The 65,621-nt window shown below is 41.4% G+C and overlaps 1 protein-coding gene across 1 annotated transcript; it reads right to left on the bottom strand.

Moving 5' to 3' along the window:
- Positions 1-18,104: 18,104 nt before the first annotated feature.
- On the bottom strand, positions 18,105-53,587 carry MRPS9 (mitochondrial ribosomal protein S9). Its single transcript, XM_084270456.1, has 11 exons — positions 53,460-53,587; positions 44,747-44,926; positions 36,185-36,247; positions 36,065-36,095; positions 33,754-33,833; positions 27,391-27,473; positions 24,763-24,838; positions 22,011-22,179; positions 20,522-20,630; positions 19,499-19,668; positions 18,105-18,298 (listed from the first exon to the last, which is right to left on the bottom strand). Exons 1-11 carry the CDS (start codon positions 53,538-53,540, stop codon positions 18,207-18,209), a joined length of 1,134 nt encoding a protein of 377 aa, XP_084126582.1. The 5' UTR covers positions 53,541-53,587; the 3' UTR covers positions 18,105-18,206.
- Positions 53,588-65,621: the final 12,034 nt, after the last annotated feature.

The following is a 65,621-nucleotide window of genomic DNA, read 5'->3' as shown; positions in this document are numbered from 1 at the left end:
AGGCGGGTGCATTAGGAAGGTGACTTATTGACAACTTCAAATACATGTGAAAAGGACAATGACGAGCCTACTTAATGATCGCGAAACAGACTTAATGCCATTTAATTACTGCACCTGTACCAAAAGGCAGAAGGAAAAATATAATTAAACCCCAGAATTGGAAAGGGGAGGGGGAGGTGGAACAGCCTAATAATAGCTACTTCACCAATAAACATAAAGGTTATAAGTGGAATCCCCAGAATTTCAAAGTCAAAATAAATTTGTAGAAGTGAAAAGGTTAGAGACAGAAAAAAAAAAATTAATAATAATCAGGCAGCAAAAGGTAAATAATCCATTAATCATGCACATCTGCTGAGGTGACTGAGCGAACGGGTTGCTCGCCTGGCAGCAGAGCAGCGATACCCGGCGGCAGCCAGTCCCACCAGCTCTGCCTGCAGGGAGCACCTTTGCCTGCAGCAGCCTGGCCCATCACCCGTGACCAGGACAGAGCACCGAAAGGAAGCAATTAGCAAAAGGCACCAGACATGGGTCCTGCAGGAAATGCTCTGCTACAAAGGGAGAAGCGTATGGTAAGAGACAAAACTCAGCGGGTTACGGCTAGACATAACGCCTGTGGACAAACAAGCACAAGTGCAATGGTGACAACTGTGGGCAAAGGCACATTAGCCAGCCCTGTAAGCACTGGCACGGCGGCTGCACTTCGTCACCTGGAGCTGGGCTCCAGTGTCAATCAGAAGCAAGAAAGATTTTGAACAGGAGATTCAGAATAAAAAGCAGCCAAATCTGTTCCAAAGACAACCGGAGCGCACAGACCTGAGAAAGAGCTGTGCTAAAAATGCCCATGCTGCAAAGCCCCAGGTGAATATTTAGTGTCAGGCCCTACCACAGGGTGACAAAGCCACAGCTGTGACTATGGAGATAAAACACAAAAGGAAAAGGCTGAGGAATCACAACAGCTGGGTTTTCCCCTCAAGGTTCGGAAGCTGACTTCCCAAAGTGTTCCCGTGCAGGCAGCAGCAAAACAGGACAGTCTGGGTTTGACATGTCTTCCCCTTCCTTCTCAGCAAACTAATCGGAAAAAGATGTGGTGAGCTGGTTTACTAAAAATCTGCTTTTCACTGAAAAAACTCGTTGAAAGGATGGAGAGTCTGCGAAGATGATTAAGGGCCTGGAGCATCTCCCCTGTGAGGAAAGGCTGAAAGAACTGGGGCTGTTCAGCCTTGAGAAAAGAAGACTGAGAGGGGATCTTATTAATGTTTATAAATATCTGAAGTGTGGGACACAGGGGGAATCAGCCAGCCCCTTTTCAGTGGTCTGTGGGGACAGGACAAGGGGCAATGGCCTCAAGTTGGAGCACAGGAAGTTCTGCACCAACATGCGGAAGAACTTTTTCACAATGAGGGTGACAGAGCCCTGGGACAGGCTGCCCAGGGGGGTGTGGAGTCTCCTTCACTGGAGATATTCAAGACCTGTCTGGACACCTATCTGTGCAATATGAGCTAGGGAGCTGCTTTGTCAGGGGGGTTGGACCTGATGATCTCTTGAGGTCCCTTCCAACCCCTACAGTTCTGTTATTCTGTGATTCTGCAACTGAAGTAACATGAAGGCTTTTTTCTTCGATTATTTTTCTTCATTTTTACCACCAGCTTATCTCATTAATGTCACAGCAGCAGCAGAAACTTGTTCCCATTGTGCTTTACACTAGTGCTCAGCCTCTGTATTTTTCATATTTTACACCACCTCCTGAGCCTAATCCTCTACCTGTGTGAACGCATCACACGTCTCTTCTGGCAGCTCTGGTAACCTCTTCTAGCTCCATTAACTTTGCCCGCTTTCTCTGTCACTTCCCCTCAAGTCCTTCACCACTGATGCAAATAACTCCCAGCAGAAGATGGCCTGTGCTCAAAAACTGGCTTTCCATCCCTCAGTAAGGGTCGGTGCAAATTAGCTGCTCAGCTGACTAAAATCCAACTTGCCAAATACCGGTAAAATTATGTCATGGAAACAGACCCCCATAACCCGCCTCTGCTTTTACCCACCACTTGTCAGACACGATCACAACAGCAGCAAATTGACTTTAGAGAAAGGTAAAAAAAACCCCCACCCAAGCCAACCAACCTGACAGGGCAAAGATACTCGGGCAATATTCAAATGAAGCACTTAACCTTTTGGTACTAAAAGCTTCCTGCGATAATGAAACATTAGTCATTAATTCGATGTGCTTTGTTAAATACTAGACAAGAGGGCACATTCAATTTAGCACTCAGGAATACTTAGTGACAAAGAGCCATCTGTGTTGACTACAGTCTCCAGGGCGAGGAGTGTGCTGTGAATGGCACTCCAGCCTCGTAAGGCTCTGGTGTAGCGGGGGGGAAACACGCAACAGCCAGTACATCACAGGAAAAGGGGATCCGGAAAGGAGAATCACAGAATCATTGGGGCTGGAAGGGACCTCTGGAGATCATCTAGTCCAACCCCACTGCCAAGCAGGATCACCTAAGGTATGTCATACAGGACAGCATCCAGACGGGTTTTGAAAGTCTCCAGGGAAGGAGACTCAACAAATCTCTCTGGGCAGCCTGTCCCAGGGCTCTGCCACCCTCACGGTTAAGAAGTTTTTCCAAGTTTTTCCTCATGTTGAGGTGGAACTTCCTGCATTCTGGTTTATGTATGTCCATTGCCCCTTGTTCTATCACTCAGCACCAGTGAAGAGATTGGCCCCATCTTCTTGACACCTACCCTTTGGGTATTTGTACACATTAATCAAACCTCCTCGCAGCCTTCTCTTCTCCAGGCTGAACAGACACAGCCCACAGCCTTTCCTTGTAAGAGAGATGCTACACCCCCTTAATCATGCTCATAGCCCTTTGTTGGACTCTCTCCAGAATAATCCTATTTAGGAGGTTATTCACCCACCTCAGTGCTGTCCAAGCACAGAGGAGAACCAAAGTAGATGAGCTCCACCTTGCTACCAGGTGGGCAAGGAAAATTCTGCCCAAAGTAGCATCTCACCCATGCTGTCTTCATGGCTCCATGAATGGGTGTCAGCATCCAGCTCCTTAAACCAGCAGCAACAATGCCCTGGCCAGCTCCAGGCCAGCCACCTAGGTCACTGCATGGCACAAGACCCCTAGGAGAAGCAGTGCTGGTGTAAGACCCTGAAGCATCAGCTCAGGTGTGCTGGGGAGAAGGAGGTGAAGAGAACGATGACCTTAAAATGTCTGCCCAGTCGAGCGTGTGGACAGCCAGGCTGCATGAATGGGACCTGTAGGTAAAGGGTGCTGAGTCCCTCCCCAAGTAAAGCTAAAATAGGTACACTATTAAGAAAATGCCTCCTTCCCCACTGGGCTGTGGCAACCCTCCCTGGCTCCCCATTCACCTTGACCAAAGCACAGTCAGAGATAACTAATGTCTTACCTAATGTCTGTTCTCCAGCCTTTGATATGAGGGTTAAAACATCCCGACAGGCCTCCACTGGCCACCTGTCACAGGTGTCAGCCCACAGCACCTCAAAACAAAGGTTCTTCAAAAGATCGAAGTCTGAATTTCATTTTTCTGCATGACACACGTTTCAGGATGAGCTGCTGAGCTGTAAAGTGCTCTGCATTGTAAACATACATGTTAACACATCCATAAACTCCTGTTAAAACAGCAAACATTATTTGGTTAGCATCACAGGTCTTTCAGCTGCCTGAAATTTTTCTTCTTCTTGTTCCACAAGACTTCAGAAAACGGTTTGGACAGCTCCAGACCAAGACACAGTACAAGTGTCATCTTGTTTAGCTTTAACGACATTGCTCTGGGCAAGGTCAGCTGTTTCATATTGTCCTGTCAAGAAAAGAGAACATACAAGCAATATGATCTGAAAGGTTTTGGGCCTCCTGGGAATCCTCCTGGTAAGGATCACAACAGCAGAAAGTCTCAACAGGAACAGCAATGAAAACATGTGGTGAGAGGAACAAGCTTCTCCGGTGTAAATTTTTCTTTTCAGCTTTTTTCAAGCCCTTCAGACTCTGAGAATTGCATTTACAGCTTCTGCTGAGCCCTGTAAGAGGGCATCTCCTCAGCACATGAAAATTCAGGGTGTTCTTGAGCTTTCCAAGTTACTTATTTGTGACATTTAATCCAAGCCTGTAACAAAGTAGGTCACAATCAGACAACACCACAATTAAATTTCTGGAAGCAAACTAGGTTTCACCAACAAAACCCTTCTACTGAAAGCCATGAAGTCTGCATATTTTGGTTTTCTACGTGAGCTAGTTGCCCGCTTCTCTCCAGGTACCTGGAGGGTCTCTACTAAATCTTGGAAAGTCAGCGGACACTTTGCAGAGGTGAATCATAGGAGCCTTCAGCTGGTGCCTTCTGCTGGAAGATATTAGACAGCAACACAAGTGCATTAAAAACAACTGGAAAACACCAAGAGGCGATTTGCTGCAATTTGTCCCGAATCTCTTACTACAAGAAATATTTTCAACTACTTCTCTGCAATCCTGGGCTGCTTAAAGTCACCCTTGCCAGCCACAGACAAGAGCTGAGAATACATTAGATGCCGAAACGTAAAGCTGAACAGTCCTTGTCACAGTACATTATGATAGGATGATAGTGCTGCTTCTGAATTTTTCCATTAAAAAAGCTATTCTTAGGGGAAAAAAAAAAACCTGGTGAGCAGTCAAAATATTAGGAAGAGTTCTTAGTAAATCCCACCTTTAAAAGTCTGCTAGGATAACTACAGAGATTGCACGTGTATGGAATGAAAAAACCCAAGCAGCTTTATTCTAACATCAATCTTTAGCTGGGTTAAACTGAAAAATTTGACCCACCTCAATAGTTTAAAGGCCAACAGAGCAAAGGAGAAAAAAGACACATTTTTTTTAGAAGTATTCGTGGGTTTGGCCAAAAATAAATTGTTATATTAATAGTAACTGATAAAATTAATCAGTAATTGAGGATACATCCTTATCCTGAGAAATATGAACAGGCACCAGCCTGAAGAGTGAGAAGCTGTGGAAACATCAATCCCACTTCAGCTGTAGCAGTACGGTTACACGGTGTGGAGACAGGACTTCTGACCTCAAACAGATTTTCACCCTAAGGGTTGCACCCCAGGTGAGGAATAAGGCTTTAAGAACTCACACCACCTTGTACCCTTAAGATTTTGGGGTCACAGATGCCTGACTCTCCATACTTTATGACAAACACAGCATCAAGCCCAGAAACCCAGGAACTGAAGTACAGTAGCAAAGACATCTCAGACCCCAGAAGGTTTGTCTGCTACCTACAGCTATCCTTTCCCTTTGGCACAAAAAGAAAAGCAAAGCCCAGCTGTATGTAATGGTTCTTGCATGAACCATTCTTGCATGAACCATCTATGATGCAGAGACCGATGCCAGGCAGCTTACAGACAGCATTCTTCTTCATCCTTAACAACGATTCAATCCCCTGGAGAGGGGGCACCACCAGGCTGAAGGTGAAGGTCCGGTCAGGGAACTTGAGGAGTGTAAAATACTGCAGCCTGGAGACTAAAGGCAGCACTGCCATGGCAGAGCGCTGTTTGCAACGCAGCTGTGGGGCATGGTTGGTTAGTAAATGCAGCTGGTGTCCTACCATCAACCCTCCTCCGATCCCTGTCATCTCAAGCAAGGGGAGTTCACTGGGATTCTGGTTCATTCCTTAGGTTCTGGGTAGTCTCCCCACTTAACAAAGAAACACCTTCCCCACCCCTCAAATCTGCCAGTTTAACACAAGAGCAAGCAGCAGACTGTAACTCTGGGGAGCTGCCCTTCACACTGCCTTACCCCACAGCACCATCCAGCTGGGTCTCCTTTACAGGCTCCAAAATCAAGTTTCTAAGGCCCACTGGCCACTGCATGGCCAGTTGCTTCTCTCACCGACTTGTTAGACCATGATTTCTGTTATTGTGTCATACTCGTGTGTAACACTAGCAGAAGGACCCTCCCTTTATCTGATCTTACTGAACTGGCAGGTCAGTGCTGTTTTCCCGTCCTGCGGTACCTGTCAGGCAGACAGGGGTACTTACTGTTCCTGACAACCAGTTTGGCAACTGAGCTGAATTTCCGTAGGGACCGTCTGTCCAGCACTTCCTGGCTCCTGTCTGAAATTCCCATTAAAAACCCCAGGCTGGCAGGTGACAGGAGACAGGACAAGGGGAAATGGCACAAAGCTGTCAGATTAGATGTTAGGAAAAAAAATTTCACTGAAAGAGTTGTCAGGGCCTGGAACAGGCTGCCCAGGGAGGGGGTTGAGTCACCATCCCTGGATGTGTTTAAAAGACAGGTAGATGAGGTTACTTAGGGATATGGTTTAGCATAGGACAGGAATGGTTGGACTTGGTGATCTTAAAGGTCTTTTCCAGCCTTGTGATTCTGTGATTCTTTGATTAGACTATGGCAATTATTACCAACAGGCACTTTAAATGTTTGTTGATGCTGTAATAGCATCCGTACTGCAGCGGGGGAACGGCACACCTCAAGGAAACTGGGAGAGCTGGTCAAGGCCAACCTTTCGCTTCAGGAGTGAAGAGCAACACAAGCTGTGTCGTCATCATCAGCGAACCTGAGCAGGGGGTGAGAGGCAGCTCCCAGGGCTCTTCTTTCTTCAGCATGGTCTCAGTCAGGGACTGGTGGGACTGCTGATGGAGTCGAGCTCTGCTCTGACAGAGCATGAGTGGGAGACCGGTCCTAAGCAAGGACAAGTTGTATCCCAAACAGGGATCATGCTTGAGTACCTGAATTCATTAAACAGCAAATAACTCAAAAACCTGGTCCAGGGTAGTGGATTAGAGGTGTTTTTCAAGAGGTTGTAGAAGCCTTGTTGGGAGCCTCAGCAGCTTTAGAAATTGGGAATAGTGTTGCCAACTGCCTTTAGGGCTATAGGTAGCAGCATAGTAGAAGTGCAGTATCCAAAATTCCCTGCAGAAAATTCAAACAGGCCCAGAGAAGGGTTCTGAACAAGGTTTTGCACAGCTTTGGTATGAGTTTATTGCTCATTTCTGAGCTGCTGAGGACCTGACCTCCTCCCTGCATCAGTATCTCTGGGAGACCCAGCCAGGGGAAGCACTGGTGGCCTACTCCATGGCAGTGGGGTTTGGTGGGCAATTTCTACAACAGCCTGCCAGAGGAAACCAAGCTTCTCCATGTACGTATGTAACAAAAGCTCAATAAAGCTAAAGGAGGATTTTAACTAAAGCTAAAGGAGGGAAGGTTTAGATTAGATATTAGGGGGAAATTCTTTACAGAGAAAGTGGTAAGGTGCTGGAACAGGCTGCCCAGAGAGGTGGTGGATGCCCCATCCCTGGAGGTGTTCAAGGCCAGGCTGGATGGGGCCCTGGGCAGCCTTGTATAGATCCAGGCCTGGAGGCTGGTGGCCCTGCCTGTGGCAGGGAGGTTGGAACTCTAAGGTCCTTGGACTGTCTTCAACCCAGACCATTCTGTGATTCTATGATATGCCCACGTGGGATGTTTGGAAAGGTTTTTGTACCTAACTTGGGACATTTCTGCCAGTTTCAAAATCAAAGTTGTTATTTGAGTCTTTAAGAAGTGTGCTTCAAGTTTGTGTACAACGTGCCCTGTGTATTTTATCCATGCATGTCCAACACACACTTATTATTTTGTACTCGTATTACATATATAGACATACATATATGCACCTATATATAACCACCTAATTGTTGTTCTTCATGACTGATTTCTATAGAGCGGCAAAATAGGCACCAAGTCTCACACTATTATAACAAAGTTCTTCCAGATTTTGAGGGTGAAAAGGGGAAGAGGAGGGGGAAGGAAGAGAGAAACTGCATGTGAACATTTTTGTTTGGGGGGATTGAAGGCATTTAAGGGACCTTTACAAAAACCACATTTAAGAGACCTCTCGTTCATCTTGCGAATAGTACAACAACAGCTTGCAGGAAATGGTAATTATCTCCTACTACCACTTGCTGGTACCCTATAAAATATTCTTTTAAAATATCTAATGCGTTGAGGTGTGTCAAGTAGCTTTTTCACCACATGATGTGTGATAAACAGGATATCTCTTGTAATCAGAACTCTAAAGCACACGGAATGTAAAGATTAAAAGAGCAGTGTTTTTCTTTAAATGAATGTAATCAATGCGCTTATTAGTTTGCAGCAGCAGAAGGAGGGAGTGGGTGGGTGTTTCAGAGTTGGCACATGTCTATTTGGCAACACTGAATAGCCTGAGTGTTTAGAGAGAGAGCTCTGTGGAATCCCTAGATTCTGCAGATTTCCTTACCAATTTTGTCGCAGATAATTAAGGATTTTAAATAATAAAAGGAAAAAGTTAAAGAGGAAGTACAAGCTCCAGCTGGATCAAATAAAAAAAAAATTAAAAAAAAAAGAAGGGTTTTTAAATTCTCAATATTGCCTTAAAACTAAAAAATCAGCACTAAAGCACAATTTGGCTCTTAAAAGTAACTATGGAAAACTGGCACCTGCTTCCTCAACAGATCTACTCCCTGGCTGTATCCAGAGATATATCTTCTTAAGCTAGCGGGTAAAAAAAGTTTCTACAGCTGCTGGACCTGGAAGATACAACCCATAAATGGGACAGGATTGAGCTGGAGACTCTCTGGTCCATACCTAGCTGGATGGCATCACTGCAGCGACCCAAGTCCCCGGCCACAGGTTTGGATAATGCTCTTGTCAGCCACGGTCTGCAAATCCCCCTCTCCAAGTACAGCTGAAACATTACAGCTGCCCTCCCTGGCTGCAAGGAGAAACGCACGTAGGTCTGCACAAATACAGCCTGGTCGCTCTTTGGTCGTGCCTGGGTGTGACCCTGGCAGATGTTCCGCTCGGATGAAGCCTCCCCCTCCTGCCTGGTGAGCAGGACAGCCTCGGCTGAGGCACAGCAAGCATGTGGCCTCGGAGCAAACTTCTGGGTGTGACAACCTGGCCACAGTGCGACTGCCTGACCTGCTGTCCTGTCCCATGTTTTCTCCTTCCCATGGTCCAGCTCAACGTCTCATCCCAAAAACATAATTCTGTTTCGTCTGTAATTCCAAAAAGCCACAGCCCAGCTTTGGCCACCAGCTAAAATTCCTGTAGCCATATTAAGCTCCAAAAGCCTGTTGAACCGAGCCCTCAGAAGGCCAGTGACCAGCTCAGAGCAGATAAAGAGGCAGCGCCATTCTCTGAGAGCATCATCTCTGGTGCTGCCAGACACGAGGACGTGGCTCAGGACATGGTGCCAGGGCAGCAGCACGAGCCACAGGCTGCCTGTAAGCAGCCACAAAGATGGACAGGCGAGCTCAGGCTGCCATGCACTTGCACTCTTTTACTTGGATCCTCTGCTGAAGGGCTGGATGCTGTCAGAGAGACCAAGAGCTAAACAGATACCCAGTGCCTTCCCCACTGATGGAGCAGTACCAAAGTCCTCCAGCTTGTGGTCAGGCGTTAAGCAATTCCTCTGCCATCACACATGTGCTCTGGAAAGGAGCAGAAGCTGAACTATTTCCCATGTCCTAGCCCAGCACCGTAGGAACTTCTCAATTCCAGTATTACTGTTGCAGCCTTTATAGCTATATGTGTTATGTATATGTGTATATAGTTATGTGTCATAACTAGAACATAGTTATCAAATTAACACAATAAACTTTATTTTTTAATCAGAAAGAATAAACCATCTTCCCTAATATATATAACAGTCTTCTAATTCATATACTGTATGTGTGTAATACCTCGATGCATAGGGGTGTGTGTGTATATACAGATATGTGCCTACAATACACTGATCAAATGCTACTTTAAGTGCTAATATCTGTTTGACCAGAATCTGCTTCCTACTTTCACCATGACTAAAAGAGAACACTGCTCTTGGACAGTGTATTATTTTGCCAGTTGTATGAAGTTAAAAGTGAAGTTAAACTGGCAGCAATTCAGGATGGGGAAAAGAAATCTGTGTATTGTAGAGATGTCATGGTTGGTTTGTCCAGTCAGTGGCTAAAGGAATTAGATAAAAATAGTATCCAGGGAAAAAATGGTGGTGGTTTGGGTTTTTTTAGATGTGTACCTACCAGGTGCACTTTGCCTTTTTTTGCTTTTTAAAAATCAGTATTTATGAAGTTACAGTGAGCCACTAAACCAGAGACCACCACCACATGCGATGCGCAATCGTAATTCCCGTATCACAGCTCTGCCAGACACCCATTAAGGAGGCTCCTTCTCTCCTGTGAAGCCAGATGACTCCTCAGAGCCTGGCACCCTCCTCATACCCCCTCCAGAAATAAAGATGATGTGCTTTTATACTCTCTGCAAGATCCACTTCAGCACATTTCTATCAGGCCCAGCATCCAACGCCAGTTTAAAATTTGCTTTAAGGTCACTGCACTGAGATGTCTCCCTGCTTAGAGCCATCCTGTCACCTGGGCAAACAGCAGTAGGGATCCAACAAAGGACCCCCAAAAGGCACGGCGAAGCTTGCAGCTCTCTCAAGGTGCTCAGCATTTAACACTAGGCTGAAAGGGGTAGTCATAGCTCCAGGGGCTTTGCCAGCTTTTGGAGCACCACCAACCTTTCCAGCCACAAACCTCTGAGATTGGAAGAGCTTCTTGACTCAGGACATTTCTATCTGGTAGGATGGAGAAGGGACAAAACCTCCACCCCATTTACTCCCCATTAGACTGGCAAATCTGAAGAAGCCATGGCAGGCGTGTAACCCATGAAAGGCACTGTGCCAGATGCACTGGTGGGATTTAGAATCACAGAATGTGTAAGGTTGGAAGGGACCTGTAGAGGTCATCTAGTCCAGCCCCCTGCAGTAAGCAGGGACAGCTTCACTAGATAGGCTGCTCAGAGCCCCATCAAGACTGACCTTGAATGTCTCCAGGGATGGGGCTTCCACCACCTTTCTGGGCAACCTCTTACTACTAGTGTCTCACCACCCTCATAGTGAAGAACTTTCAGAGAGGATAAAGGTCAGATCTTAAATCCTTAAAAACATAATGGCCTGGTGTAAAGGTCCACGAAGATGGTAAGAGTTCTACTGACTTCAGATCAGTTCCAAGACAAGAGCAGATGTAAGCTGGGAGAATCAGGCTGAGGAAAGAGGCATTCGCTCATTCTGAGCTGCGAGGCAGAGCTGACACTCCACCCTGCATCCTTTCTCTGGACGCACAGTATTCAGATGACACATTTGAAATCGTACCCTTCGAAGCACTTTCCCAACTATCCTGCTTTGGCAGTGACCATTTTCTCTCACCCCTACCCTTTTGTGACCAGCTATTATAACCAACAGCCATGTACAGAGCAGCGTAGGTGAAGCCCATTAATGCTGATATGTCTGCTCAACGGGACCATGCTAAACTGCTTCCAGGGGAAGGTCCCTCCCCGCTCCTATTTTGATGTTGCTGCTGCTGTACTTGATGACTAGCAATAAAAAATGGGTAAACAGAGATCCAAGGGGAATGGAACTACATCTGCGGAATATTCAGAGCCAAAATACACAAGGTGGATAATTTGCATGCTGCATGTAAGGAGTAGCTATGCAGCTTTCTTCCTACTCTTTACATCTCCATAAAACATAATAATGGATTTCTAATTATACACCCAAATAATAGGCAAGCTGCAAGATGCTGGGAGAAAATTGGAAAAGGGGGAAAGAAACTAACCAAAGGTACAGATGTAACCAGGGTAGTGAAATCTCTCTAACGATGCTGTAATGGCTGTGGAGCAGTCATTTTGAAACAGAAATTTTTTAAGTGTCCTAATAGGGGTTTTCATTCTCAGACAATTTGCTACTCTGCTCGGTGATGTCAGACTACAAGCTGTAATCTACTACAATGACCAAAGAGAAGCTGCTTTCATGCCCATTAAAATACATAATTGATTCCTAAACTGGCTTCCTACAAAAGAAACCAATCAGATTTATGCCAAACCCAGGCAGTGGATGAAGTCTTGACTTTTGGTGATGAAAGCTTGATAAACTTTATGCTAAAGTAAAGCATTATATTTGCAAATTACAGACTCCTTAAGGTAAAAGCAAATTCACAACGGATTGTGAAACACAGCCAGTGTCCCCTTTTGGTGGGTAAATGACAGAATTTGAACGGGCGGCATTTCTGTAAGGAAGAGGCACATCCTCTGCCCCTGCAAACCCTGAATGCTCCAGCTCTCAGAGTTCCTCCTTCCCTGACTGAAGGTTCCCCCCTCTGTCCTTCCTGCCTACCTGAGGCAGCCCAGGTGCCTGTCTCCTACTCACCTGCTGGCAGGGGTGTGGGTAGGGGTGATCAGGGACCCCAGCCCTCATGAATGAAGGATGACATCCCAAATGGTCAAGCATGAAACACCATCACAGCATCAGTCAGTGCCACAGCTTCCATGCTAAGCATGGGTGACCTGCCTGAGATGGCTTTCCTCCCAGGACCTCCCCAGCCTTCAGCAGCCAGCAGTGTTGTCTTGGTGCTCTAGAAAGGTCTGTTGCCCTTGATTCTGTGCCACTGCTTGGAGCTGTTCTACCTCCTGCCCAGTCTGTGATCTGTACCTCGGGATGTCCTTATGGGGCAGCTCTTTTGCATGTTCCTAGTCTGAGGCATCTTACAAGTCTTCCCAAGGGTCATGCATACGCTTTGCACACTCAGCCCATCAATATCTGCTCCATCAGCGTGTCTGATGCCTTCAGCTATCCCCAGTGAGTTGAAGTGGAGATTACCCAGTAATCTCAGTTATAGAAACAAGGCAGCAAATGTTTTTCTAATTTATTTTTCTAAATATCGTTTTCCTTTCTCCTTTTGCCTTAGTCAAATAAAATCATTAAGTGTTCTTCACAACTCGAGTACAAATGAGTCCTTCAGCCTTGGAAACGTGCACTTAGGGCAGGAAATAAACTGCCTGCTTGCTTAACCTTTGAAATGAAACAAGAGTTCAGAGGTAATGTTGGGGGGGGATTTAGAATAGGTCTCAAAGTGGCTTTCTCATGGGGAAAGAAACTCTGTGAGGGAAGCTGACCGTTAAAGCCCATAGGTCTCCATCAGGTCTCCGAGCAGAAGCTATGGCCACCAGAGAGCTGCCTCAGGTGAACAATCACCATGGCTTTTGCTCATGCACATCCAAAAGATGCCAGCACTGATGTCAAAGTCTTGCTTAAGAACAAGCTCTTGATTCTTAGGAATTTAACTGCAGCTGAGTGAGGAGAAAACCGAATTCCCCTCTACCTTGCAGGTGATATAATCCCCGAGTGGACTTGTCCCAAGTAACAGGGGCAAATAACAAATGGCAGCCCCAGCTCTAGCATTGCCAGGGTTCATCCTCACAGGAACTCCACAGCCTCCTTTCCAAGTCTTGCTTCCCTCTTTCAGTAAACACAGACAGCCCGATGTCAGCACCAAACCTGACACTGCACCACACCATTTCCCCAGCAATCCCCAAGGGTACTTACTGAGATGGAGATGTCCAACTCAGGGTGAGCAAGGTGGCAGACAGCAGAAAGATCCTGGAAACCCTCTGGGTTTGCATGTGAGCTGAACAGGGGGGACATCATGCAAATGCACACCTGCCTTCTCCTTTTTGCAATGGAGTTGAATGAAGCACGTCTTGTCTCACATCACGAGTTCGGTGTGCACGTCACAGCCACCTTGGCCACCAGTGCTCCTGGGTAAGAGCCCTCAGTGGGGATGCTGCTGGCTAACCCCTTGCTTGCAGGGATGGGTATGGGAAGGTCCTTTATGAAGAAATAACCTCTTCTTAGGCCCCGGGGAACCTTGTGTAGATCCAGGCCTGGAGGTTGGTGGCCCTGCCTGTGACAGGGGGGGGTCGGAACTGTATGATTCTTGGGGTCCCTTCCAGACCATTCTATGATTCTATGATTCTTCCTCTGTTATGCAGTGTCTAACAACATTCTTATTGTTTTATTGTTGATGATGAATAATCTAGAATGCTTTTGCTTTGCACAGTATCCTCCTCTAAAACCTCTGTGACATTATACAAACACAAGTTTAACCAGACAATGAAATCTGGTTGATACATCTGCCAGCTCCAAAGCACTGCAGCTGCTGCTGCCAAGACACAACCCAGCACTCAGGGACTAAGGTACCTAAGGTCAAAGTCATAGAGGCACCACCAACCCAAACCCTGCTCTGGGATAAAATAAGGGCTGTACCAAGAGACACAGGAGTTTTTGACTGGTGCATCTTCACCTTGGCATCGTCAAGTCTTATGAGAAAGAGCAGTTACCAAAGGAAGTGTAATCAGGCAAGCAGGAAGGCACTGGGGACTGGTCCTGAACAATTTGCTTTCGTTGATCTCAGAAGAAAGTGTTGGTGTATCATCTTGTACCTACTGCTAATCATCTTTTAGTCTGAAATTGCCCCTGTGATGTCCTAGTCTGCTCAGGACCTGTGGCAAGCACACGCCACTCTGCTTATGCCATTTACCATGTGAGTTTTGTCAGCATCTGAATATGACACTTACAGAAATGATGAAGAAATAAAGACAAAGTTTTAGTGTGTCAAAACACCAGCCTCCTCTGTGGAGTGCCCAAGGCTTTCTTCTTGTTTTTTGCTGGTGGTGGCTTGTTCCCCTCCCTTTAAACTCATTTAGCAGTGGGACTTGATGAACTTAAAGGTCTTTTCTAACCAAAACGATTCTGTGGTCCCAGGAAAATGAGTAAGTTCTGAGCAGAAGAGCACTGCTACCTAGGAGAGAAATGCCAGGTAGGATGGGAACTGCCCACTAGAAAGATGTCAGGTTTTGCTTTTTTAACACTGAAAACTAGCCATGAAGGTGATTGCTGACATCACAGCTGAGGGTGAATGCTAAGCAACACGAGGTCTAAACCCATTATTGCTCATTCGCTTGTGTGTTTGGTTCTTTCCCCACACTGCTTGTTTTACATGGGCAGTGATTTGTGGTCATGTGTGGTGCAGGACATTTAGTAAACTACTGCACCTAACACCCTCTGGGTGCTAGCAGAGCATAAAAAATTCATTTGGTCCCAACATCAGCCCATGAACATAGAAAATATCACCCCATATAAAATATCACTGGGCTCTGAGCAAGCTGATCTGGTTGAAGATGTCCTTGCTCATTGCAAGGGGTTGGACTAGATGAGCTTTAAAGGTCCCTCACAACCCAAACTGTACTGTGGAGCTGTGATTTTAACTTTGTGATGACTGGCACAGAGTTACTGTACCATTCCCAAGCTTCACACATCAGCTGGCATTTCCTAGCACAACACCACAGTATTAATTTGAGGGCTCTGAAATTAGATTGCTGAAAACTAGCATTAGCTGCTGTTCATTATTTCTCCTAAGAATTTATCTTGTCAGGAGAAAAAGAGACAATCTGAATCTACCCTTTTGAAATCAAATACATTTACTGTCTGCTGTAATAAAAATCAGTGTTTATAAGGAAGATTCATCACCATTTATTTCTCTGGATCTACGCACCACTGAGAATAGCTCATCTCATTAGATTGCAAACTGCTCCATCTTGTGGTGACATCGCAATAATACAAAAAAGAAACATCCTTGCTGCGTTTCCTTCTTGCTGAAGAAACCAAACAGGCACCAGAAATCACTGGCATGGGAGATGCTGCTGTTTTGATGCATTTTTAAGGAGGAGGAGGAGGAAAGGAGGTAGTCTCACCTTTTGATTGCCTCTAACACGACAGAAATAGTCCTTCCTAACAGAATCTCCTAACTCCTAAACGTTGATGTGTATGGCAGATGATAGGGAGGATCTTTATACAAGTGAAAAATGGAAAGAAGTATGTAGAATTTGGCCTTTTTTTTCTTTTCAAAAAATCACAGAATCACAGAATTGTAGGGGTCGGACGGGACCTTGAGAGATCATTGGGTCCAACTCCCAAAATACTTCTCTCTTTGGCTTCAGTTTCAGAATAAGCTTCAAGCCTGAGCAAGCAACAGCAAAGCAAGTGGCCTGGTTGCACAGCATTCCCTGGCATTTCTAGGGAAAAACCAGGACACTGCCCCAAAGCAGCAGGATGAATTCTAAAGCTTTACCTCACCAAAAACGTTAGCTGGCTCTAACCCCCAAAGGCCAGGCCCATCCTCCTTTGGAGGCTCCGTGTGTTCTAAGTGCTCATACGCTGTTGCACTCAGTGAGGTAGGAAAACCAATACAGTCAAACCGATTTTCATTTGTCTTAAGATAAAAATACTACTATTTAATCTCCCCCTGTACCCTCTTCAGCTAGCACCTGCATTTGAGTCCACCCCTTATGTGTTACATAAGCACACTAGAAGAATCCTTAGGTACCTGTCCCAGCATGGACTCTGAATGCTTTCACAGCTTTCACTGAAACAACATAGAGAGTTATTTTTCTACACACAAACAATTCAATAGATAATTAGCAGAAATTCAAATTAAGCCATTTTGTACTTGCCTTAGCATGTCCCATTTGTTTTCCAAAGAATTGCCTCAGCTGTTGAATTCAACTAAAGTCATAGAATCGTTTAGGTTTAGAGAGACCTTTAAGATCCCAGAGGCCAACCATTAACCTAACACTGCCAAGTCCACCACTAAGCCATGTCCCTAAGCACCAGGTCTTTTAAATACCTCCAGGGACAGGGTCTCCATCGCTTCCCTAGGCAGCTTGGTCCAGTGCTTGACAACCCTTAAGGTGAAAACTTCTTTCCAAATATCCAATCTAAACCGCCCCTGGTGCAACCTGAGGCCATTTCCCCTTGTCCTTCGCTTGTTACCTGGGAGAAGGGACTGACCCCACCTCAATACAGCCTCCTTTCAGGTAGCTGTAGAGTCACCTATCTGGATTGAGACAAACTACCTTAGCAATGAGAAAACTTGCTTGAGTTTACCAAGCATTCCCATGAAACAAGCTAAGCTGCAGCACCAGCTGGTTTTGTGGAGGAAGGAATCCGGAACACGCAAGTCAAGGACACACAGCCAGATTCTGACCTTCGGTTTACTCAGTTCAAGACGTCTATTTACTTGCTGTTCCCTCTCAAATGCTGCTCAGGAAAATACTGACCCATACAGGTCACTTAGTAGTTTATCACCTGCAGTGACCTGCTAGCACCTTTCAGTACTTCTGAGATATAATATTTTTGGTATAATCTACAGCAAATAAGCAGGAGGGAAGGTATTCTAAAGGAAATCTGGCTGGGGAGGAAGAATTCCAGGTACTGAAGTCTTCTCACTTGAAAGGAAGTTGGAAGGTGCCCTGTTGTTAAAACTACCAAGTTGAAACTTTTTTCTGGTCTTTTTTTGTTGTAACCCAGTTCCTACAGGAAAGACAAAAGATATGCTCTTCCTTGGAAGCTTTGTATCTGACCTGTCCCAGGGAGGAAGTTGGCAATAAGCCAAACCCTTGTGCTTTTGGGTGAGTGCTGCAACCAACTAATCTATTCCAGAAGGCTACAATTATAGACAGGAGGTGGGCAGCACTGTCATCACCTCCCGCTTCTGATTTTAAAAAAGAAGTTATGACTGTATTTGGCAGAGTCCAGTGCTATCACTGAGCATCAGCCATATTCCGAGCACGCCTCCTTGATGGGGCCCCTTGAGATTTACAGAGTATTCCGAAAGATTAACTTCAGCCTAATCCCTCCTGCTCCTTCTGCATTTCAGGGGAGAAGAGAAAAGCTGACTCCTCCAGTAGGTCATTCAGAACAAGTACCTAAATTTAGGTGCTCTGAATCACTCCCTACTTCACCTAGGGAAGATCCCTGGAGACAACAGTTTCCATAGGCAAAGGTTGCGCTCTGTGAGTGTTCCCCTCTCAACATCCCCTCGACTGTCAGTACCATTCTCACTGGATTCTCACCTCCACCGTAGCTCGGGCAGGAAGTTGTCACTTATCCTCCGATACCTGGGAGGCAGAAAGGGAGGCAGCGTCAAAGTCATCCGGGTACCTGGTGAGGAGCTGCCTAACTCCAGAATTTAGGCAGTTAACTCACTGAACACATGGACTGAGTTTTAGAAGTTATAATCCAACAACAGTTTCATAAATCATTACTGACTTCAGCAGAGCTAAACTGCAAAGCTGGCACTCAAACTACTACTTTAGATTCAGCATTTTTGAGAAATCACACCGCAATTTTAAAGTTTAAGGAAGTTGTTTGTTGCCTTTGAAACAGAGAAAACATCATAGTTATAGTGAAAAGTCTTTATTACTAGATATATTTATACAACAGCTTTTAAATGATAAATTTTTTTGAAGTTCTGGTACATTCTATTCTTTGAACACTCAGACTTATCGCTTTTTCCAGGTGAATTTCCTTCTGGCTCCCTCTTGGCCAGGCTTCTTCCGCTCCTTCACACGTGGGTCAAGTGTTAGCAGTCCAGCTACAAGAGACAGATAAGCACCCATTTGTTTACTTATATTAGTTAGTATTTCAGATATAGTATAGGTGGGGGATATTCAAGTCACCCAATAGCCTTGAATATGAACTGTAGCATCTAGAAGGATAATCATTCTATATAAAACACACCGAAAGGAACTTCTTAGGATTCTCTTAACATTTAAGCTTTTCTTTAGAAACTGCACTTTCTTCACATTTTACTTCAGAAAACACTAAAAAAAAATCCCACATAGATATAAACCTACATCACATTAGCCTTTAAAGCAGTGGTCCCCAAATCCTTTTTGATCCCCTCCTATAATACACGTGTATTTATTAATTTATAAGTTATAGACACTGCTGAAATTCTTGTATTTTCTTTCTCCACCCCAATGGAGCACCTTGTGCAACACAGGAATGCACACACCCCACTGTGGAGACCACAGCTTTGAAGTACACTTAGTGTTTCCAAGCTGTATTTGTCTATGTCCAAAACACGCTTGGAATAGTGCTGATCTCATCAGATACCCAAATCATTATAATGTCAGCTCACAGGGGTACCCCCAGCAAGTCACACTTGTCAGTACCAAAAAGCTACAATCAAAGAAACTTGTTGCAAAAATACTGGCATGAATACAGCTTTACTTCTGTGGATGGGGGATAGAATGAAAAAGATGTAGTAGCTGCTGTGCCAGTAACACACACAGGTATTGTCCAGAAAGAGTGCAGATAAAGCTTTAACTTAAATAAGATGCTTATGCTCACTACAACCACCACAAAGCCAACCATCTAGTGTCTGTTTACATTTGAGAATAAAACTTTTTAAACACGAACAAGATGCAGCTAACCAAACAAGGCAAAATTCAGTCTTAGCACCTTAGGGCTCACTAGTGCCGGATGCAGGTTTATTTGTTAGTGAACACCCATTCATCTTGTGTGATTCTACACTGAGGCAACATAATCTGGTTAACAGACCTAAGAGAGGTCATGAGCAGATGGCAAAATGCTCAGGTCATCCAAAAGGATGCTAGGAAACAAGTGGAAACAATTTATAAATAAGCGCAGATCCCTTTCACACAGCAGCCAAGGTTTCACTGGGATTATTTACTCAAATTTACACTACCTGATCCTTAATGATCCTTGGATTAATTCCGTTAACTACCAGAAGAGCATTAAGAAACACTGAAATCATTCCAATTCCCACCTTGCCTCATGAATTCCACCTCTCTCTCTGTCACGAAACTCCGTAAGGCTTTCGCAGAGGCTAAGCGTATCGCCCCCGCCTGCGCCGATCTTCCCCCGCCAGAGACCGTGCAAACCATGTCATGTCTGCCTAGTCTGTCAAGAAACTGGAAAGGGAACAACAGCTGCTCTCTAAAAGTAAAAGAAAAAACAGTCAGCATAAACATTAAATACATACATAAAGATTCATGCTATGTACATTTCTTATCATAGTGTATACAAAAACATAGTTAACTTTCAGGCAGGGATCCAGAAAGATATTCATATCTCTAATTTCCTAGGATATCAACTAAATCAATGGGAAACGAGCAGCCAGGAGCATATTGAAACTGCTAATGGAAGTATTTTAAGTTCAGTTTTACTATTACTTTTGTTTTACTAATTACCTTTAGATGCAAAGATATGCTGGCTCTGAATGCTCAAACTGCACAATCTCTCAGTCCATTCTCAAACTCAGAAACCACAATATGAAATAAAAATCATGTAAGGGATAGAAACCTTGTCAGCCTTATGAGAAGTCTTCCCTCTGTCAGACTGTGCACGTCCTCCAAAAATCAGAAGCTTTACATGAGGTATCTCACCTTGTTTGCTTCCCTCACTTAGTGTATGCCAGAGTAACTACACCTGCATACAATCTGCTAATCTGTCAGGAAACACTGAAAGGCACTGTTTATTATTTGCTTTTAGAATAAACTGCAAGCCCGTTTTCAAAATTTCAAGTGTTCAAATAGTCTGTGATTGTGGTTTTCACATCCCTCCAGAAAAGGAGGGTCAGGAAACACAGGGAGCAAGGCCTACCTATCAGCTCTTACAGTGCTAACACCAAAAAACTAGTAAGAAAAGGGAGACCAATTTTCATAAAAAGGGTAAGTTACACAGAAGCAAGAACATGGGATCAGCTCTGTGGAACACAGCACCAAAAGATAATTGCAGGGAACAACTTTTGCTGGAGTAATTTAAGTACAGGATTTTATAGTGCTCTCACCTGTCCTGCAGCACTGGGAAGTAATGCAAAATGTCTATTCCATTCACAGTAATTTTTCCAGTCCCATTGTCATACACTACTGCAGTAGCCTTTGCCGTTTTTCTTGCACCTTAAAGGAATTAAAACCAATCTGTTATGAGACTTCAATATTCTACAACTTCCAGTGCCCAAGTAGTTAAGCAAATCTCAACACTTTCATAAGGACCACCTGTTTCTTTTTGGAGGCTGAGGTTACAAAAAAAAAAAAAAGCCCACCTTAAGAGAAGGAAATAAATACAAACAAAGAACTTCCTATAAATCTGAATCTATGCCTGTTTGAGGGGGAAAGTGTGTGTTTGGAGGAGGTAGTAGAGGTAACACTCTATTTTCCATAATTTCAGTAGATCAGGACACTTTCTTGACCTGGTGATGTCACAGTATATGAAAATAAACAGTCTGTGGAAGACCTACACTTACCATTAAGTACAAATTCTAGTAATATTAAAATACTTTATAAAATTACACACAGGCACAGAAGTTTACGAAAATTCACATGGAAAAGGTTAGCATTTTAATTGCACTGGTTGAAGCAATGCCTTTGCATCATTTAACAGTTTCCTCAGAAATGACTACAGTTAGTTCTCTCTAACTGCATTTTCTTAAAGTTTGACAAACTCTCTGACCTAAAACCAAAGAACGATCTTCTGTAGCACAAAGGAAACAATCATTCTGATAAAGGCATTATGAATTAAGTTAGACATTTTTCTTAATTTGGGGGGAGGGGGGCACAGGGACACACACAATGGGACAAAACCAAGGTTATTCTTGAACTTATAGAAAAGTGATGGCTTTTCTCAAATGACATGGATTACATTTTATCAATCTTCAGTAACTACTGTCAAAGACACTATTGCAAACAAGTGTGGATTAAAATCCCAGCCTGGCACCCTCGCATCTCCTTGTTGTCATGTCATCCTGAAGCCAACCCAGCTAGAACAGAGTGCTCTAGCCTTTTTTCCTCTCTAATTCTGAGTGACTGTTGTTCCTATTATCACCCGCTGCTTAAGAACACACATCATCTCCAAGCTTCCCTTTAGATGTACAGCGTGAAGTGTGTGCATGTGCACATGCTTTGTCCAGAATCAGAACTTCCCTATCCATGTTGTTGCTACATTATTTTTCCTAAGCAATCACTCATTTCACATCATTCACCCTTTGGTGATCCTACAACACCTGACACAACATGGTCCTCTCTGCAAAAGTGCTACTGCATGGAAACCCAGATAAAACCCCTAGTAGACAGGCTCTGGGACAAATAATTCCACTTTGTTACCAGGCCACGTCATGTCTTAAGTGTGTGAAAACATAATTAACAGTTATACACACACAACATAGACAATAGCTCATGAAATGAAGTAGTGACACATTCAGTGTTGTACATACAGTAAAGAAAAGTCATGTGAAGAAGAAAAAAGTTCTGCATGATTACCAACCAGCTGGAAGCCCCTACCTTCCCCAGTGCTGAAGGCCACTCCTCGCTCATCATACTTCAAGGGCTCAATAACTACTTTTTGTAGCTGCACAGGAACTTCTCTGGTAAACTTCTGCACATACTTCTCCTCAATGTCACCACATGGCAACGCCATCAATTTTTGTAAGAGCAGAAAAAATCTTGAATACTGTAGACAACAAGACTTCATTAAAGGATGCAAGTGTAATTGCATTTGCTAAAACTTTCTATTTTTATATAATTGATCTTTCCTACTTCACTTTTATTGATGATTTCTGACAAGATGACACTTTTGCACCTACATGCTGATTTAAGAACAGCATGCAGATGCATCATCTTCTGTGTGACTAAAGATACTTAATTCTTTCTTCAGGCAACAATGGAACTTTAATTCAAAGCATAACCAACCCTTTTGTAATACAGGATTATTGTATTAGAATGAAGTTCATCTCACACTTAAAATGAAAACATTGAGGGGGGTCTTCATTCTTTTATTGTTGTTTTATTAAAATGGCAAAAGGAAAAGATTTCCACCTCGGTTCTGGTAAGTCAGCATGTTCACTGACTTGGAAATAATTTTATTTCACTAAACTGAACCTCTTCAATGATTATATTTTATAATATATACAGGAAATACCTACCTATCTATCCGCGGCTGTTCAAGCTGAGTTACTTTAATGTTTATGATTTCCTTTAAAACCGAACAATCAAGCTATTTAAAAATTCAAGAGACCCTTGACTTAAAGGGCAACCTCTTGAAATAAATTATCTTTTGCTACTGTGTGGTTCTCCTTCCCCCCTTACGCACACCCCCCTTCCCAAAGTTCTTCAACATGTGATTAAAGAGTAAACAGCACCAGGTTAACCCGTTTGTGCTACAAGCTGGGATGTCCTGTTATGAAGCGTTCCTGGCAGGAGCACTGCACTGCCAGTCACTGGGTATAAAAAGGCAGGCTATCACCTAAAATGGCTTTTTCATATAGGTTTCATAACCTTGGTTTATGAAGTATTCTTTACTTAAAAACTCTTCTTAAATGTATGTTTTCTTCTCCCTGCTGCCAGGGCCTTCTGCACAAAATTAATACTTTACTTGTATCCTAGAGATTGCCCCTGGAATTCTGACATCACTCAGAAAGCTACTTCTGCCTAACGATATGACACAGATGCATGGTAAAGCCTCTGAAGAGCAGAAATATAAACACACAAAAAGTTTTAAAATTACAGAGGTACAGATGAAGAAAGCATCCAACAGTTCTCACTTGCAGAATGCAAAAGAACAGCTGACTTTGTTTAATAACACAAACACCACAGAAAATGTTGTTGCAATGGCAAGGAACATGCAAGAATCAGAGCAGGTAAGATGCCTGGCTCACACAGAGACATTTCAAATACATTTGAATAGTGTTTGTTCCTACAGGATGGGGCTCTCTGGGTTTTTTTTTTTACATATGAGAGGCCAGTATGTAAAAGGTTTTGATTGTGGGGTACCTGCAGGTACAAAAAGCACACAGCGAAGAACACCAAGCTCTTTGGTTGTACAACTAGACAAGTTCCTGGCACTCAGGGGGAAAAATAGGCACGCCGGATGCAGGAGCTGCTGAAAACACTGAAGTGCTTCTACTGCAAGCAAAACACAGGGAGTCTCCTGGGGATATATCAGGATGGAGAATTTACAACAGCAACTTCTAACTTATGCTTACAGCTCACAATCTATTTGGGACCTTTTCACATCACCCACAGACAAAGAAGCCATCACACATTGCTGTGCTGGAAGAGGAGTGAGGAGAGGATCATTTTTGCTGCTGCTATGCTATTTTTGTGATGATGCTGTCCACAGGACAGAAGTGATTGAAGAATACTGTTCCCAGGTGAGAAAATACTTGGGATGCTCAGACAAATAGCAATACATTCTCTGGTACTATCATATTCAATTTAGGGGACTGTAGAAAAAAGCTCTGAGTGAGAAAAAAGCGCACAACCATCAGGATGAATACTCTCATTCCCAGAGATACATGTAAAGAGGGACTCCAAATCTTGACAGTGATACAGTTTGCAGATACTGAGGAAACTTCAAAACCTTCCTCTCCCCCACCTTACTCGTATCAAGGCAAAAAGGACAAGATACATCTGTATCAGACCACAGTATCCTGTTTCGGATACTATATTCTGTAGCCAGTCCCTAAGAAAAAGGACTCTATTTCTGATCAGCCTTCTCTGTAATGTTTAAGCTTAAGGAGAACATGATAATGATAGAAATAATTGGAAACACTGTGCAGGTTTACCATTACACAAATCCATTGTGCTTCCCTACTTCAATATTTGCCTCTGCCCTACGATAAGCAACAGAGGTTCCAGCCCTGCCTGGTTTCCATCACATAAATCACTATTTATTTCCATTATAAAGTGTTCCTATAGTCCATCCCCGGCTACATAATTAAGATGACAAGGAAGAAGTGCTCTAGGCCTTGCAAGGTTACCAGGAGAAAAAATAAACACTTAGCAACACTGGAAAGCCCTTAATAGTTCTGTACTATGCTAGATGAAAGGAAGCAACACAGAGCACTTTTCAAGACCACATGAACACGACAGCGCTGCGAACACACGCAGACTTTATGAGCAGGAAGAAGATTCATCTTGAAAAGCACCTAAGCACCTGCTCCTATGTAGTACCTTTTCAGTATCCAAAACCGCACCCCGAGCCTGTATTTTTAAGACATAAGCCTCCTTAAGACTAGAAAGATTAATTACTTACATCATCATCTGACAGCTTTTCTAACAACATTTCTTCCAATTCAATCTTAGTCAGCCATCTGCTGCCAACCAGGTTCCTGTTTAAAATATCACATATATTCTCCCTTTAATTAACCATGCAATTAGAGTTACATCACAAAGGACCACACGTACAGTCAGTCTTCCTTCAGAAATACATTTCCCATTATAAATTAATACAGATCACATTCCTATGGTAAACATGAGAAGACCTGTGTTGATTTTAAAAGATCTTTTCAAAGGGGTGGTAACTTCACATATTGAATTAACCACATGAAAATGATGAGCATCAGTTATGCATTATTCATATAAGTGAAGCCTGAGATTGAGCTAGAGTAATACTGTAATAGTAAGTGATCTTCCCCACAATTCCGGTCTCAGCTCAAATAGCCTGCTGCCAGAAAGTTTGGTTTAAGAGAACAGCAAAGAACAGAATCAGAAGGCACAGAATTAAAATCAAATTCTAAAGTAACAGGATTTTGCCTCTGGTCTTTACTTTTCTAATCAACACAAAAAAAGCTCCACTAGCAGTGAGCATGGTCAGAGTACTCACACTGCAGTGACACGCTGTGTTTTATCCACTGCGTAATCTCGACCTGCTCAGCACAGAAACTGCACTGATGATGGCAAAAGCAAAACTTCCTATGAAAACAGCCTCATGCAGAGACATTAACACAAAGAAAAAACAATGCTTGAAATAAATCTTTGGGAAATAGATACGATACGAAGTGACCAACAAAACAGAATGCCACCATAAATACACATGACAACATTATCAGGTAAATTTAAGGCAAAGCTGTAACTACTTTCTTACCTCTTCAGGTTTTTTTTAGAAACAATCTTAATGAATGTTTTCAGCAGCATTAAGGAAGCTGTGATTCAGAAAAGCACTCCTGAAAGTGATTTTAAGTAGTACTTCTTCTTAAGTATGTATTTAAATGCTTTTCTGAGTCAGGGCACGAGAGACATTTATTTAGAAACAATGCTGGTTTTGACAGTAATTCTTAAAAGTTGCCAATCCTGACAGACTCAAGTATATACTTACATTTACATATTGCTACTTCCAGGGAAGTCTATGAAATTTTTAACATGTGAAAAGCTATAAACTTAAAAAGTAATTAGAGATCAGATCCTACAATTATTATTACAGAATGCATCTACAATAGATTGGGGGGGAGGGGGGAGAGGGAATGAACTACAAATTCCTCTTCTACATGCTCTTCAGAGATAAATTATCCAGGCTAATCTCAGAGGAAGTACTATATTCAGTGTGGAAAATAAGTGTCAAAAAATCCTTTAAATTCTCTGAGCTTTTACAAACCTAACAGGGAAAAAACCTTTCAACTCTGACTAGCTTCAGGTCATTTTTCACATGAGTAAATCCACTGACTGAGCTCTGTAAGGAGTCAAGTTATTTTTCAACAGAATACACCAAGAAACTAAATTCATTTGTTCTCTTGTCTGCTCAGAAGCTAATATGATAAAACATTCTGTGGGTCACAGGACACTATTATATCATGAAGAAACATGAACTTGGGTTATTTAAGAAATTGAAATAATCTCAGCAAATTAATCCTTTCTCTTTCTAACATACATAACAAATGGATGTAATTAAGAAATGACAAACCAACATGATGTGCAACTGGAACAGCATATAAATCTGGCTAGAAAATACACTGAAAGAACAAAGATAAAAACAACTTGGACAGTGAAAAAGTAACTATAGGGGGAAAAAAAAGAAGTAAATGCCAAAACCAAAAACTTTCTAGCTGTATCCATTTCTTTTAAAGGCTTGCTTCATTTCATATTCTAATATAGCATAAAATCCCTGCAAAAAAATCTCAAACCAGAAAAATCAGGAATAATACACCACAAGAGAAGCAAACTTCTTAGAGCATATACCCATTTCTAAGACAATCTTGACTGTGTATGCATTAATACAGGAACAACTGCAGCATCTCCCACTTCTTCTGGTTGACATGTCTTTTCTGCCCAGTGGCTAACGAAGCTGGAGAGCTTTTGGTGCATAACAGAAAAGTGGAAGAGGAAAAGCAAGAGAAACTAAGTTCTATTACTAATAACGGTGATATTTAAACAAATTCAGCCAAATAAACGTTTCTGAAATTACTATAGTCCTTTATGATTTAGCTGTTCAAAGCCACCACAAAAACAGTGTTTTGATATTCAAGTTAAATGTTGTTGGACCATAAAAATATCCAAGAACTGTAATTAATGAAAGACTATTGGAGAGCTCAGCTTTAGGATTTTTCCAACAGACAAGCAACTTATTTATTATTTTTAAAAGCCTTGCTTTCTTACAAAGAGTTTACCTCCTTTTTCAAAGCCTTTAAAAAAGAAACAATTAGAAAACTTCATATACAGCAATACTGAATATTCCCAACTCATTTTCAAATCACACTTCAGAATTTTTTATGCAGGAGAGAATATTGAAAAGAGCAGGGAGAGATTAAACAAGGAATAGGGAAAAGTCTGAAAATGCATTTGTGGAATAAAAGGCACATAGGGTGCAGAAATACAAGAAGTGCTAAAAAACCACTCTGAAGCATTTTAAGAAAACTAGTATCAATATTCATTCTAACTGGAAGCTTACTTTTTTTCCTTTTGATGAGGAAGGCCTTGAGCTATCAGTTGGTCTTGGTATTTCTGAACATTTAGAAGTTTTTCATACGTTTCCTGAAACATAGATGGAAGTAGTATTTAAATGCATTTTCCCACTCAAGATTTAAATTTTGTTATTTAAAAACACACGTTTATGTGGTGTTACTCTCCAAACATTTGAAATGCAGAGGTCAGACAAGCCAATTAAAAAAAAAAATATAGCAAGTTAAATCTAAACCAACAAACATTTAGATAGTACATATAACATTTTCACATTCAAAGTAAATAATTTTGAATTCTGCTATTTTCTCAACAGTGTTCGTTACCTTCCTACACGTGTATGTAAAAAACCTTCTCAAATGTATACAGAAAGGCAACTACATTTGTATAATGCCTGTAACTAAAACATAAGGCACAATAATTTCATCATGGATCCACATTTCAACCTGACTTCCTCAAAATACTTACAAGGCTTAAGATTGCAAATAATTCCCTTTAGTTAGATATTTTTTATTTTTTTTTTTACATCTAGAGTGTTACCTTTACTGGTGGTCTGTATCAGTCAACTCCCTCTTACCCAGGCACGTCTACAGGGACAATGTTGTACGGTTACCGTAATCAGAACTTCCCTTCCTTCAAATGTTACAAACATATTTAGACTGAGGTTTTAGTGGTTTTTTAAACTGTTTTCTCAAAATTCTCATCTATGCTATTATATTCAACCCATGCTGTGACAGTGATTTACATCTTCAGAAAAACAAAAGGAAAAATATTCCAATAAGTCACATTGAAAATATTACAGAAGCAGCATGATTTTAATAAAGCATCGACAGGATTTTTTTCAGTTCAGAAACTTTCAGAAATGATTTGGTTCTAAAATAGAACATCTAGTACACTGAATTATAACAGTGATTCAAATCACAAGTTAAATAGGAATATTCGGAGAAATTATTAGAAATTATATTGAAACAAAACAGGATTGTTGTGCTGCAACAAAGTACTTATGTGCCAAATAATTTACTTCCATTAACAACCAAAAAGAAAGCTTACAATCACTTTCACACACTTTATTAATATAAAAAGTCTGGGCAAATACTAGAGACAACCTCCAGTTTAAGAATTCACAGGGCCAAGGAACAATGGTGGCTTGGTTTTTTTTCCTTTCTATTACTTTACAAGAAACAGTAAAAGAAGAAATGTGAGACCTCACTATCATCAGTTATAAAGAAACTAGTTCTTAACACAAAAATACTAGGATTTGCAACAGGATGCCATGAAATTCCTGCAACAGTTTACATTAAAACAAAAAAAACCCCACACACCTACTGTTCACTAATACAAAAATGCACCCTCATATATACTAAAAATATTTATACTTAAAGTGTACGAACTAAGAACAGATTGCAATCCGAGCTGCATTCAAAGCATTTAAATAGGGACTCTTTACTCAAGTCTTTGATGCAGGTCACCGGTGACATTTTTAACAGCCCAGTGGAACAGAAGTACTTTTGGAGTAATTCTACAGCATAAAATCCTGAAGTACAAAATCATCCACTTTTCTTAAGAGACAGCACAAGAACTCATATACTCTAGCAGTTTGCCTTTCAGAAAGCCTTTCTTTTTCATAGAGATAACTGTAGCTGGTGAGAGCTAGGGAAATTTTTCAACTTAAAGCCTCTTTGTCTTCCAACACAAGAAACATCATATAAAATATCACAACAAATCACATTTTCAAATATTTCCAAACTTCACAAATATACCCATAGATCTCCAAGACAAGGAGATAGGGTAGCATTACGTTGGGCAAGATTCCCATCATGTCACTAATAATCTTACTGGCTCCTTTCAGAGGAGAAATTATTGACCACACAGGAAAAGTGCAGACAAGGTTTGGGTGAGGGGGCAACGAGTCATGCCTGACACCAAGCAGTTTTTACGCATCTACAGTCAGGCATGAAGAAGAATCAGTATGGAAGCTTCTGCTCTGGACTGGCAAGGGAAGGAAGAGAAGGGGAATGGAGGGCTGTGGCTGCCCCTCAGCTCTCCAGACAGAGCTCAGCTGGAACAGGCTTAAAGGCTCCTGTGAGTTTCTGCACTTGGAGGAAGTCAAACCAGACACGGAGAAGATACTTTAGTTGGATGATCAGAAGTACTGGATTACTCTGTGTCATAAATGCACAAGGAGGGGGTTTTTTATCACTTTACTACTAGCCTCTCAGCTGATCTTCTGCCTTTGTAAAGCACCGAGCGTCACCTTCCTACCCAGCAAAAGTAGTCGCTGGCATCATCTCCACTACACTCTGGGACACGCATTTCTCTGCTGGAATGGGCAGCAAAAAACACAGGAACCAGGAGCCCAACAGAAACACAACTGTATCACAGCTCTTTAAAACTAAAAAAGGGGAAGCGGGGGTGGGGGGAACCACAGCTGTGACCTTAGGGCAGACTGACTACAGTCAGAATTGCTTCTGATCAGCAACTGATGTATTTTCAGGTAATATGACACAAGTTAAAGGATTGTGCCATCATATTCAGAAACCACTGAGGTACACAAGCACATAAAGTGAAAGAGTGGATTACCACCCGCCAGAATTTTAGCCTCAGAAATTCATTATAACAGCTGCAGAGAAAGCTTTACAACAGCTGGGACAGTAAGGTTTTCCTCAAGACCCTCCCTAGGCACTCCCAAAGTATACCAACACTCCACAGGCTAAGTTCCAAGAATGTGCTCTTCTCAGAATTAAAATGAACTCTTTAAATTGTTCTGGTGAAATTACAGTAATCATGTCCATTCACATGAAGAACCCTTACATGGGAGATCAAGTCAAATGATATTAAAAAGTAGTATTTTAAAATACTTCTAAGTGTTAGAGAAACACTAAATATAATTTCCTGCATTCCTGGCAATGAAAGTGGACTTGTATGTCTTATGAAATAAAATTTTGGTCTTAAGCATTAAAAAAAATTAATGCATGTACTTAATCTCTATATAGAGATGAAGTCAACAGACTAAAAGAACCACTCGTGTGAAGAAAAGTATGCGGATGAGCCTTTGCAAAATCAGGAATCCCATGTAATGCCCAATAATTTATCTGACAAATCTTCACTCCCCAAAGGCTAAAGAAAGCTTCTGAAAACACACTTGCTTTTTCAAAGCTGGCAGGTGAAGTTTTTACTAATCACTTCAGGATTCAATAGTCCAATTCATGAATGTACACATCTGTGTGCCTTGTAAACTCAGCTATTGCACAATCAAAATAGCTGATTTTACAAGATTGGCTACGTACCGAAACACTTCCATTCCTAGCAGAGATCAAATTTCAGATCACTACAAGGACGCTCTCTTAAAATAAAAATTACAACTCTTACTTTATTCTGCATAAAATTTTTAAGGAAGAAATTAGCAAATCAAAACCTAGAAGAAATTTTTATGGAAAAAAAAATCAATGTTGAGTTTAATATTTTGGTTAAAATATGCTGTAGAGCCTACATCATTTTAAAAAACATTTGGCATTTTTCTTCGCTGCTTATGTGTTTTTGACTTCAACACACACTGAAATGGGTTGAGGTTTTGTTTTTAAGAGTCAAAAAGCTATATTGTTAGAGTATTTACCTCTGATCTAGCACCTCTGATATTTCTCAGGAAGTACAAGCAGCACAATTACACAAAATCACAATTTTGCTAGACAAAGGTATGAAGAGATCACTTTGTCTTGTTCTGCACATTACAAAGATATGACAATACTCAACAACTTTTAAGTTAAATGATGATCAAATATACTATCAAACATTTGTGAAATGGTGTTTCATGCTATAAACATTCTTTTGTGTATCAGAAGGAAAAAAAAAAGAAAAAATAAAGAGTCTTTTTCCCTACAGCTAAACTTTATTCAACAGGCAGAACAAAGACAGCAATGGAGTGTAAAGCAAAAATCCTTTATGAAAGTTCATTTGATATTCAAGTCATAACATATATATGGCAGCTATAATACATGCAAATATACATAGTCTATTTTTAGTGAGTGGATAATATTTGTTAGCATTAAGAAAAGAAGTAATGCTGTGACCAGTTTAATTTTATTAAATTCTAGTAAGTTCCACATAAGTCTATATAATAATTAGCGGTGTACAAGTTTGAGTTAAATATTATGTTTAGCCATTTATTAGACTTAATATAGCAATTTAAAGGACATCCTTAAATGGGATTGATAATTTACACTGGACTGTATAAACATACAACCCTTTTCTTTTTTCCCCTAGCCAAATTAACTAGCTTTCAGACTTCAAAATACTTTTTTAAATACACACTAGTCTGATAGGAGGTTAAAACAAGGCTGTGAAGTTCACACAGATTTCAGCTTTCATTGGGCTGACTAAAAAAATCCCTGTTAAACCTCGCGCTCAGCTGATTTCAGTTGGTAGAAGCCTATTTCAGGAAAATATTTAGAAGCAGTCAAAAAACACTCAAGTATCCTATATTAATGAAAAAGGCATTTGTCAAACTGATTTGTTTGAAGGTGGTTGCCACGCTGTTAGAAACAAGATGCACACTATTCTTTCAGAGATTTCCGAGGCAAGCTCGCATACTCTTTCTTTCTAACTGCTAAGAAGAGCTAAAAATAAACTTGTGCTCCTTGTAAAATTTGTAATTTCTTCATTATGATGGAATGCAACAAAACATCTTGCCCTTGGGTTGCTCCGTTTCAGCCAAAACAAATGCAAATGGCTTGTCAGATGACAGCTGTTTGATAAGGCTCCTCTACAAGACCTGCATGCTTTACTTTTTTCCCCGTGAAACTTGGGATGAAAGGCAGAAGGCAGGAAGAGAATTAATGTAGCATACAGTCTAAAGGCAATGCTACAACCGTGATTAAGTAGAAAAGTTAAAAGGCACAGATTTTCCACAGCCTCGCTGCGTGCAACCCATCCGTGTAACAAGTTGACAGGCCTAGCGCGTCAGCTCCATCATCCCCTCCGACAGCTAAAACGCAGCTCTGCATCCCTTTTCAGAGGAAATTTGCGTCTGCACCATGAAGCGTTGTACATTATTTCTTAGCACTGCAGGGGGCTCAAGTCCATATGGAACCTTCACAAATATTACCACAGATCAAACCAGCGGCGTTTCGAGGCAGATTTGACATACCTATTTAAATGAACAGCAGGGGTCCTCGGGCTGCCTCAGGCTGTGCAGGAGAAAACCTCTGTGGAAAGCCTATGCTGCAGCTCCATTACTCAGCAAAGACACACTCTACATTTATCATTCATTTCATTTCTGCCAGGGCAAGAAGCTCATTTGCCCAAGGTCAACAACAACCCAAAAAAAAAAAAAAAGGAAAAAAAAAAAGAGAGGGGAGGGGTGTTTTTTATTCTCCCAAAGAAATGAATGTACCTGACAAGTGGGGATTTTGCCCTTTGGGTACGCAGAACACAAATAAATATCAGATAATTCTAATAAAAACACTACATTCAGTAAAGCTGTGCACTGAATCTGCTACCATAAACCTTTCCTCTTTTGTTGACAACAGACTAACCACAGAACTAAGTTTTTCAAGACTACCTAACGAGGAAACTAGATCTGACACAGTTGTCCAATTAAATACTTCTACGTACAGTATTAATGCTCCTGCCTTCTGTAAGTACACGTAGGAAACGTGCACATCTTTATAAACTCTTCTAAACAGGTAGATACTGCTGGTGCCACTGAGGGTCATACATATGAAATGTCTGTTCATAATCCGTGTTAAGACTCAGGGTCTGGTGATGTTCTATTAGATGCAGTTTTTTTCCATCAAGGTAAACAGATGCAGATCCTTTACTCCTGGAACCATGCTAATCAGAAAAAGCCTTAAGTTTGCATGAATGGAACAGTCTTTGAAAAAATCAATTAAGCAGTTTAAATGCAAATTTTCCTCACACTAAATGTCAGCACAAATAACATTTCCTATAGCTTTGCCCTTCAAGGGACGAAAAAAAAAAACCACCAAACTATTTTTTATTCTACAATGAGTTTTCCTAGAACTAGCCTTTTTTGTTGTGTATGCCTTCTGCACTACTCACCTACCTGCTACTAACCAGACACAGCCCACAAGAAAGCAAAAACCCAGCCTATAGCCAGAACTGTAAAATACACCAAAATTTAAAGCAACTTATATGGTCCCCTCTCTCTTAAAAGTGACATAAAAAACGCCCCTAATCTTGGATATTGTGGCATAAAAAATGTACACTGTATTTAGCTTCAATGGTGATATTACAACCTACTGTGAAAACGTGAGCAAACACAGGAGCTCTTGATATGCATCTCCAGCATACTTGACTGGGAGCTAGCATTATTTATTACAGATTATAACATACTTACATGCATTAATGAATAATATGACTGCTTGCCAGTATAAAAAAGAAAGTGAAGCGGTCGGCCATCTTCTCCCCACTGGATTTCTAATGAAAAGCAAGATTAGACAAGAAAGCAATATACACCCACTAAAAAGAGCCCTTCTATTTAATTGCAGTTATAAACCTCTTTCATAATACTGATTACCTTTTTAAATACCAGAGAACAAAGACTTTTACACGTATTCAACCTGTCTGGAAGCCTAATGATTTAGGCTACCTTGTTAAAAACTAATCTCCACCTGCAATTATAACCAAATATTTAATATATTTGTAAATAGCATTTAACATGAAGGAATTCTTTATGTACATCCTAAATAAACTTTCAAAGACTGCATAGTTGGTATTCCAGATAGAAATACCCATTTTAGAAGAGGAAGAAGTGCATATTAAGAGACAACTGAAATCAGCACCATGACTGTGAAAAATGAGTGATTAACAGCTCTGGAAAACAATGATTTAAACTGACAGTAAATTTTTTGTTAATACAGTTCACCTAAAATATTCATACAAGTATTTTTTGCAGGTAACACACCTGTATTCAGAACCTGGGTGATATCAGGACTTGTTCACATTAATAACTTTGAGGTATTTCAATACATAATCAGCTCAGCACGAAAACATATGTTAGATATCATTCAGCACATTGAACTTATTTTATTCATTAAAGATGTTATTTCAGGAGAAATAATTTTTACTTCAGGAAAAAAAAATCAACTTAAATATAACACAACAAAGATCTTTTCCAAATAAAGAAATGACAAAACTAAAAACCTCAGGGGTTTGTTTTTTGGGTTTTTTTACAAATTGAACTGTAAACAAAGTCCCAGCCATTTTATCCAGCGAAGCTCAGATGAAGCAATCTGTAAGCCACAGACAAAGATAAGAGTCCAAGAATCTAATAAGCACAATATAGATTGCATTGGAACATTGAGACATAATACAGCCTAAGTTGTACAGAAAGGTGCAAAATTTGGTATAACAGAGGGAATACAGGGGGGCTTTTACCCACACATCCTACTAGTGGAATGTGTGACTTTCCATGCACGCAGCTGTGAAAGCATGTTTTGTTGAAATCACTGTTCAGGGAACATTCTAAAGTACAAATTTACACTTTTGTACTTCAAAGTTATTGAAGAGACAATGCGTAGACAAGGCAAAGCCGCCTTGAAAGAGATACCTATTGGAAGTGTTATTTTGAGATGTAAATACAAAGATACATATTTATACTAATTCATTCTTACACTCTTCAGGACACCTCTAGCATTTGAAAAAAAAATCTTTATCTCTGCAAGAGTACAGAACAGTAGTTTAGTTCTGCCACAAAACAGGCCTTGGATTTTTAAACAGCAGAATGATTAAAACTCTCTTATTCTTTTGCTTTCTACTTTTTACCTCACAATACTGTGAAGTTAAAAAAATAATGCATGATGCCATTTGAAAGCTGAAATTCTCAGATTTCAGATAATTTGCACAGCTAAGAGACACGTGAATCTCCAAAACCATGAAGCATCAATTCCAGGAACAGTAAAAAGGAAGGGAGGAAAATTATAAGCTTTTGTTGATAATCAGAAGTGTCTGTTCAGGGCATAACAGCTCAGCAAATGTAGTTCCACACCCATGCTACTAGTTCATACTACAGGCAAGTCAAAAGTGGACAAGTTTTCTCGTATCTTCTAAATACTGTATGTAAAACCAATTCAGTGATTTCAGTGAAGTGCTCACTGACAAGTGGAACTTCATATGGCTTCTCAGGAGCAAGAGCAAAGACAGCGTGGACACAAGCACTGAGTTAGGGCTATCAGGTCAAGACTGAGATACGACTGGGAGTGTTTCCACTCTCCCTTTTCTTTCAAGCAGCAACTTCAAAGCTGTAACTTCTGAGCTTTTAGAGCAATTAAGTTTCCAGGAAAACTCTTTGTTTAAAATAGTATTAATTAATATTTTATATTTCTTTCCCTGACAAAAAGCTACTGAATTCAACAGGTTTTCCTGCGACTTCAATGGAGTCTGCATGTCATCCTACCTATTGTTTTTCACTGTTTGAAAATAAACACATCAGTTAACAAGATGTCTGAAAAGACCACTGGTATTCCAGAACCCAGCCATGGATTTTAGACTTTATTTCAAATATCAGATCATGATTTTACTACTCAGGTATTCACATTTTTAAGGAACACAGGGGAAAACAGTAAATCTGAAAATAAGGCATTCTAAATAGGCAAAAAATCTAATTCTTAGAAATAGTTATTTAAAAAAAAAAATCCATGAACACTTACTCCTCTGCTCAGGAAAAATTTCAGTAGGATGCTGTAAACAAAGAAACAAGTATCAGCAAAAGGAAAGTTACTTAAAACATTGTGCTACAGTTATTAAGAAATGTAACAAAATAATCCTACCTTCATCATGGGCCTGGCTCGTTTGTCAAATAAGCCAGAAGGAAAGAGATAGGCAATAGCTTTCTGAAAACAAAGAGAAAGATCACATATGTACGTTTTTCCACAAAAGCATTGCCAAAACATTTCTCAGGTACTTTCTTGTACATAAAAACAGGTGCCTGCTGTACTGAAGTTACACTAAGTCAGTTAAGAAAGAGTGTGGTGTATGTGCTGTACCAAAAATTAGATCATTTCCTCAGGAAAAGTAAATACTCGTTCTGAAGGTTGTACTCTACTGTATCAGAAAGAGTGAACGTTCTTCTGCAAAGCTTAGTTTTCACACTACGCATCTGTCATAACTTACCAGAACTACTCAAGTGCACAGACCACTTTTTATGCACAGTGATTTTCCCCTAAAATTTTAAGTGCTGTGACTTCTAGAGAAAATAGTAACATTTAATTCATAGAACAGTTCTGGATGGATTTATCCTTCTAAAAATATCAGTGTTTGTTAACAGTGCTGACTGACAGACCAATCATGCAAATTTTATTTAAAGCAACTGGACAAAGCCAAGTTTTACACATTTGGAATCCCAGTTTCTGCAGAAGTCATTTCCTCAAGTCTAAACACATGTTTCTTGTGGGAGTAGAAGCTATTTTACATACCCTAAATAAGCATTTCATTGATCGCTGCATTTGGAAACAACTGTGAATCACTACAATCTTTGCTGAACTTGAACTAATTGCTCAAAGAAAAGACTCTTAAATGCTGTCCATCTTCTCAGATACCTATGGGTTTGCTAAAACAATTTAGAAAAAAGAAATGACATCCATTAGACACTCATTGTTTACTACTGCTTTCACTCAACACAAGCTACATTATTCACTATTACTTAACCAATACCTATCACTATTCCCGTGCTGTATAAAGTTAGTGTTATTTGCCCCCAAGAAATAAAGTACCAATACCAATACTCCAATCATTCTGGAAAAATGTAAGGCAAAGGACCTGACAAGGTTAAGCCCAATAAGATGCATTTCTATTCAACATCATCTTACTTTCCCTCCTCAAGGTGACTAAAACATAACTTCATACAGCAAAAAAATATGTATTTATGAGCACTGTGTATTTCCATTTGTTTCCAAAATCCAACCAGGAAGTGGTAGCCATCAAAAAACCCCCAGATGTAAGGATTTGGTGAGTGCAGGTAACTTCAGACAGCACGTAGTAGAGTTTGAGAAAGAAATCTTGTGCTTATACTGTAACACGGACTAACTGAATAAACCCCTCTGGCAGTGGCATCATTTATATTTCCATTAAAAAGTATGGAAAAGTAGAATTACAACAAAAATCAGACAAAAAAAAATCTCTTAAAAAGAATGGCTCTTTGTTGGTTAGGCTACCTCAGGGCTATGACTTGCTGGTAATTTTTTTCCATGGACAAGGAGCGGTTTGTCAGTGCTTCAACCAATTTAATATGCATGGAGTGTAATAAGACCTAACCTATTACTTTCATTAATCCCCTACTGGCATTCTGAACAGAAATTTTGAGAATTCTGAAGCAAACAAAAGGCTTAACTTGATTTTATGAAATGGTAATTTTGTTTCTCTTAGTGACTACTGTATTCCCATTTGTTAGTCAATGGGCATTTTATGCACACACACAGTAGGTGAACACCTATTTATGAACAAATGGGGATTAATTATGATGACAATAGAGAAATCTGCTGTGAGCCAAATGATGTTAAACAAACACCTTATATAATATATTAAAAGAATTTATTACATGATACTGAGACCGACTGTGTGTGTACTTAAGACATAGTCTTTATACAAGCCTTTCCAGAATCTCAGTCAAATGGTTACTGTAACTATGACACCTTAATAAGTGCCACATAAAACAATTCAACATTTATAATTAAGAGAGGCTGCCACCTGAGACTCTCTACTTCTAGAAAGTTTATTTTATATTGCTTTAGTGCATCCTCATGCTTTCCCACTGAAGCATAAACAAAGCCTTCATTAAGAAATCCTGACATCTCCTTCCAGCTCCCCACACAACAGCTAGCCAGAAAATAATAGCTTACTTTCCAATCTGGCTTTCTTGTCATTCCAAAATAAGAAGAAATGGAGTTTTCCTACCTCCTCCTCATTTATGGAAACATAAGCAAGGATGAGGCATTTGTCTTTACAAGCCATTAGGAGCTATCCTAGGACGCAACAGACTTCCATTCAACTTCATTCAGAAGTTTCTTATTTTAAATAGCTATGTCCTTGGACTGTACTTTTAGAAATTACACCGCAAGTTTTGGAAACTTCATTTATAGAAGCTGATTTTCTCCATGCAAACGTTTCAGTTTCATGGAGAAGGGGTATTTCAGAAAAGCTGTGATTCTCAATGCCCATGTGTACTGGCAATAAAATAAGATGGCGGATCAATCTTAGTAGTGACATCAGAATTAGTCTCTCCAAAGTGCAACTAGAGCACCTAAATAACCACAAAACATTTTCCTGAAGTCTTTTGACAATGTCTTCAGATTTGGAGTACAAGCTTCCTTTCAGAAATCTGCATCTTTGGAGTCAAAGCTCTGTAGAGCATTAGCTGCGCATTTGAAGCTGGTGATCATCGCTCTTCACACTTTATAAACAAGGTTTAAATGCTAGCAGTAAAGCTAACAGATTTAACTGCACTTTCTCTTTCCAGGAGTGAAACCCTTAAGTTTTCAGCTTAAGGGTTTTCAGCCCATACCCTTCTTCTAGTACTTAATTTCACCAACTCTAAATGAGAAAGGAAATGTCCTGCCGAATACGACCAAGAACGACTGTCTTCAGGCCATCATTTCAGCTATAGAAGATTCATTCACCACCCTCCAGCCTTCACAGGTTCTGGACTGCTATTTCACAATTCTGTATGTTAAATCACACTGTTGCCACTGTCTTTGGAAATAAAACACAACTTTCTCAAAAAAACACTAGTAATTATTTCCAGCAGAAACACGACTAAAAATCCTGGTACCTAGTAACACAACGACATTTCCCAAAGTCATTACATAAACTACTGGAATAGGGAGGAATAGGTACAGCCTGCTTCTGCTATAAGTAATTAAAAAAAGAAAGGTTTAGCTATTTCCTTTCAGTATGGGAAAGCATTTGTTTTTAAACTCTATTGCTGGTCCATGCAGAAAATAAAATACCTAGTAGTCACACCTTAAAAAAAAAAATAGCAGACTGCATGGTAGTGACAAGATGGTTCACATCAGGCATTTCTTAAACTGCCTTGGTAAACTTAACATTCCTGCAGCAAACTAAAAGGAATCCTGTTGTATTGTTACACATTGAGGGACCTGGCGATTCAATGCACTGCCCACAGGATCACAAGGTCTTTCACTAGCAGCTCTAAGTTTGATTTCAAGCCAGCTGGAATAATGAGAACATCCTATTAAAAAGTTAAAAAAAAAGTCTCTGGCAATCTTTCAAACATGCAAACCAATTCATTAGATAACCTGCCCAGCACTGTACATGGTGTGTTGTGCAAATTCAGCACCCCTGCCACAACCAGAGTTTCCTTCTTTGCTGTGCATGTTACACACCCTGACTTCTCATCCTCCTTCCCTTCCTCTCCATCTACAAGCCAAGAAGTTGTTCGCTCACACCCTCAAACATCAGAGACCAACTCTGAATCAAACAAGTTCAGCTGGGTCAGTAAGGGTTACTTTTTTTTTTAAATATGTCTCAAGAAATTAAGAATTTAATCTTGTAATTCAAACAGAGTTGATCAAGTCATTACTGGGATAGGGGAAGGAGACTGAGGCTGTTCAGTCCTTAAATAACCCGCCAGAAGCAGGAGAGGTCTGGCAGGGCAAACTGAGGTTGTCCAAGTGTCTCTCAACACCTTTGTTGAATTTACAGCTCAAACACAAAGCATTTCACTAATTTGCATTGTTCAAATGATGTGCAAAAATTAAGTAACAGACAGTAAGGAAAGGGATTTTGTAGAAAACAAGAAAAAAATGAAAAAAAAAAATTCAAAATCCCTCCACCCTGGCTTTCCCTTGCAGCAGCATTCATTTTTGGCAGAGGACTCATGAATTCAGACCGTTTTTAAATATGCACAAAACTGTAATCATCAAAACAGTGAGGTGAGAAGTAACACTTCATGGTGTACTGTTTTAATGACACACCGGAGCGATACTGTGTCAGCTGCTTCTACACCTCAACTTGATCACACAAGAGACACTTCCCTTAAACCTGGAATCACATTATTTAGCCACTGTACTGCAGCTTCTCTCAGACTGAGATGTTTGCTTGAACAGCTGCTTTTCCTTCTAACCACAATAGCAGTATTCTTTAAAAGTTTTCAGCATCCAAAATGCAAAATATTTGGGGCAGAACCAGGAATGAATGAAACAGAAATAGAACATGAAATGTTAACTCTGAAATGTGGGGGGTTTTAATTTAAACAAGACAGAAAAGGTTAACAACAACAATTAAAAAAAATCAAATCAGTGACACAATTTACCCTGTAAAACAAAATCCTCCTCCAACAACTAGCGACTAAAATTTACTTAAACCACCCCAATCAGTTGTCACTTTATCTAGCACAGACAGAAAGAAATTTCAAGTTCACAGTGATATATCATTTTAGCCCCATCACTAAAAAAACCAGAAAACAAAAATCCACAAGCATTATACGGATTAAAAACTTGCTCTCTCTTAATATTGCATTATTATATTTTTATACTAACAATTATCAAAACAAAAATTTACATCCAGAACTTGCAGAGAAAAAAAAAGGGCCAAAAACCTGTTGAAAGAAACAATCATTATTTAGATCTTCGTTTCAACTTTTCAAAGCACTCAACAGTACTTAAAAAGAGGGAAAAAACCCACAGCAGTCCAGTACAGATGGACTTTGATACAGAAGAAAGAAAATATTGATGCAGTTTGGCTTCACTGGAGGGAAAAAAAGTTGAAAGCAAGCATTCGAGCTTCAACTATTAAGAAAAAAACACAAAACCCAGTATTTCTTGTCAAGGACAATGCTGGCCAATACACTCCTCTCGCAGACAACACAAAGTTCAGAAATGCATTTTAAATGCATTCCCAAATAACGTTTTTGGCATTTCACATACACCAATATTCACTCATTTCTAACATTTTCCTTTACCAAATTTTGAAAGCTATTTAGAAATCACTTGTGCTGAACTCCTTTTAAAAACAACTCAATACAATGCATTTTTCACTAAAGAAGTCTTAATTCACTGATAGAAACTATACCCTACGAGGAATTAAGTTTTTACACATTTAACATTAGTTAACATAGTTAACAACCTTCCCACACTTTCGAAACAATATACATGCTAGCAAAGATAAAAGTGTAGTTTAGATTCATATTACCCTGTCTGCTTGACAACGATCTATTAGATAAGGCAGAGAACAAGAGCAGATGAACAGAGATCTCCAGCTTTTGGAGTTTTACTAACTCTTATGGGGAAAAAGTATTGCCTTATGATGAGCTCGTATCTGGGAGAGCATTTCGTGACTGCATAAAAATGAATAATAAAAATACTGGCATATAAATAGGTCATGAAGATTAAGACGCTTTTCTTGTATTAATCTTCCTTAGATTTCTGGCCTTTCAAGTAGAGTATCTCAGAACTGACAGTGGAAAATGAAGGTGGGCTGTTTACTACAACCGTAAGTTAAAGTTAAATCGCAAAATAAAAGGATTACAGACTCAACCGGGGAAAAGCACTAGGTCAGGACTGCAATCTCTATTAATTAGCTATCCCAGCTGGGCAGTGGGTATGCAGCTGTTAACTTGATCAATGACTTACCTAAATGTCATCTCTACTGATTCGCTTATAAATTACCAGCAAGTGAGACTAATGTACAGGTGCTAATTTATTTAAACTGTTCTCTGCAGTTCTACATAGCTTTATAAACTGCATCTGGCACCTAATGTTAGCTGTCAGTTGTACTTAGACATGCCTGTCCTAACGACTCTGTTCATTAGAAATGAGCACAAATTATGAAATATTGTGAAAAATGATACATCAAATGGAATGGGCAAAGCAAATCAATTAGAAAAACTTCATAGCACATATTCACACATAGGAGAATAAAACATCCTAGCTTCAGAGTGAGGTCTATAATACCAATTAAAAAGCAATTGGTAGAATTCTGCAGTTATATATCAATTTGCTGCATTTTTTTTCCTCCAGAAATACAGTTGTAATGCACAGCTTAACTTTTCATTCCTAAATAAAAGCATCAGTAAGAGGCAATTCTGCTTCCACAACATCCAGAAGGATTAGCAAGTAAGTCAACTTATTTTCCTGTTTAAAACTTCACAAGGTTTAGCTTTTATTAAACTGTACGTAAAACTCCAGTGAAGGACAGAATCCTATGATGTCTACTTTGGAAATACACTGCACAGACTGATTAATAGTAGAAGACATGAAGGTACATAAGCACTCATCAGAAAGAATTATTAATGTTCGAAATGTAAAGCTTGATAATTCTCCTGCCAGTGCTTAAGCAGCTTTTATGTTTTTATAACAGAAATTTAATTATGCATAGCAGTCTCTATTAAGTATTTTCCGAGACCTGACGGAACACGAAGAAATCAAACCTGTATCACAGATACTTGGTACCACCAGAACACTTCTCTTCTGGTTCCCCTTCTCCAACTTCTTAAGAGTCTGCAAAGCAGCCCCATACTTGTAACCTGCACTGCACTTGTAAAAGCAAATTTCCAGAATTAACCTGGTTTTACTAACGATGGTTAACTTTGTGCTAACGATCGCAGTGCTGTGGATTCATAAAGAAGAAACCACTACTTAGACACGGTCTATTTCCATTTCTTGCAGTCTTGCTGTCTGTAAGCCTTCCCTCACTAGACCCTTACCAAGGAAGGAAGCCAGGCTGCAGGTTATGCCTTCTCCTACTATTAACTTTTCGGGCAAACAAACTGAACTATTGGGATCATCATCATACTGTACTAACAGGGAGGTATTCTGGTGGCAGGTCTGTGCATGAATACTTTACAAGAAAGTAACTGAAGAACCATAAAGGGCTTAAAAGTTGAAAATCTGAAAAATACAGGAAAAGGAAATTCTCTAGTTTTCTGTACAGAAATAAGAGAGCCAATGTAAAGAAACAGGCTGCTATTCCTGCTGAGTCAGATGCCTCTGTGAATAATTTCAGTGCTTGACAGGACCTTCTCCACTCTACACTGAGACTGGGAGGGTCTCTGCACTGGCTTTTGTCTGTAGAAGAGCAAAGTGATATCAGCGATTCTGAACGAAAGATGACAGATGTGACATCTTCCATTCAGCTTTGTACTCCTAAAATTTGACTTCTACAGATTTGTGACTTGAAGTCGAGCTTCTCTTACGGATTTTCTGATACCAGCTAAAACTCCAGACTCATTTCAGCCTTTTTCTCAGCAGGCCATTAACTGTGTGTGTGTCTTCTCTAGTTTGCAGTCTATTTTCAGAGAAGTTTTCAGAACTGTTTTGAAACCTGTCAAATGTGTTTGAAATCACTCCGTATCACCACCTACAGATGTAGCTCTGCCTTGGCACGAGCGTGCTGTCCAGACCTCTTATGTGGACACAGCTATGCTGACAGAATTTTGCCACTGAGACAGGCAACAAACAATCTCCTCACCCTGAGAAAACTGAAGCACACACGCTTCTCCTTTTGGCACGTACCACATCACTGTGCCTACCCCGAGGGCCCTGCTGATATACTGTGCTGCCGTGGCTATAGTAATAGCGCGGCTGCTGCGCAAAGAAAGCTTCAGCCGGGAGACTTCACACAGCTTCACCTCAGAGTGAATGTCACCAAATGACATTTCTCCTCCCTACCTCTGATGTGTGATAAAGAAAGACAGAAATGACAGAAGTGAAGACCAGGTGGGACATTAAAAGAAGAAAAATAAAATCCATGCAACAAAACGTGTTTTTTTCTGAGTGAAAGGGAGCGTATCTATACACGAGCTGCAGTGACACAGAGAAAGAGGAGGCCACCCATCTGTCAGTTGTCAGAGGGAATGGCAATAAAATAGTACGTTTGGAGCTACTGATATGAGCTTAAATTCACATCTATTTTAAAAATCCCAAAGCTCAACCGGCGTGTTAGTTGTAAAACATCCTATAAAATTTAATTTGCATTACCAGTAACCACAGTGTCATACAAGAAAGCCTGACCTAAATATACACAGCAGGTCAAATTATGGGTAAACGTTTCAAAGTGCTACATAAACCTTTACAGTGCCTGTTATAACCTCAGATCAAGGGGATTATCCATTAGTACTTTTAAAAAGAACCTACTGTGCTTTAGCAAGATATGGTATACAGCTCTATACTGTGATGTCTGACCTCACATGGTAGCAGGGGTAGAATCTCTATTCACAGTCACAGTTGCAATGTTTGCAATGTACAGTAGCATTCTTTCTTATTCTGACAGTTTGATTAAAATTCACAGAGAGCTGAGGGGCTCATGCTGAAGTAAAGTGCTTTCAATATCTGAAACTCTACGGTAAATTACTTCTCCAGCAGAGCAACTGTACTTACATCAATATCCTCTTGGGTAAAAGTTTCTGGATCTTCTCCCATCATGTTGGCTAAATGTCTCTTTCCTAGGTTGAACTCTTCAATCTGTTTTTTAATAAATGCCTCTGTGTACTTCTCAGGTCCTGAGGCTCCTACATTTTTCCTCTGCACTGCTGTAGTGGTATAGATTAGCCTTAACATCTAACAGAAACAGAAAACAAAACAAAAATATATTTATTTTATATTTTTGGCACAGCAAGTTCTAAATACAGTTAATAGTATAACAAGCCATTCATACCTATAACAAGATTCAACACATGACGTAGTAAGTTAGAAAAGGCAAACCATTTTCTTCCAATTGCTTAATGCTATAAACAGACAAACACATTCTAGAAGTTGAACATTTTCACACATTACAATTAATTCAGATTTTTTTTCTGATGGAAAGAAATGTAGTATCGTATGCCAGGCACATCCAGCAAAAGCAAAACACAGCAGTGATCAACAGATGCAGTCTTAAAAGAAAATAAAAATCTATCAGCAAATAAGCAGGTTTTGCCTTCACCTAAAGGCATCCCATAGCAAAGTATGAAAAGAACCCACCGGGCAGCTCTGGGTGGCTTTCAGAGCACACGGCGGTAGAGACCCTGCTAAATACAAGTGACAGAAAGGCTGTGGAGCGCTCTTTCCTTGCTCATGGTGCCAGAATGCGTTTTAAGCCCTTTCACCACCTCGGTACAACTAGAAAACTAGTAGTAGGGTAGTTCTCACCAGCAAATAGTACTCAATATTGTTCCAGTTCAGAAGTCACAACTAGGGCCAGTTATCTTTTGGTCTTTGCAGAACACAAGTTTGATTTTACTCCTACCAAGACAACCGGTAGTTAAGACGACTAACTTTAATCAAGCTCTCTGCCAGACAAACATCAGCTTCACTGACAGAGCTACGATGTCCCAGTTCTGGTCTAGTGCCAATATTATGCACTATTTTGTCTCTCCCACATTAGTATTGGAGTCCTCTGCAGCTTAATTATTCCAGAAACTGAATGGGAACTGATTGTTTGTGTGGTCTTCTGTGGGTGGAGGGAGGGATCCACAAGGAGAAAAAAAGAAAAAAGAAAAAAAAAAAAAAAGAGTGTGTGGGCCAGAAAAGCAGAGAGAGAAAATTGCTTCTGAATCAGAAAAATGCCCAGTTCTGTGCACCAGAAACTTCTCTCCATCCCCTTCAAGATGCCACAGCTTAGCTTTGTGAACTGACAGCACAGTGCCACAAGGCAGCAGGAGCCCACCTCAGAGCCTACCCGTGCTCACACTGTGTCCTCCACTCGCCCCGTGCCAGCTCTGGCACTCGGACCCTTCCACAAGCTGTCTCAGCTCCCTAACCACAGCACTTCTGCCTCCTCCCAACAAGCCCTCTGGTCTCTGCAGAGCTGGGAAGTCCAAGCAAAGCTCTCAGAGGAGCCAAAGCTGACAGGAGAAGGTGGCTGAACTGCACAACTGGGAGCAGAGAAGATGGGGAGTCCTCTCTCTCTCTTTACCTTCATTTCTTTGAGCAAATAATCGAATTGCCTCTGCTGCTCTTGGAGCTGCATCCTCAGTCTACTGACAGCCAAACACTGAAACCCAAATATGCCCAACAAAGCAAACTAGTTAGGGTTGTTATGAAGGACAAAATAAAGCCACTATTAGAAATTATTAAATGTCTCTGACTCATGAGACTTATCTTCTCAAGATCAGACTATAATAGACATGCTGACCACTTTGATGGACTTTACCATTCTAAGTTAATCAGATATGAATAGCATAAAATACTTGCTATCTTCCTGTAGCTAATGCAACAGTAATCTTCAAACCCAGCTATAACCACAACAATAAACACACATGCTGCATCAAAACAAGATTACATGGATATAATTGCAAGACAAACACAAAAGCAGATCCATCTTCCACCTTTGGTTAGTAACACAAGTTAGCTCACACAAACTTCTCCTGGGACTAGAAGCTTTGGGTGTTCTGTATTACATGGCCAAGTCCTACGTGAACAAGAAATGAAACACAGCTTTTCTAGTACAATTTTCTTGTTATAAATTGTCACAGAGCCCAGTTGGTATTCTGGATGTCTGGCAGCCCAGGATGGACTGGTCCAACACATGCAATTTGCTCAGTACATATAAAGCTGTTCACAATCAATTTACCTGCCCATGACTGAATCAGGCTTCAATATACAAAAATCTAACCACCACAATTAAAATTTCAGCTTGGAATACAAACTACAAAGCCTTGAACTTATGTACAGCACTTGCCTGTGCGGCAGGATAGGTCCTGTGAATTTAATAAGGTTTGGTATAGAGTGTAATCTTTAAGTAACAAGGTCACATGAGATGGGACAAACAGAACTTCTGTTGGTTTTTTTACAACCTGACAGAAAGATACATCCCCCAAGGTATGCACCTCAGAAAAGCAGCCAATACCTCTGCCAAGAAAGATTTTAAAACAGCCCCAAATCTGTCTTTGGGGCAAAGCCTGTTGTTGCTTTGTTTTCTCCACTGCTTATATGTACCATACGCAAAGCTAGTCCTGGTTTGCCACCTCTTTTTTTTTTTTCATACTCATGTTCTCTGAGAGTTACAGTGATACATACAGAATTAAAAGAAAAATAATCAAAATTTTAAATGTACACATTTTCCACAGGCAAGGCCCTCGTGTTTTCCACAGAATGCAGTAGGGAAAGCAGAGGTATCTCTTCATATTCCCTATTCTTCTCTCCTAGTCACTCCTCAGGAAAAAATTCAATTCATCTTCTGTCTTACTCATCTTAATAGTAACTAATTATTTGTAATTCTTGTTAATGAACATATGATTCCTTATTACTTGGCCCAAAATTGCTTTCTCTCTGCTATGCTTTAAAGAGAATACTTTAAAAAAGATTGCTTTCATCTTATTCCTGTCAATTTCTATTGTAATTTTCTCATTTTTTTACCCTCCTTCCCTCAAGCTATTCATATTCTTCCCTAGTTTCAATTCGTCACTAATCAAAAGTCCCTGGACACACAAACTGTTCATAATTAGAAAACAGCCTCTTATGCAAATTAATATCTATTGTATTGGGTACCTCTTCTGGGATAAGAATACTATTTCATGGGTGGTACAGGCAAGAGCTGCAAAGCACAGCTAAACGCTTCTGGCGTTTCAGTTAAACAGGAAAGCACACTCCTTTACTTTGTAAAGGAAACCACAGAGGTTTGCACTCACTTCTTACAAATTTCATACTGCATTACTGCAGACAGCAGCCTCATAATTTTATAAATAATAGTGGTTATTAAAGGTACTCCTGAATTAATGGACTTTCCCACCGGGACAGGGGAGAAGGGAAAGCCTTTGCTTCTGGACACAGCTCCTTGGTATTAACCCTCCCCTCCTGATTCCTTCCTGAGCAACCTAGCATTAAAACACTTTGGCAAATCCTGATTTTCCAGGGAGACCATAAATTTAAAGAAAATCAGCTTATGTAAAATTTGCCTTAGGAAAGAAATAAGCATTTCCAGACAACTTGAATTTCTCTGGCCTATTTCTTCCAAGAAGAGAAAAACCTAGGAACTGTCTGCTTACTTGTCCTGCTCATTTTCCTTCGGTGGAGTTATATGGATAAAAAAATCAACACGTATCACTAACAGAGGAATCGAGCTTCCTGTATTTTTGGAATGGAAGGACAGAGGAATCAGAGACAGGAGGCTTTAATGCAAGAGAATACTGTCCATTTTACAACATGACATAAATCATGGAGACAGAAGACATCAAATGACACGGCACTGCAAGCAGTTGCACTATTGTCATGCTGCTTCCACGATCTAAGCTGGCAGACTTCACCCACCTCCTTTTCTTCCAAAACCACATGGCACACACATAAATTCATACTAAAAAATTATCTTTGGGATACAACTTCACGTGGAGATGCAGAGCTGGTGCCTTATAACCACATCAGCATGAAGGACCGAAGCTGCCCTGCGTCCTTTGCTCTGACTACTGGCACAGCTATCGCTAGTAAATCCAGCAGGCATACAAGGTACCAGCAGCCCAGGATGGACTGGTCCAAGACATGCAATTTGCTCAGCATATATAAAGCTGTTCACAATCAATTTACCTGCCCATGACTGAATCAGGCTTTAATATCCAAAATCTAACTCTGGTCACTTGCTGCACAAGCGAAAACATCCGTGGTGTAGCAATCCTACAGACTTCAAGTGCTCAGATCCATCCCAAGTTTCTGAAGAACTACCTTTTTGTTCAACAGTTCTGGCTTTCTAGTGTGCTGTTTTACCAAATGTGGTTTAATTGGTTTCCTTAAACAACACTTACATCATCTCAGATTTCAGGCAGCCTAAGAACTAATTAGGTGAACCAGTATAAGGTTCATGTTTTAAGCAGCATTTTGTAAAACACATCAGTAAGTATCACAAGGTGTCAGCAAACATGCACAAGTGATTTTATACCACTTTCTATACCTGATTTCACAAAGTATTATTTCATCACAAGAAACTTCTCAAAATGAAGTCTCTTGATAGGTGACTATAAAACTGCATTTCCCCCACTCAGAAAAATCTCCTTTCTGTGCCTATTTGACCAAGCTTATGCATTAGCTTTTGCTTGGACTGTATAAAATGGAAATAAAAGATAACTATCTAGAGAGATACATGGCAAGTGCCACATGTGCATAATAGGGAACAGAATTTAAATCCAGTTGTTTCAACATACGAGTTAACTAGAGTTGAAGAGCTTGTTAGTATTTGATAGAGGCTACAGAAAAAAGCCACTCTATTCCAAGAATGGAAATGAAAGACTGTCACCAAAGCACTATCATCGCTTTCTGATATCAGTACATACACCATCCACAGTGATTTAGATAAGGTACTCGAGCCAATCAAATTAAATAGCTCGTATGGTACTCTGAACTCTTCTGATGAGAGCATCTATTCAACCACATCAGAAGTGACAGACGCTAACTAAGCTAGCTCGTTACTTTTTCTTTATAAATCATGCTAAATGTCTGTGGTTTGCTTATTAGAACAGGAAACTAAACCTGTTGTTCAGTCCAAACAAAGGGAACTGGAATCACAAAGGTTTTCTCCCCTTTCCTCTCTAAAAGTGAGACACTTTCAAATTGAAGAAAAAAAAAAAGAATTAAACTGTTTCACCCACTAAGATAGATATGAAGTAATTAACAAATATTTATAGATAAATTATAATACACTTTAAAATATCAGAGAAAAGGAGGGGTTACAAGGAACCTCTGGAGATCATCTAGTCCAACCCCTCTGCTAAACCAGGATCGCCTACAGCTGGCTGCACAGGACAGCATCCAGGTGTTGTGGGTTTTTTAATATCTCCAGAGAAGGAGACTCCACAACCTCTCTGGGCAGCCTGTACCCTCCAGCTCCATCACCCTCACAGTGAAGTTTTCTGCATGTTCAGATGGACCTTCCTGTGCTCCAGGTTTGCACCTACTGCCCCTTGTCCTGTCACTGGGCACCACAGAAGAGAGTGCGGCCCATCCCCTTGACATCCACCCTTGAGATATTTTTAAGCATTGACGAGATGACCTCTCAATCTTCTCCAGGCTAAACAGACCCAGATCTCTCAACCTTTGCTCATACAAGAGATGCTCCAGTTCCCTCATCAACTTTGTAGGACACTCTCCAGCAGGTGAACTGGGGACCTCAGAACTGGACAGTGCTCCTTCCCATGGCAGAGTAGAAGGAGAAGATAACCTCCCTTGATCTGCTGGCCACCCTCTTCCTAATGCACCACAGGATACCACTGGCCTTCTTGGCCATGAAGGCACATTGCTGGCTCATGGAGAGCTTGCTGACACCAGGACTCCGAGGGCCTTCTCCATAGAGCCACTTCCCAGCAGGTCAACCCCTAACCTGTTCTTATGCGTGGGGTTATCCCTCCCTAGCTGCAGGACCCTACACTCATCCTTGTTAAATTTCATTATGTTCCTCTCCACCCAGCTCTCCAGCCTGTCCAGGTCTCTCTGAATGGCAGCGCAGCCTTCTGGTGTGTCAGCCATTCCTCCCAGTTTTGTATCATCAGCAAACTCGCTGAGGGTACGCTCTGTCCCCTTGTCCAGGTCACTGATGAAGATGTTGAAGGAGACCAGAGCAAGCCCTGACCCCTGGGGCACACCACTGGCCACAGGCCTCCAGCTAGACTCTGTGCCAATTAACACAACCCTCTGAGCCCTGTCATTCACGTAGTTTTCACCCCACCCCCACAGTCCCCTCATCCAACCCATGCTTCCTAAATGCTATGAGACTATCAAAAGCCTTGCTAAAGTCAAGGTAGACAACCCACCTGATCACAGAAGGCTATCAGTTTGGTCAGGCATGATTTCCCCTTGGTGAATCCATGTCAGCTGTACCTAATAGCTGCCTTCTCCCCTAACATACAGATAACCTCCAGAACGAGCTGTTCCATCACCTTTCCAGGGATGGAGGTGAGGATGATCGGCTTTCTTTCTTGGGTCCTCCTCCCTGACTGTTCTGAAGACTGAAGTGACATTGGCTTTCCTCAGGCACTTCTCATGTTCTCCACAAGCTTTCAAAGATGACAGAGCATGGCTTAGCAATAACATCTGCCAGCTCCCCAAGCACTCATGGATACATCCCATCAGGGCCCATGGATTTGTGAATTTGGAGTTTGCCTAAATCATCTCTAACCTAATCCTCCTCAATCAAGGGAAGGTCTTACTTTCTCCAGACTTTCTCTCCTGCCTCCAGGATACAGGTGTCCTGAGGGTTGGCCTTAGCAGTAAAAACTGAAGGCAAAAGTGGCATTCAGTAAATCTGCCTTCTCTGTATCTTCCAGCACCAGGACACCCCCATCTTCCCTAGTCTTCCTTTTGCTACTGATGCACTTCATTATACAAATATAATGAACATAAATAAATAAAAATTCCCCTGCTGGTGGGATTTTTAAGATAGGCATGATAAAAAAGCTCCCCAAGAGTAAGTACAGATAAGTGCTTCCTGTAAGAAATGGTCATAGCAGGTCAGAACAAAGGTACATCAATTTATTACCCCGACCTCAACAGCAGTCCTTATAAGAGGCACAAGAAGAGGATAAATAAGTAGTGATAGTCTTCCCAGGACAATTCCCCAGTTTCCAGCAATCTGCAACTCAAAGATATGCTGATATCCTGTTTTTAACAGTCCTCATCGGAATTTTCTTCCGAGTTTATTAAATTGTTTTTTGCATTCACATAAATACTTGGTGTCCTGAACATCCTCATCAAGCAGTTCCACAGGTTAACTGTATCTAACAGAAGGAAGGGGCTCGAGTTTCCTGGGCCCTGCCTACCATTAGTTCCCTTCACAGACAGGGGATTTGTATATAGCTATAGGCTTAGGTACTGATCCTGTCTCTCAGGGTGAGGGAGCGGGACATATGATCTCCCCGAGGTCCTGTGTCTTCCACTGTGAGTCCTCCATGGAGATCATTTCCTCATTTACAATACAAATCATTTTCACCTCAAACTCAAGCAGGTGCCTGGCCAGAAAAACTAAGTCACTGGCATAACCATACCTTTGTTACAGGATAGCCTACGTAACATAAACTATTCCAACTGAGAACAAAAACAAGCCTTAAACAGTGTTTTTAGCCTCCTTCTCATTCCTTGCATAACTCAAGCACCTGTATTTCTGACTACTGCATAAAAGGCTTGTCACACAGGCACCAGGTCCTTATGGGTAAAGTTAAGCTAGAAGAAAAAAAATGTAAACAGTTCAAATTGCACCTTTCAGTATTACCTTTCATTTCCATACTGCATCTACCTTGTCACCACACGGTTTGCTTTAGTTCAGGCACCAGTTCTTCACCCCTTACTATCCTAGATTACTTTGTAATTGGAAAGCATTACCTGCACGTCTTTTTACCCACTTGCCAGTCGCTCATTAAATATATATATACACAGAGGTGTATCAAATACCACGGCACAAACACGGCAGCGGCCCTCAATGGTGACAGGAGCCGAGCTTTCTGATTAAGCAGCCATCAGCCCAACCCCCGTATCTCTCAAACCCAACAGGTAGTTCTGTTTAATTGGAGGACACGAAGTTTAGGGAGCACCGGCCTCTGCCCACAGCGGGAACTGGAGTGGGGGACAGGACGGGGGGAGACGGGACACGACACTCACCATCTACCTCCCTGCTGACCGAGCAGACGCGAAGCACGACCACCCACCCAGAAGACCGCCCCTTTCACGGCCCCCACTTTCGTGCGCGGCCCCGTTAACTCTGTCCGCACGCACAACAACCCGGGGCCTCACCACGCTTCTTTCTGTACGCGACGAAAAGCGGGCTCGGCTCGCGGGAGGGGCCGACCCGGACGCGCCGCCGGCCTCCTCCCTCCCCGCCCCGAAGCGGCCTCCTCCCGGCGCCAGTCCCACGCACGCACCGCCGGCGCCCCGTAGGCCGCAGGCCCGCCGGCCGAGCCGCCCAGGACCACAAGCGGCCCCATACGACGCCCGAAACGAGCGCGGTGTCAGCCCGGCACCGATACCCCCCCCACCGCCCCCTCCGCAGCCGCGCCAACCCTCCCGCTTCCCAACCCTCCCGCTCACCCCCTGCCACCGCGCGGAGCCCCCGAGGCAGAGCCCGGGGGCACCAGAGCACGCAGCAAGCGGCCTCCACACGCTGGAGCGGCGCAGAGAAGGCCCGACCCGACCCGGCTCTCACCTGGGCGCACGGCCCGCACGGCGCCGCCGCCGCGCCCCACCGGCGGCCCAGCCGCAGCACGCGCCCGACGGCCGCCGCCATGCCCGCGGCACCCCTCCCCAGCCGCCGCGGGGAGGGCACGGCGCGGCGCCGCCACTCTCAGCCGTAGGCCCCGGCGCCACCGATTGGCGGGCGGGGATCGAGGGGCGGGACCAAGGCCGCGCCTGCGCGCTGCCTCCTGCTGTGCCGTTTCCTGACCCGGGCCTCAGTGGCTCGGAGGGGACTGTGGGGGCTTGGGCGGGGGAGGGGGGTGTCTTGTGTTCGGGAGGGCTGCCAGAATGTATTTGGGAAGTACAGCGTACCAGCGTTATTGAAGTCCAAGATGATGTTCGGACGTATAACGTGCGTCCTGGTCGCGCTGGGTGAGCAGAAGGCCGCAGGTGTGTGCCTGGCACCCGGGAGGGACTCTGCTGGGCTGAGCCCTGCCAGACGGGGCTAAAACTGATTCGGGGATGTAGCTTAAGAGACAGGTCACTAATATAGCTCTCATATAAGGAGAATTTGCGTGTTCTGAGAGTAGAAAGTATTTGCATGTTTGGGGTTTTAGTAGAATATGGCTGTAACCCTGTGAGCTGTTCCGTGGGAGCACAGAGTCGCAGAACCACAAGGTTGGAAAAGACCTTTCAGTTCATCAAGTCCAACCGCTCCTGGCCTGTGCTAAACCATATCCCTAAGTACCTCATCTACCCTTTTTTTAAACACACCCAGGGATGGTCACTCAAACCACTCCCTGGGCAGCCTGTTCCAGGCCCTGACAACTCCTTCAGTGAAAAATTTTTTTCCAAACATCTAATCTGACCCTGCCCTGGCACAGCTCTGTGCCATTTCCCCTTGTCCTGTCTCCTGTCACCTGGCTGAAGAGACCATCACCCACCGCTCTACAACTTCTGTTCAGGTCTCCTCTCAGCCTCCTCCAGACTAAACATCCCCAGCTCCCTCAGCCACTCCTCATATGGTTTGCTCTAATATGATTTACAGCTACAAAATTTAACTATAACAGTGGAACAGCCTTGAAGATAAAATAATGAAGATAGGGGAGTCATAAACAATGAGACCGATGACCAATTAAGAGACAGAGTATATCTTCCTTTCAGCTGAAAGGGGTTACTAACTAGTTTGTGCAGGAAGGTGTTTTTGAGACTATGGAGCAAACCATAGAGCATCCACTGAAGGAAAGGAAGACATTCAGCCTTTATCCCTGAAGACCACCAGAAGACCCCCTGAGTGTCACTGAGCATGCTCTGTCTGGGAGGAGTTAATGTAAATGACTTCCTGGAAAATAATTTGCATAACCCTTCCTTTTCTTAGAAATTCTAATGAATATGTATAACTAATCTGTATAAATATGAAAAATTTTGCTTTGAACAGCTCACACGTTCAGAGAAACGATCCCCTGTGTGCCCAGCACTGCAATAAAGAATACCTGCTTCATAGTCACCAAGGCTAGTGAGGTTTGATTCCAGCTTTTTGAGGCTTCAAAACTGAGACTCCTGTTTAAGCAGGTAGTGTTGGAAATTGCAGCGTGACTGGTGCGACACCAGTACTCTGGGGAGCTGTAGCTAAAATTATATTTTACCTAACCACCACTGGGGCTTTTTCCCAGGGAAAAATTGCTGGGGTTTAGCAAGGCAGCAATTGTCTGTTGGGGGGGTGGGGTGGTGATGTTGATGCTGTCACCTTTCAACGTGGTCTGCATCTGGATGCTGAACCATGGCAGCTTGAGAGTTTTCATCATATCCCTAATTTACATAGTCTATACCCCTAGAGGTGATTGGCTCTTGGCAGTAGTGTTTTCTACCACAGAAAAAAATGGAAATTATTTTTAAAACTTATTTGGAAAAAAGTTCTCCTTTAGACTGCCTTGGATCTTTGCTTTCAGAGCTTGAGAGGGAATTCTGGAAATGAATCTCCACTTTTCCAGGTTTATTTTCCTCTTCACTTTCTCAGAGGTGGCTCTTGCTTCCCCTTGTACAGGCATAAGTATGATTCCCTCCCTGGGATATAAAAGAGGGTATAAGAAAACTGGCCATGGGCGAAGGGAAGTCACCCACACAGGGAGGCCAAGGAGGAGCCTCATGGAAAGGTGCATTTATTGTTGCAGTTACCAACTGAAAATGAAAACATCAGTACTTTCACTGGCATGGATACATGCAAGTGAATGCAATGAACACCACACTGAAGGAGAGCGGTGGAGCGTTTCTCCTGTCCAGACCTGGCCAAATGCTGGGCACTGCAGCCATGCTTTCCTTCCCAGGGATAGCATTTAGTTACTGGCTGACTTTCCAAAAGAGAAAAAAAAGGAGGTTGAGTTCCAGGCCACGTCACAGCAACCAGAAGAGCTCAAGGGGTGGAGAAAGCTGGACATGGTCTGATTTCTTCATGGTCTGTGCTGAATCTTGTCTGCCGTCTGTCGTCCCACGGCTCCACGTTCCTCAGCACTGGAGGAGCTTCTCGGTTCTCACCACGCTGAACAATTGTTACCTCTTATCCCTGTTAGCTCTACACAAACAGCACCACTGGAGTGAAGAGTTTTCATTCCTCACATGTAACTGTCAATTAAACTCAAGGAGCAGGACCACCTATAAGATACCATACACTTGTATTTGGAAACTGGTTGATGTAAATCCAACTCCCTTGACTCCCTAAATCAACTGTTAAACCCACTGTGAGGAAGTCCTAAATGCTTTTGGCAGTCTGGAGCGTGTTTTCAATGACGTAAGAGCTCATACAGTCCATGGTTTCCATCTGAGGTCACACAAATAGCTGAAAGTGAAGCAGTACATGGCATATGTGGAGCCCAGCACTTAATGACAAAGAGCATGTTGTGTCTCTTGACTCTTTAGAGCAGTCAACCCTTAGAAATTAGTTGACTGCCCCTTCTGATTTTTGCACAAATGTCAGACACATTTCCCAACCCCCCTGCTGCCACCAAGGAGTTTTCCTGGGTTTGCTTTTCCCATCACTTTACAGAGGTGCCTGGGTAACCAGGCTGATCACGTAGCTAAACGCAAGCGCGTGGAGTTATCACCTGGGATGCTTTGAAGAACAGGTACCTGGGTGGTAATCACAGCTGTTGTGCCCAGCAAGATCCTCTCTAGTGGGAGTGTTGCCACTTCTACTCAAATGGCAGGACTCTGGGTTTTCCAGTTCAAAATCAGTTTTTAGCACAAGCCAAGGCAAGATAAAAATGAGCCAAAGTTATTTACATGCTCAACCCCTTGCAATCCCATCCCTCTGTCAAAAGTTTATTAAGACATAGGTGGAGGCAAATGCAAGAAACCCATGTTTAATCTACTTATCCCAAGATTAACTCCAAAGGGCTTCTCTATCTCTGCACTTAGCTGACAGAATGTAGATGCTTACCTAATCCATGCAAACCACCCTGATGCTTTCCTAAGTCCTCTGCAGATCATCAGTCTCTCACATGGCAGGAATGGCCTTTTCTGAGCCCAGATGGGCAGCATTCAGCTCAGGGAGCTTGTTTAAATCATAACCCTGATTACCCACTGCTGTGCTTTACCCCAGCTGGCAGCCCAGTACCACGCAGCCACTTGCTCACCCCTGTCTTCCCCAGTGGGATGGGGAAGAGAATGGGAAGAAAAAAGTAAAACCTGTGGATCAGGATAAAGACAGTTTGCTGGGGCAGCAAAGGGAGAGGAAAATAACAACTGTACTTCGAGCGCGCAGTGTGGGTGATGCACCGTGCAATTTGCTTATCACTCACAACCTGATGCCCATCCCATTCCCAGGCAGCAGCTCCTCCTCCCCTGTCAGCTCTCCTCTTTATATACCGAATGTGGCATTTTAGGGTATGGAATACCCCCTCTCTGGCCAGTTTGGGACAGTTGTCCTGGCTGTGTCCCCTCCCAGCTTCTCATGAAAATTAACTCTATCCCAACTGAAAACCAGGACCCTGGTGTACTTGTGTAACATGCTCTGTGAAGTCACAGATTTGGGGCCTGTTGCCTGCCACATGTTACCTGCTTTTGTTTTGAGACTGGGTAATGAGAGTAAGCATATTATTTGGGATGATAAAAGTTTTGCAGTGCTGTCTTTCAGGGACAGCCTGACACTAAGAAATGGTGCTTCTCTGTGGGGCTTGGAGTTTCTGACATGGAAAATCACTGAATGAAAAAAAGTGAAGCCAGGCTGAGCCTGCCATGTGCATGGGTCAGGGGACAGCCTGAAGGGAACATCTGTAGCATCTGCTGATTCTTGAGCACACACCTAAGGCAAATGATAGATGCTTGCAGAAGAGTAGAAAGACAGGGCAAATATACAAAGAGATTTCCCTGATAAAGTCTCTTGACCTGCAATGAGCTGAAGGCAGTATCTTAGGCTCATACATACAATAAACTTACACAGAAGGTGGCAGGACTTCATGGAGGATGTAGCAGGATCTGCTGTTGTGCAACAGAATGAGCTAACCTGCAGCAGAGAGGATGGGACTCAATGGATCAGGAGACAAAGCAAATACTTGTAGGGAAGTATTAATACTTGTTAAAACTTCTCAGGGTGGCATAATCTAAATCCACTTCTGAAGAAATGCCTGTGTTTTAGGGTTTTCCCTAAAGAAAAATAAAAGGGTAGATTTGTTTTTTAGTTCTGAATTCAGTTCTCTTTCCCCTGTCCCTTTCTTCCTCAGGCTGTAAGTATTTTGGCTGAAGTTCTAGATGCCTGTGCCAAAAGGGACCACAATCACCAATGCTCACCCAGAGACTGCGTGGTTGGGTGGCAGAGTCTGGAGATGCTAGGCAAAGTATTTGCATGCTGAGAACATTCCTCAGAGCCTAACCAGGGACACTTTCTGAATTCTCTTCAGACCCAGAAAGTTAAGGAACACCCAGGTCCAGGGTTACACAAAAAATTTGAGTTTTTGACTAGGGAGAGCCCTGGAGAATAGTGACTTGCCAGGAAGCTTTGTGTTTCAGAAGCTGAGCAGTATATGTTTGAAAAAACCCAAATGCATGTTAAAAATGCAGACAATTCAGCAGTATTTTAACTTTATTTAAGTAATTTCTCAATATTTTATGACAGGTGTGTGCTTTTTTGACATAGAAATCGTTTTGCATTGATCTTTCTCATCACCATGGAAAGGCTTGACACTGATATATCCAGAAGTCAGGCTTTCTTAAATGCAAACACATAAATTTTGTTTTTAAAAAAGCTAATAAGAAGAACAACTATTTCATTGCACCTACTTCTCTTCAAACGTGGAGCAAGCATACTCACATTTCGTGGACTGCATATCCTAGCTACCTAAGGGCTGTCAATTACGTTACGCTATAAAAGGCACAGCACTTAGGGGGCTGTCAATCAAGTCTGTTGTGAGAGAGGTTTCAAGAATCATTATTCCAACAATATTTATCAAATAGAAAAATAAAATAAATTTACATGACAGCACCAAATACAATATTACATTTCATTTTTATACTCAAAATGGTTTGGATTGAGCATAGGATAGTAAAGGTGACTCAAAAATAGCTAGAGAGCTTTACTTGTCCAGCAGTGCCCCCTGTTTTGTTCCTTCCTAGAGCTTTCCTTCTCCATGAAAGAAGGTGCTACCCAGATTTTCACTGCACTTTGGATCTCAGCCCTGCATCTGTTTCATCTTTTCTTCACAGTTCGAGGGTTGTTGGTTTGGATTATTTCATTTTTTTTCCCACAGCTTATGGGTATCATTGAGCACTGTGAGGCATTTTGGGGAGTGTTCTTTTCTGCAGTATTATGTTCCAGCTCTGCCATAATTTATGTGCTTGAGTAGCCCTCATTGAATTTACAAACAGTTCTCAGAAAGAATGAGAACTTGTATGGATGTAATTTGGAGGCATCTGAAGATAGTTTTATTCCACATGGATGCCAGAGTCAGCCCAAAGAGATCCAAATGCAGTTGTCTGGGCCTATTTTTAGTTGGCAAGTGCTTTTAGACTATGTAATGTGTCTTTGTCATTTGTCTACCATACGCTTTGCCTCCATATGTTTATCACTGTTGCTATTGCTGATTCAGTATTTCAATAATAGAATCATTTGGAGCTGTTCTTTAGACTAGGGTTTGCATCAGACTTTTTTGTCTCTATATAATTAGACTAATGTCATTACTGATCCTAGCAGCAACTTTGAGTCAGAGCTAACATTATGTCCAGAAGCTGTGCCTATACTGCTAAATAAGAGAGGCCTAAAATGAAATTACCTTTATCAAGTCACACCAGCACTCATTAGGGCCACCTTCCCTGTACAGCAGAGCTGCTTGGAACTGCCCAAAATAGAACCAGAAATAGAAATAATCTCCCCCATCCACAGAGAGAGAGCAGTAGCAGCTTTATCTCTTCATCACACAGAAAGAAATTTATTGATAGTCCCATTACTGAACCAGTTCAGATTTATAAACCTTTCATTATTGAATTTCCCAAGTACTGGAGACATACATATATTCAGAATATACATATATTCAATTTGTATATGGTTCCCAAGATTCGTTTATAGATGTGGAGTTGATACCTTAAGTCCTGTCTCCCTCACCAGATAACTAGAAAATACATCTCAGAGTGTGCCCTTCTGGGACAACACAAGGGACTTGCCTGTGTACAGTTTATGGATCCGGCTGGAGGGTGTGAACTCCATCTGTAGCCTCATCAGACCACAAGCTGCATTTTGTTTTTAAAGCTGGGATGCACTTTCCTGTGGCATCACGTGTTTCCTGCTGGATTAAAACTCATGTAGGGCACATGATGGTCAGTGACCAAGCACTATCCCACAGAGTGCTGTGGTCCCAGGCACCTGTCAAGGAGACCAGGTTGTTGAGGACCTGGTCACCTTGGCCACAAACTAAATTGGCAGGAGGCTGCCTTCACCTGCTGAAAGTTGGATGGGAGCAGAAAGGGTCTGGAGTAAAAGCGTCCCACTCAGTGTCTTTGGCACTCAGGAAATGGCAGGTCCAGCACTTAACACTTTCCCCAGGCATCTTGGAGATGCTCTATGAAAGACAAAGTGGTTATTCAGAATTAAATTTCTTCACCCCTCAAAATGAAAACGATGATCAATGTACCAGTCAATTCAGCACTGAAAACGAAGCTTTAACCAGTCTCTGAAGTACCAAAGCACAAGAAAGTATGACTTAAAAGATTTCAGGTTTTAAAACAGCCGTACCAGCAAAAGCTTCTGAGTCATCAGGCCTTCCATAGCAAGTCTAAAGAAATACATACGGTGCATCTTTCACAGAAATAACAAGGAAAGAGAATCAAAGATTGGATCTGAATTAAGAAAAAAAGGCACCAAGTACTGTTGTTACTTTTTTACTATTACATTTTTAAAAGTAATTAAATAGACTTCAGTTTTCTGCTGTAGAACTCTTTACAGAAACAAGAAATTCATGTGCCTATACCAAATCTACATCAAGGCTATAAAGTGTCTGGCAAAACCAACTATTTAACATAATACAGATGTCTTCCCCAGATGTTCTGAGAAAAGAACTTATTGTTCTTTTGGGCTTCTCTCTTGCTGCAGCAATGAGGTGCTACCTTTGGTCTACCCTATGGGTGCCAGTACCTGAACACCCAGTCAGCACAACACATGAAAAAGATCCCTTCCTGTTGTTCTGCTGCACAAGTGGAAGAGCTTAGCCCACAGTAATTCTTCATGGGTACAGTTGGAGGGGGAAGGTAAGCACAGAAAGCTTCTTTACCATCCAAACATTAGTGCAGGAGTTAACCCAGATGCAGAAGTAGCATTCAGTTCTTCAAAAACTAGGCTAGCCCCTGAAAAATAGCTTTGTCTCCAGGTGTTTTATGCTAGCCTGGAGAACCTGTCAGCCATTGACCACCTTGGACCAAGTCCTACCAGCTGGAAATAATCCTGAGGAGAAGAGTAGGAAGCACTATTCAATGCTTTCTCTTCTCAGCCATCTGACCTGCAGGTAGAAAAAGCAGTCTCTGTTTTGACATCTCTTGCTCTTGATCTTCAACCATCAAAGAAAGTACTTAAAAGGGCAAATGATGCAGTCTGGAGCTAACTCATGAAATAGCATGCATAATTAAGATTTTATAAGTATCAGTAGAAACTGCCTGAATCATCACCTCCTTACATGTGAGAATCTAATACTGCATGTCAGCCTAAATCTGAACATCTGCAGCAGGCAACTGTATTTCTCAGATGATGATAGTTCTGCTTCAGAATGGGAGGTGAAACGGGGGAGAGAAAGTTTGCAGATTTGGGGCAAAAAGAAAAGGAATCTCCAACTTCTGTGAGGATCCTCACAAACTGACTGATTTACTTGTGATGACACAAGTCATGTCATTTTATAGTGTGCTGCCACAATCCAGTTGAGCGTAGTTGGCTGGCAGTGAATTATCTTGAACATTGCAGAGGTAACTAGGCTCCAGCTTATTTCAAAGGATGCCAGACATTTTGTCTCTCTTGCCAAGCCTTCTCAGTCATTTATAAAGCTACATGGAAAGGTCAGTCTGTACTTAGATATACAATATTATTAAAACAGATCACATTATTTTCTTAAATAGAAGCCAAGCAAAATGAAAAAGCTTGTTAAATATCTCTTGGGAGAGGACTTCACTGTCCCCTGGGATGTGTTTTCTAGTTTTCCATTCTTCTGGATACATTACAAAAAGAGAATCAAACAGGAGTTTCATTAAGAGTTTCTGTTGGAGTCTAGAGGTTCTGAGCAAATATGGAAAGAAAATTACATTTTTTTTAATGCAAGGAACCTTCAGAAAAAGAATCTTTTTTAGAGTGGAGTTGTCAGGGAAAACATACTACTATTCAAAATAAAAACCTACAGTTTCAAACACTAAAAATAAAAGGGAGTTACTACATATAACTCTATTTTTAGGATTAACACGATAGACATTTTTCTCTTTGCCTGTCTTCTGCATATCTGTGTGACTCTCCTATCAGCACTCTTTCCTCTACATTCCAATAAATCTAGCACTGAACCAGAACTCGAAAGCAAGTCTAACTTACTTGTCCATAAGAGATGGCATCATTTGGTATTTTCTCTTTCATACTCTCCAGGGAGAGCTTCATACTTTACTGATCTGATTTGCCTGAGTCCACAGAAGGTATGACACTGATCTTACGGCTGCTGGATCAGATGCTGCCTAGGTAGGTTTTATAAGCTCATTTTCCTTGGATTTTCATTTTGCTAAAATAGGAGAACCAAAGATGCCCATGTGTTTAGCTGTTCTGGCACCAGCAACTGTAAAGAGCCCACAACAGGCAAATGTCATTGCATATGTGAGGACCAGTCAAACAATTAAGAAAGGTTGCTTTGGTTTTTAAAAGTGCTTTGCTGACAAACACATTTGAGAATGTTCACAAACACACATTGGTCTTCAGATATTATTCTCAGAATAGTGCAAATATTTGATGCACAACATTGGAATTGTTTGAAATTCTTAAGAGAAAACAAATTCTTGTCTTCTCATGTGCATGCTGGAAATTAGATGATGTATCAATATTTTGCTGCTTCACTCCAGTAGCAGAACAAGTCTGGCAAAATGAATCAACATGTCTGAGTGATTCTTCTCTGTACGAATATCAGAGGACCCTCAAGAATTCTCAAACCTTGTTTTCAATATTGGTAAATCTCTCAGTTAAGGTTTAGTTCCCGATGATAGTAATGTATGTATAGTTTTAGCCTCTAGAGTGCCTAGGACAGCTTGTCACTGTCACTGACTATGGCTGTGCTGTTACTGGTGGTGATTCAGTAAAACAGAAAATTTAGGAATTTTCAGAAGTTAAGTTTAAGGTCAGTGAAGCAAATCAGTTGAAATGTAGAGTGAAAGATTATTAAAAAATTAACTAGCACTGCATTTTTTGAACCTGAACCATCTGCATTGTGAGCAGCAACTAAAGAAGTTATATCCTTCGGGACAACCAAATACTGTCCATGAAGATGGAGAATAATTGACTGGATATATGTGTGAAATGTGTGTGTGTGTGTGTCCTGCTCTCCTGAAATTAATTTTAGAACTGACCCAAGGCCAGGATTCTGCTGCCAGGTTTCTTTAAAGTCATTCTTACCTGGTGAACAAAGCTGTTGCCATTAATGGCACACTATTCAACGCCATTCACCCCAAGAAGGGATTTCAAATCCAGATCCTAAGCATTTCCAGGATCAATTAATGTATTTTATTCAGGCCAGGGACTTTCAGCTCACAGTGGAAGATGGAAGTTCTGCCACTCTGAGGGACCATTCTCAGGAGCCCTGGAGATCAGCCTTTCCCCCAACAACTGATGCCTGCCTGGCTAGCAGAGAGTCACCAGGTGCCTTGTCAGGATGGTGAGCAGATTAATGCTTAAATGTTAAGTTCTCACTACCTTTTGTGAGTGCCAGTCAATAAATAGTTGATTTAAACTTTGGAGATAATTATATACAGCTTGCAGCCTCACTAAACCCTACTGAACAAGCTGACCCAAAAGAGGGAGTGGAAGTGAGTGGGCAGGGAAGTATCTTCTTTCTGCTTAAAAATATGCTCATTGTGCCAACATATATAGTGTTCGTTTATGCTAACACAACTAAGATCATATCCATAAATCAAAGACAAGAATAAAAAGAGTAATTAATATTCTGTCTTTTGTACCTATTCTGTGCTTGCTTTATAATTTGTAGCAGATGGAAGCCAAATGTTTTCAAAGAATCAAAACCAATTTTATAAGAAGATGGTTCATCTTCTCTAAATAACTTCTCCTTAGACTGCCAGTTATACTTATGATTTTAATCTATAAAAACATTACTGCTGGAATATGATAATGTTTTGAGCAGCTCCAAGTGAATCCACATTCTTGAACCTTCCTCCATATTTTGCATCTGAAGAATCTTCCTTTTAATGTCACTATCTAATTGTTTTACTTGTCTTTGGAAAAATCTAGAAACCTTTGTAGCACAGCAATATTCTCACTCTCTGCTAACAAGCTGTTATGGTCCTATTTGTGGTATATTTTTCTTGATTTAGATCAAAATCTGGTTTTTAAATTTATTTTATTGCAATAGCATATATAGAACATTATGAGTAATTCTAACACAAACCAATAAAGATGTCTGTCTTTTTTTCTTGGTTAAGATTTAAAGAATTTCTAAGTCAATATTTAAAGAAACTAAGGCAAAGATATGGAAATGAAACAGACCTGAGCGAGGTAGAACAAAGAAGGATGTTGACAAAATAGGCTTTCAAGTGACAATTCCAAATACGTATTTAGGAGCAAAACCAAACAGATTATGGGACAGAAGCCTATGGCAGAAAGGAAGCTATAGCGTGTGTCCAAAACACCTCAATAAACAAAACAGAATAAAAGCTCATGTTTATAAATGCATAGAAACAATTTCTTAAATACATCCTTAGGTTGCTTAACCAGAGCTTCAAAGCATCTAATATCAAAAGTACAAAATACAGATGAATTGTACTTAACTAAAAAATGAAATCCAATGTTTAAAGTGGAAAGACAATCTTCCAACAGTGATCTGTCCTGATCTTTGCTTGAGTAAGTATCTAGAAAAAAACTTTTGAAGAAAACCCAGGAGAGTAAGTATATTCAGAAACTGAATTTCTTCAGTAACTAATTTGCCAACTAGGCTACCACTTGGAAGCTGCAGAGAAGCCATTCTTTCTTGGGAAGCATCTAATCTGTTACTGTTACTGGGAGCGGTCCTGCTATGTTGGTGCCATTACAACAAAGGTAGCTCCAGCCTCTTAAAAATAAATGAGAAGGAAATCAGACAAGTTGAATGAATGTATCTACAGACAGAAGACTTTTGTTTGAGAAGTTGTTATACATGTCAGCCCTGAAAGAAAAATTCCCAAACTAACCTGGTACGATGATTTCAGGAATTTCATTGGGAATTTTTCTAAAAAATTGTGTTTACAGCTTTTGAATGGTTGCCATAACAAATCATTTATATCAGTGTTTTCAAAGGGAAAAAATGCTTTCTCTTACTTTGGTAAAAGAGAAGAATGGCCATTGTTTGTATCATTCCATGTCAGAAGTACAAATAGTGTGCAAAGCTTGGGAGTAGGTTCTGCTTCTGTTAAGCTGTGCAGCAAGGCACATTATGTGCACTTTGCACTTCACATTTTATGATGCCAAAAGTTAAATGCATAATATAAAATTTGC

Source organism: Gallinula chloropus (genome assembly GCF_964237585.1).
Source record: "Gallinula chloropus genome assembly, chromosome: 1".
NCBI lineage: Eukaryota > Metazoa > Chordata > Aves > Gruiformes > Rallidae > Gallinula > Gallinula chloropus.
This window is presented reverse-complemented; position numbering and strand designations above follow the sequence as displayed.

What these genes read in the sequence shown, in the direction of transcription:
- MRPS9 (XM_084270456.1), bottom strand. Translation starts at nt 53,540, where the DNA reads ATGGCGGCGGCCGTCGGGCGCGTGCTGCGGCTGGGCCGCCGGTGGGGC. An exon ending in CCTCATCAAAAGGAAAAAAA is followed by an intron (nt 24,839 to 27,390) that starts GTAAGCTTCCAG and finishes TATTTTAAACAG; the next exon opens with GAACCTGGTTGGCAGCAGAT. An exon ending in AAAAGCTGTCAGATGATGAT is followed by an intron (nt 22,180 to 24,762) that starts GTAAGTAATTAA and finishes TGTTGTCTACAG; the next exon opens with TATTCAAGATTTTTTCTGCT.